General features: G+C 39.9%; 1 protein-coding gene across 6 annotated transcripts; it reads left to right on the top strand.

Annotated features, from left to right (window-relative positions):
• The first annotated feature begins 26776 nt into the window (after positions 1-26776).
• Positions 26777-71604, top strand: TAB3 (TGF-beta activated kinase 1 (MAP3K7) binding protein 3). 6 transcript variants are annotated; one of them, XM_040054924.2, is made up of 8 exons: positions 26782-26945; positions 52939-53127; positions 56059-57190; positions 57371-57508; positions 60609-60769; positions 63088-63181; positions 64759-64842; positions 67015-71604. In XM_040054924.2, exons 2-8 carry the CDS (start codon positions 53026-53028, stop codon positions 67161-67163), a joined length of 1860 nt encoding a protein of 619 aa, XP_039910858.1. In that variant the 5' UTR covers positions 26782-26945; positions 52939-53025; the 3' UTR covers positions 67164-71604. The 6 variants fall into 6 exon arrangements, 5 of the variants coding, with proteins under 5 accessions (XP_039910858.1, XP_039910857.1, XP_058275255.1 ...); XM_040054923.2 differs by having other exon boundaries at positions 57335-57508; XM_058419272.1 differs by having other exon boundaries at positions 26783-26945; positions 57431-57508.
• The last annotated feature ends 485 nt before the right edge of the window (positions 71605-72089 follow it).

Genomic DNA, 72089 nt, shown 5'->3' with positions numbered 1-72089 from the left:
TGAGGCAATACTGCCTTTTGGCAATGTGCTTTCTACGTGAAACTGCTGTGAACGGGCAAGTGATTATTTATTGCTACTCACGGTTGATACACCTAAATTGGGGACCCTGAGAAATGAACACATGGATGTGTGGCCAAGGAGAAATCTAAACTGCACCCTGTTTGTACCTCCACTCATGATATGGGGCTTGGGAGACCTGGCCAAACACAGTCACCCTACAGTTTCAGAAGAGTCTGTGTAGCAGCTGGCCTCAGCCTTAATCCCTGACAATTTTCAGAACTGAATTTCTATAAATGAGTGGAACTTCTCCAAGAGTACCAGTCCATCTCCAAATGCAAGCTGTGTTTACCTTCCACTGCCAAAGTACACAAATCAGAAGCTCAAAGTAAAAATGCTTCCCCATGTTAGGCTTTTTCCTTAATCTTGTTCTGAAAGAGCAGGTATATGAATGATTTTACACACTTGTATTGAAAGTGTCTGAAAAATGTTATTGCATGCCACCATTTGTGTCAGAAGGACCCAGGTAGCAGAGGATGGATGATTTATGTGATGCTGCACTGTACTGACACAGATTGCAAAGTACATAGCACAAACATCAGTTTAACAAAGGACATTAAAACTATCTTCTAATACAGTTTTCAGGTGAGACCGTGTATAAGACAGCTAAACAGAAAAAAAAAATAATCAAAAAAAGGTAAAGCAAAGACAGGTAACAGGAAAAAATATTTTTTTATTTAATGTATTTTCATTTAGTAATTCAAGATCCATGTGCTTCTTAAATCACAGTATAAAATCTATAAAAGCAGCTAAAGCAGTCATCCAAACTCTGTTTTCATGTCTGCAGCACACAGCTAGCACTGAGGGTCACTGCAGGCTTACAGCCACTCCCACTGAGAGGGGGTTTTGGTTAATGAGACCTCAAACCACTGGACTATCCATTGATTCTAATGCTTTTAAATTCATGACTCCTTTCACTAAAATGAACTTTCTGAAGATAGGGTGAGGATAATATTTTTCAAGATCTGACATTTACTTTTCTCCTCTTCCAATACACTGAAGTAATCTCTCAGTGGAGATCACAACAATACACGACTGGATAACCCAGCACTTCCTGCCGCCTTCTTCATTTTCTAATTTGTTTTTGCACACACCTGAACTCAAAAAGGTCAGCTCATGAGCACTGCACACTCCTTTTATTCTTCAGAGCTAGGCAGGTTTGGAGCACTGAGCACAGGTTGAAAATGGGCAAATGTGAGCTGTGGGCAAACTGCAGCTGTGACAGTACTGCTGCATGGGGCATCTGGGCACTTGTCCCCTCTGGTGTCACCAGAGCCCCCCAGTGACAGCTCATGCAGTCAGCTGGGGTGCTGGATGGGACTCAGATGGAACTCACACAAAACCAGAGTTTACAGCCTCTGGAAGAAGGGGCAGCCACTTGGGAAGGCTACACAGCCTTTGTGGTGTTGGGCAGAGAGGAAATCAGAAGGGCTAATGTCTTACTGGAAGTTAATTTGGTCAGTGCCCTAAAAAGACAATAAAAAATGTTTCTATAACTACATTAGTAACAAAAGGAGGGCTCAGGAGAACCTTCAGCCTTTACTGGATCGGGGAAACATGACAGTGACAAAGGAGGAGGAGGAGGAAGGCAGTGAGGTACTTAATGTATTTCTACGGTACCCTGATTGCCTTCCAGGACAAGACAACCCACTCTGCAGATGAGAGAAAGGCTGAGAGTCTCACTTCCCTGGAGCTGAGTCAAGTTTTTAACACTGTTTCTAACAGCAACCTCCTGGAGAAACTGACTGCTCATGGCGTGCTCTTTGCTGCTTAAAAATCTGGCTGTGGGACTGGGCCCAGAATGTGGTGGGGAACGGAGTCACATCCAGCTGCCAGACAGACACCAGAGGTGCTTCCCAGGGCTCAGCATTGGGACTGTTTTATGAGGAGTGACTGAGGGAGCGTGAGGGGTTTAATCTGGAGAAGAACAAGCTCAGGGGTGATCTCACTGCTCTTTACACCTTGCTGAGGAGAGGAGGACAGGGGGGTGCTGATCTCTTTTCCCTGGGACCCAGTGACAGGATGCATGGGAACACTCCACCTGTTCCTCTCTGCTGCTCCATCCTCATCATACTTGTTCCCTGCTCTGACATGGAGCCCCTTCCAAGGGCTGCAGTGCTTCTGCATAAACCTGCTGCCGCAGGGGCACTCGCTCTCCAGGAAATGTCCATGAGAGCATGGGAGCTCTGTGACAGATGCTTAGATCCCTTCTCTGGTGCCGGGAGCACCTCATCTTCCTCCTCCTCCTGCTCCACCTCCTCATCCTGCTCTCAGGTTCTGCTGGCAGAGCTGTCCCTCACACTTCTTTCCTCCCTCCTCCTTTCCCTGTGCTGCATCTTCCCTCTTGTCACACAGGCCTCCCCTGCAGCTGCATGGCTGCCAGGCCTGCACGCCTGGGCCAAGGACACAGCCACTGCCGAGAGTGACTTCTCAGTGGCCTGGGAGACACAGGCAATGCTCCCACTTTGGGAAGGGAGTGCAGGGAGAAAAGCACGAGGTCTGTGTGCGCAGGGCTGTCTCCCAGCACCCATCAAACAGAGGTGTTTGAGCCTCCAGCTGTGGGTCAAGATCTGATGGTCAGAAATAGGTGACGCAATGGCCTCTGCAGGCCTTTGAGTCTTCCAGTTTATGGGACCACCTTCCTAAAAGGAGCGGCCTGAAAAGAAGCAGGAGATCCTCAGATGGAACTGCTGATTCCAGCAGCACCTGCTGGAGCATATCCAGAGAAAGGCAACAAGGCTGGTGAAGTGTCTAGAACGCAAACCCTATGAGGAGCGGCTGAGGGAGCTGGGGGTGTTCAGCCTGGAGAAAAGGAGGTGCAGGCGAGATCTCATCATACTCTACAACTCCCTGAAAGGAGGGCGTAGCCACGTGGGGGTCAGTCTCTTCTCCCAGGCAACTAGTGACAGGACAAGAGGACATATTCCTAAGGTGCACCAGGGGAGGTTTAGGATGGACGTTAGGAAAAAGCTCTTCACAGAAGGGGGCATTGGGCATTGGGGTGGGCTGCCCAGGGAGGTGGTGGAGTCACCATCCCTGGAGGAGTTTAAGAAAATACTGGATGTGGCACTTAGTGCCATAGTCTAGTTGAGAAGGTGGTAGGTTAGACAATTTTTGTCTTTGACTTCTACTCTGTCAACAAGGAGTCAATTCTCTGCTGAGTCTTAAGGACCAATAACAAATGGACAAATTAGAGCAAAATGTGATTGGGGGGGGGGGAAGGGGCGTGCAGAGATAGGGCAGCATTTTTCTCTGAGGCCACAAAAGGAAGGAAAGCAGCTGAATTATTACTGTTATTGAGGCAGGTGCAGAAATAGTTACAGGAAGAAAAGGAAAAAAAACCCAAAAATTGGAAGAAAAGGTAGAGATGATGCTGGAGAAGGTTGTTAATCTCCCAGCACTGTCGAGATTAGAAAACTAATTACATCTCCTGAGGAAATGGAAATACAGGGAGTGATGCCTGTGATAAAGAGCTAGGGGAAAATGATCCTTTATCTCTTTCAAATCCTCCCCTACCACATGCATGAAGCCAGATCCGCTACAAAACCTTGGGGTGGATGGGGACACCACATCCAGAAAACTACCCAATTCCACCTAATTCAGGTGGCTGATTTGCAAGAGCCTTAAGTCAGGCAAGACTGAAATTCAGCAAATGGAATCCTATCAATGCAGACTTCATAATGGCTCATTCATTCAGATTCCAGTTGGCTCCTGCCAACAATAAAATTTCTGACATATACGGGAGAACAACACAATATTAATGCAGCAGGATGCTGAGAATACGGATGTATGATCCAGATGGCAAAGAGTTAAAATCAGCAAAGTAAATGGAGCAAGTGTTACCTGCTGAACTGCAAACTTAGGGCTCCTGGGTGAGAGCAGATGTCGGCCACTCACTTTGCAATTTAAGATCACAATGAAAACACTCTGGGTTTCAATGTTGTTTCAATGTTCTGAACTATGGAACCTGGTGTCTGCTGGATGGTCCTTTGGTTCAACGTTAACCCTGACACTAAAGGAAATCCAGAGGCTGCAGTGCACTTGCTCCATGGGGTGCCTCTACTCCCCGTTTCAAGGATTGTTGATAAATCACAGTGCTGGATTTTGTTGTGGTGCAAGATAGAATTCCTAAACATGATTTGGCCCCACTAACAGTTGCAGTACCACCACTGCAAACCTAACAGCCAAAATAAAAGCATCCGAGTGCTGGGACACTGATGGGGTTGTACCTGACTGCAATACAAACTGCAAAAAATGCCTTGTCTCTGAGAATTCCCTGTTAAACCTGAGATGACAGACAGAAGCAGTCACTAGAGGGAGACAGTGCAATTTCATAGAACAACAACTCCAGAAAACTTTTCAGCTGGAAAATTAATAAAAAGCCAGAAAATCCATGTCTGTGGGCCTCACGGGTTAATTCGCTGGTATTACCTTGCCTAGTGAACCCAGAACTACAGGATCAACAGCAATATTTGTCCAAGTTGGAAGAAGATAAAAAAAGCTTGTCTATTTTTCTGTCATAAACCGTATTCACTTTTAAAATGCTTTTTCTGAGAGGCTAAGAGAAAAAATTGTCATAGTCCTTGTACCTGTGTATCTATTGCATGACTAAAAACACTTCCACCTCAAGTGATAATTCCTTTTATTTTGCATTTTTAGCCTCTGAATGAATTACTGTTCATTTAACCATGAAGAAATTAAAGGACCTGGTATACCTTTTCCTAACCCCTACTGACTTCTGACCTATGAAGTACTTAGTAATGTATGAATTTATTTGAAAGTGACAGATAAGCTTCTCCAGGAACAAAACTGTGACCTATGAGGAATTAAGGAAACATGATGAGGCAATGACAGAAATACATTTGTTATGTATTGGATTTAAAATACATGCAATTTTAAGTTTTAAGGTTGGAAAGTTTACAAATTCCCAAATTGCAGTCATTTCTTTTCTTCATTCTCAATTCTCCCCCGTAGTTCTCTGTTTCATCCCTTTCCCCACTCTCCTTTGCCTTATGTTGCCTGTGTCAGCATCACCAATGACTGAAGGTTTAGCCTTGTGCATATGTCTGGTTACAGACTGATCAGATGAATGAATCTAATGAAAGACGCTAAGAGAGGGGCAGAACAAATGATGACCATTTCACAAACAGCTTCATTAAGACTAAAACCTGGATATAAGAAATTGTACGCTGGATTCTTTGCTAAGAGTTCCCGGGTCAGTGAAGTCAACAGGTTTAGCAGTAATGAGGAAATGCTGACAAAACACTGAGTGAGGATTAGCAGTAAAATACTATCTGTATCTTCCCTGATAGGGACTGTAAAAAGATTGAAGATACATAAATATTCCAGGACCTCCTCACACTTCTCAAAGTTTTTTTCCAATACAGAAAATTCCTATTAGTTTAGCTGTGCTGAGTTAAAAATATCCTTCCATGAGAGAATTGTTTATGTTAATCTAATCACTGTTATTCATTTACAGCAGTATTTACACCAGTGGCTACCTAGCATGGCTATTTCAGTTTTTATAAAAATAATAACTAAAATTACACAAACCTGATTTTAGATGGACTAAGAAGTGTGCAAAAAAACCACCGGATGCAAAAGGTGCTAGTCCAATATAAGACATTTGTAAGATGCTCTACCAATAGCTATGATTACTGTCATTTATGGAGCAAATGCCGCTGCGCAAGGCCTGCTTTCTATTTGTCTTTCAGACCCTTTTGAGAAAAAAACCTAAAGAATAATCAGCTTTAAACTATTTTGTGTTCTGAGTCTCCAGGGGAAATAATAGTTCTACATGCTTCTTCTTCAGCCACTCATGACAGCACTGAAAACATCATCTTGGTTAGCTCTGCTTGCAGCCTCCAAGGGCTGCCCTCAAGTGTGACAAAGAATGTTGGTTGTTTTCTTTTAATAAAATCACACATTTGCTTTTCTTGTTAAAACTTAAAAAAAAACAAAAACAAAAACACAAAAACCCACAACCAAAAACTTATCCTCCCTTCAATCCTTTCATCTGCTTAAATCTTATCCAAATGACAAAAGTAATTACATAAATTAGAGACAGTGAAGAGTGGTGTATTCATTTACTCAGGGCTGAAAATGAACGGAATGAATATTCAAAACAATGTAAGATGTACCACTGTGTGAGGAAAAAACACATTAAAAACACATCAGGAAACTGAATTAACTGTTTATTGGCAGCATCTTTGCATCTGGCTTTTATGAGAAATAATGTCACTTGCCACCTAGTTGTCACTGATGTCAGCAATCAGATGGAGGAGTGAACTGCCAGCTCCTGCTTTTCACCAGAGGCAAAACCCTCCACACAGCAGTCTCCCTCCTAAATTCACAGGATCTGGACAGATTCTGTAAGAATGAACATTTCTTGTGGAAACAGTTTCTGCTAAATTGAGTTTAGATGCACTTCTGCCTCAACCCCAAGCATTATAGATTCTCAATATATTTCTAAAAATTCAAAGTAAAAGCACAATTCAGAGACCCTGCAGTTGGGGTGCCTTAGCTATTTTATTTTTTCCCCCCCCAAATCCTTGCCCCATGTCACAATATTCTGCATTTTTCATTGTCTGGGAAATCACTGTGGTACTGCCTTGGATGGAGAGGTGAATTCAACTGCCTGATCCAACACAAAGAGCATGAAGGCTTTGTGATGATGGATGTGATTTTTAGAAGAAACAAGGTCAGCTAAGCCACAAGTGAGTGGTACATTCCTGAAGCAGTGTGGATTGGAAACCCTCTGCAAAACAGACCTTTCTTATCTCCAAGGAAGGATCTCTTTTTTCTCCTTGAGCTCTGATTTGTGGTTTTGCTTGAGGGAAGAAGTGAAGAGCAGGCTGCTTGAATAATTTCAGCTAACTGGTTTCCATGCCTTTAGTGCTGCCAGAACAGGCTTCTGTGCCATTTCCAGGACTCTGTCTGTACACAGTATACACCAAAAATTCTTCAGATGGGAAAGCAGATCAGATTTGGGCAACAATATGCATGAAGTTCCTAAGCAGATGAACTAGCTGCTAGCTGTCCAGACTAGTGTGCAATCCACAGATTATTACAGACAGTGGGCTCTGCTCTGGTTTCCAGTCCTTTAAAACCCCTCTCCTCATGGGTGCTTCTTTGGCAAAGTAATATAATTTTACTCACAGAAGTACTTTCAATGTTTATTTCAGAGTAATAACACTGGATTTACTTAATTTCTGATAATTACTTCAGGTACTTCAAAATACTGTTAATAACTCAGATAAGTAGCAAGAAAAATGCATCATTCATTTATAGTCACTTGCTACTTCCAACTTAATTCCAGGTTATCATCCATTGCAGTCTGGTCTGGTGGTGTCCGGTTGCGTCCCCGCTCCGGGTGGGAGCTGACCTCCAGCTAGCTCGGGTCAACACAGACACAAAGTTTCCAGTTCGTTTTGGCTTCTCGGCTTGGCAGCTGGACCCAAAGGTGACAGTCAACAGCAGCAGAAGAGAAAAGGCTGGCTCTCAGCTTAGCAGGTTAAAGGATGTTTATTAGCAGAGATCTCCAAGCTCCGAGGCGAGCGGCTCGGAGCTTTCAGGTTGAGAACCCCGCGGCTGAGAGCTTCCAGGCTGAGAACCTGGCGGCTGAGAGAGTTTGCTCCTCCCTCCCACCCCCTATAAGCTGGGGAGGGTCCCAGGGAGGATACAAAAAAGACCACAAATCAGGGGTTTCAGGGGGTAACAAGGTGTGCCCACCCCCAAGCTTCAGACCACTAAAATCCAGAGCCAAAGGAATTCCCCCCAGGCTGCCTATCACCTGAAGCCCTCTGCCGGAGATTTCACAATCTGGGAGGGACCCCGGGAGTGATAGGCAAGCTGCCCCAGAGAGGGGGGTTGGGGCAGAAGGGATGTTACATGTCATGTGAGGTATGGGATGATTGACACAAAACACCTTATTATACAGACAACACAAAAGGGATACAGAATTGGGGATACAGTGAAACGAACCATAACATAAACTTCTTACAAAAATCTAATAAAACAGTTCTGCACCACTACATGGTGGTGAAGGTGCCATGACTTTCCTCACTAGAAGCATCTTTAAAAAGACACCTGGTGGAGGCACAGGCACTCTCAGGCAGAGTGATTAGCTCTTGGTGCACCCTTAGGTGCAGAGTGATAAGTGCAAAGTGTTTCGCTCTTTGTTGCACTCTGAAGTGCAGAGTGATGTGCTCTTTGAGAGGCTGCCTGAGCAGCAGAGCCGCATTTGCCATCCTGGGTGGCACAGAAGGAAAAACAGCAAGATGGGGTCTTTCTGATCTCCAGGAGAGCTGATTTATTCCACAGAGTCCACAGGAAAAGAGCCTACTAGCCTGGGGGCAGAAGCATTATATAGGGTAGCTAGGGGCAGGATTTCACAACTTGGCCAATGGGGAAGGGAACTGGGAAAGGGACCAATCGGGGAAGCATCCAAAAAGAACCAGTCAGGAGGGGTGAAAACCAGGAACAAAGGGAATAACCAATGGGGTATGAAACGTTAACATAGGTCTGCAAAGGCTCACATGTTGAAGTCTTTTTCCTCACCTTGAGCTACAAGGAAAACACTCAAAGGGATTCCCCGAAGAAGAGTCCCTGCACACTGAGACAGCCCAGGGGCTGTGCATTCTCCAAGGGAGTGAATGTTCTCTGTGGATGGTCCAGGGACCACCACAATCATCTCCAGATAAAAACTATTTCCACTTATTTCATACCTTCTATATGACAGTAGATAGTGAAGAGATCATTAGGCTGACAGTCTCTGTATCCTGTGTTAATTCTAGTTTTTTATTGTTTCCAAATGTCATTCATTTATTACTGTGGATACAATTTCTGAAAATACATTACTGTTGGAAATCCCTAGATTGTTGTAAATTAGGAAATAATCCTTTTATTTTCCAACAGGTGTTATTTGAATGTCACTAGCAAACTATATCCCTGTTGCAAACTGCAACATATTTTTCTGCTTGATATTTGAAGGCATTAATCAAAAATTCCATGCTACCAAACATTAATTTGTTAAAAAAAATCTAGTCTGGTTTTCTTCTACCACAATGTTTTATTCAGTCATTGTAATGACTGTTCATTTCCTTGCCTTAATTACCATTATACTAACTTGGCCTCATATCCTCACTGCTGATGCTCCAACTACCACGTGCAGAATAGCTGCTCTCACCAATAGGTAGCTACACTTTGCTGGAAATTGTTGTGCTCAGAATTGCACTAGATCACTTCAAAGCTATTAAAATGAGGCATCAATCTTTTACCAGAAGCACTTCTGAAGTGTTTATTTTCCATTTTCTAAATTGTTTCTTTTCTCTCCTGATTCTTCCTGAGTGTGAAATTAAAAGCAAGGAAAGAGCATCTGTGGCCTATTCCGCAGTTTCTGCTGCCCTCTGATGGGTGCAGTGATACAGCAGCTTTGGGAACTCACTGATTTTATTGTGTTGCGCTTGTTCGACGTTAAGCCTCTCTTTCTGCTCCTCAAGTGAATACTAAGTAAATACAAGCAAATGCATGAGTTGCTGTTTATGCCCTCTCTTTCTCAAGTGGTCATTTGTATTTGTGTAAAGGAAAGGAAAATATAGCTACTTGTTTCTTTAAGAGAAAAAAAAAAGCAAAAAAAGAAAAGAAAAAGTAAGGGATTTTAGATTTCAGTTTTGGCATGGTTCTTACTCATACTTTACAGATTTAACAAACAGATTTAACACTGTATGCTTGCTCTCCATCACAGAGTAATTTACCAGTTTCAAGCTGTCCTTATGAGATTTGCAGCCTCCCAGAGACACTCTTTTTGCCACACCTTGTCAGATGGATCTTGCTCCTGCTTTAAAGTCCTTGCTCCTCCTAATTGCATGTGCGGTAGGAGCCAAACTCCTGTCTGCAACACAAGCCTTGCACCAAGTGTTGATCCACTGAAGGCCACCCAGTCCTGCCCAAATATTTCCCTCTCCCTGAAAGGGCTGAGAACTCCCCTCATGCCCTCTCCTGCACCATATTGGTAGGTACTGCTGGTAAAAAACATATTTTTACAAAGGGTACAGCCATTATGCTGCCTCCTTGACCAAGTCACATATGTAAACTCCGTCGTGAAGAGACTGGGTGCCAAAACAAAAAAAAAGCTGTAATACTGGCGGCAAATTTCATAAGCATCAGCAAAGACAGCAGTACGTTAAACACGATCTTAATTTGTAACATGCCTTTGAAGCTATGCTACATGCTGAGAATGCTGACACCATATATGTGGCATGTTCTATGCCCTCATCTGCACTGCTCTGCATACAACATGAACAGGCAATCTCGTTCAGAACTGAGACAATCCAAATCAAAACCAAATATATATCATTACTCATATCACTGATGGAAGTTATCAGGGTAAGAAAGTTCAGAACAGTAAGATGCTTCCCTTCGAAATAAAGTGAGTAAATTTCCATGGTTTATTTTTAATGTACTTTCATTCTCTTGAAGGACTTCTGATAAGGATTTCCAGTGAAATCTCCTGTTTATTCTCGTGTGACACATACACTTAACAAAATTAAGTCAAAACTTCTCTCTGTGACTCATTACAGTAGCCAGGCCTTGGTTCTAATTATGACAGGTACATAATTGCTCCCGATAGCTCTTTTATCCCATTTGGATTTCTGTTAAAGCCATTGGCAAGGATGCTACTTATTGAATAAACTTCCTGGATACCACATTCAACTGTAATTACTCCAATCTGGACAAAGACTTTACCTACAGAATGTACTAAAATATTATTTCTGTCTGATAACTTTTCCTCATCTCAATCAGCTTTAGCCTGTAATCTGTATATAGTTGTTTACTGTGCTGCAATTTTGCTTTCTTTTTGCTTTTTAAATTCCATTGCTATGCTTGGGATGTGTTGAAGGCTTCAAAGTAAAATGGTCTGGCCTCTAATAAATTTCTTTTAAACTTGATGGATATATAAAGAGAAGATAGAATACAATGACAGCCAAACAGTTATTAATAAAATTTTGTTTCGGGGTTTTTTTTTTTTTTTTTTTTTTTTTTTTTTTTTTTTTTTTTAATTTCTACCCCTGAAAAACAGATACTAATCAAGAATATTTGTATAGACCAAGCAACTTTGTATGTTGCCCACACTTTGACCACAAAAAAAATCACCATGTTCACAGAAGCGGGGAGAAAAAAAAAAAAAAACAAAAAAAACCCACAAAACCAAAACAAAACCACAAACACTCAGGATGAAGGCTTTTTGATTTGCAGTTAGAAACCTTACACTATAAAGAGGTAAACAAAAACTGAAGTGAGACACTTTCTATGTAGAAAGAAGATGAGATGGTGCCAGATGTGGAAAGATTGTAGCAGTGAAGAGTTCAGATTTAACACCAAAAGGGCCAACTAAAGCAATTAAAAGCAACATTTTCAGTACTTCTAGAAAAGTTTAGAAATCAAATCTGTACAAACCAGGTGAAAGACTCTTAATGGCCTACTGAAAATGAAGCAACTACTAAAGGACACCATAACACAAACATGACCCTCTTTAAAAAAGCCTGGGGTGGAGCTAGGAAATTATAGACCGGTTTGACCTTGGTGGTAGGCAAGATCCTAAAGATATTAATAAGAGATGAGATCACAAGGAACACAGACTGGGCAAAGTGATTAATGAACATAATCTACTAGGATTTCAAAAAAGTATTTGACATGAAACTGTAAAGCAGATTAATGTATGATGGCAGCAAGCATAACATAGACGGTGTCATCCTTGAGCGACTAACGAGAAGCACAGTATGGGTAGATAGAGGGTGTACCTATCTGCACTCTTGGAGGAAGCATAATAGAATGTCATTCATTTAACATACTGACTGCAGACTGAGGCTGATTTGCTGTTCTAAGGCTGCTGTTCTTGTAAAGATACAGGGGACACATTTTGCTCTCAGTCCCAAAAGTGAAGTCAGTAGAGATTTACCATAGTGGGTGCTCAAGGCTATATATACTCTGAGTTAATTATCATAGTTTCCTGTCAAACTAAATTATTTTGATTTGATCATATTAGTTTGGGTTTACAGCAGTGAGGATGAGATAAGTATTTAGCCCTTCTTCTGCAGCACTGAGTTCTTTGATGGTCAAGTTTAGGAACCTGATTTGGTATCCTTTATTTATATCAATATATATCCTGGGCAATATATATCCTGTCCAAGAAAGCTGTTCCACTAAAATGAATTTAAAAAATAAATTTAAAAAAGCACCGAAAGCATTAAATGTGTACTTTGGGCCTGGTTGTCTGAAAGTCAATTGCATCAACTACAAGAGAGAGAGAGAGAAATTGGCTTATGTAGCTTCTTTACTGTTGATCCCTTGTAATGCCAAAAGGAAGTTCCAACCATTTACAAGCTGACATATATAAAATGTGAATCCACTGGGATGCCGTAAGTCTCCTTTGGAAACCCTGTCACCATCAACAGCTCAGCCTAATATCAGCAACTGCTGTGATAGTTGCTCAGAACAGTCATTCCTTTTCCGAAGTGTAAAGCTGAAATGGCAAGATAAAGTTGCTGCTTACACTCGTGTTGTTGCTTCAGCCGGTTATATTTATCCTATTACTACTGGAGAGCTTGGCAGGTCACTGAAGCATCGTGATGAACCAAAGTTAATGATAGCAGGGAAGCCAGCTCTGTTCCAAATTTGTCATGTGGATGTGATGCCATGTGCAGTGGACTGCAGTATCAATGAAAGGATCAGAAAGGAGTCAGCTGATCACTACAGATTGAGTCCCTGAAAACCACCCTATATCCACAGTCTGAGTCTCCCTAAGGCAAGAGGCAATCCCAGTGTGTACTTCTGGAACCACGAGGGACGGCCAGCAGGAACCGGCCCAGAAGGGTGTGTGTCAAAGTGTTGATGGACATCTAAGTTCAGCTAGGTAACTGAGAATGAAATTTGACTCAAATCTGCTGACAGCCACTTGTATGCAAGTCACAGTGCCACTCAGATGCATTCTCTTGGAAGTTTGGGTTATTTTGGTGGTGGTGATGTTGTATCAGAACATGTTCTGAACTTGATCTTAGACTCTATCACAAGTATTATCAGCACTTGAAAGTAAAAAAGTTCCAGTAACTCTCTCTACATCATAGATCTCACACAAACTCAGTCCTCTGACTTAACAAAGTTGCACAACCTGGGTTTGGAAATAAGGGCTTCAGCTACTTACGTCTCCCTTTTGGCTAATGATGCTCACCTTTAGGATCTCTACTAGCTGAGAATTTCACACATCCCTCGCCAAAAAGAAGAGAAAGACACAGAAACAATGTATTCAATCTGCTTCTTGTCCATGCTACAAACTTCTTAAACAACTCGTTATAGGGTGCCCTAGGGTGTATAATCCGTGGCACCCTTTCTTGTGAACAAAATGCACTGTAAAAAAAGAACCTTATATTTTTTTATTATGTCTTCAGTCTTCATCAGAATAGTCATGAATTGTTATAAATTAAAAGAAGGGAATCTAGTTGCAAAGAAACTTTTGGAGATGACAAATAAAACACCCCAATCTTTGCTCCCTGCAAACATTAAAAATGTCCAAGAGAAGTGTCTCTCTATACCAGAGGCTGGCAATTCAGTTTCTTCACTGGAAGCCTGGCTAGTTTCTTGGCTACTGTTCCTCTCAATCCTCCTCAGCATCTCCTTCATTGATTCTTTGAGCTTTGGCCATTCTGATAGCGTGGATTAGAAATAACATGGAAAGAAATGTGGGTATAGCAGCTAATGTGACAAAGGAACTTTGAAAAAATGTAATTATGATGCTTGAGAAAGACCCAAATGCTTCACTATATGATCTAATGGAAGAGGAAAACCAAATTCACAGATTTTTTAAAGCAGAGAAAAAATAACCACTGGACAAAGAAATGGCACATTTATCCACTATGATACATCCCAATATAGAAAAATCACATAAAGCCAGAAGGAATATGGTTTACTGAAATTATTCATGAGAATCAAAGGCCTGGGGAATGTAGGAGCTAGCACAGACTATAAGACATTTCTGGAGAGTCATGGCTGGAAAAATTTGTTTTCCCATGCATAAATAGACTTTTCTTCTTGTTGGGCAACATAGTTCATCACAACAAGTTATCAAAAATATAATCAAAAGTGACTTCTGACCCCATGGCAAAAGCATTGCACATTAGTTACAATCTCTGCTAAGTTTAATTTTCCTTACATGGATTCTGAATTTGATACAGTTAGGACTTTAGACACTTGAGCTTTGTGGCCTAGAGCAAGCAGACCCAATGTAGCCCAGAATTCAGACAGGACAGCGACAACATGAAAATACTTCTATCCACCTTATTCTCTGCTGGAGCCTCGTGCCAGGCTAAATACAGAACATGGTCCACTGTTCTATATGATTTGAATTAAAATTGTTACCAAACTGGCAATCGCTGCGAAAAGATGTTCTTATTAATAGTATTTCTGTTAAAACATTAAGACAGCAACAATATAGACAGGTTAGCATATGAAATACTTCTCATCTGCATTCACCTAGCAATTTTATCTGAAAAGGAGTACTAATCTCTAAACAGCTTACTCATAAAATGTTTTATTAAGTGAAAATTATCAAACTGCATCTTTTCATGTAACATGTTGTTGTTGTTACTTAAAAGTCAATTCTGCAGCACCAAACCCACACAGTTTCAGATTCATGCAGCACCCTGGACATAAAATTACCACGGCTTTACCAGGTGTAGTGAGAGGCTGGAATTTTTCAGAGAACACACAGAAGCCTGTGACGGGAAGAACAGAGGATGTTCAATATCCTGAGCCTTCTGTAAAACTGTGGAAAAAGATACACATGGCTAACAGATCCCTCCATCTTCACGGATGCTTGCCTCCTTTAGCTAGGAAGTAACAACCATGGAATTACTCCCTTTTGGTGTGCTATCTATAAATTGAGGGCTGTGTTCCTGCACTGGAGGTTTAGCCCTACGGATATTGTGCTTTCGAAGTTCTATAAAGGTTTTCAGTGAGCAAGGCTCCAAGCCATGAGTCTGCCTGAATCTGTCTGTTCAGACTTGTGACTAATTGAGCATCTCACAGAATGAAGGAAACCGAGGGAAGGCGGTACCAACCAGGCATGCAAATTAAATTGTTACAAAGATGTATGTTGAACAACTTGAAATAAAATGAATCACATTACTATGAAAAACTATAGGCTGTACAATTACAGAGAATGAAGATACTTTTAATTACCCAGTGTTAATTATCTACTTAAAATACTTTGGGAAGGATGAATAGGAGATCTGTTAGGAAGTACATTTCTGCTGTTTATGTTTAGGGAGCAGTCACTGTATATGAGCTAAACTGTATGCTTTAAAAGAACACTTGGAGAACAAAACAAAAAAAAAAATGGTTTTGTATTTTGGAAAGCAAATGTCTCAATAAAACAATTTAACTGTACTAACAAAATCACAAGCAAGAAAAAAATTAAACTTCCTCAGAACTTCTAGGCCAATTTCAGGATTTGGTGATAATTCAGGATTACAAATGTTCTGGTGGAACTAATGCAGGTACTTTTCACTCTATTTAAGGAAAAAACATCCTGCGAATTCTTTTTTTGCCAGCATTAAATTAAATGGCTATGAATTTTTTCTATTTCAGCCCCATACACACTTTGATTCCCTCTTTGCTTGGTTTCAGAAGTATTAGCCTGCCATAGTAAAATCTAGATAAGACTCTCAGCTTACAATAACAACTGAGAGGGCTGAAATAGAAATACAAATTGACAGTACAAGTTTCTCTGATATCTCTGTGGCTGCTGTCATTAACAACCTAAACTCACACAGCAAGGAAAATCTGCACATGATCATAATTCACGGAGAAGAAATCCTAGAAAAAAATTACCTTTAGGAAAAAGATATTGCATGCTTAAATCTCTTTCAACTGAGTTTATCTTCCTCTTAATTCTCTTAGATATTAAGGGTCTGAGTCTGTGCACATTAAATAACTGAAGAATCTTCCAGCTGTATTAGGTTTAAAAGTGCCCCACAGAAACAAAACCAGTTGTGAGGGGTCTTAGAGCTAATTTCTATACACAATGTAAATTTTTATAGTTACTTGACAATTAATCAATGGTGGTACCATTTGAATATTGTCCTATGTAGGAGAAGGGAAATCAGGTGACTGTGCCTCTAATAATCAACAGCTGTGTTAATTACCAATACAGCTTGGCCCCAGATGAGTCACAGCTGTATCCAATAAGATAAAAGATAAAAGGTTAGCTGAGGAGGGGGAATCATGGAGGAGGAATCTTGAGGAAAGAAAGAAAGAAAGAAAGAAAGAAAGAAAGAAAGAAAGAAAGAAAGAAAGAAAGAAAGAAAGAAAGAAAGAAAGAAAGAAAGAAACAGAAAAGAAAGAAAGAAAGAAAGAAAGAAAAGAATAAAGAAGAAAGAATAAAATCCAGAACAGAAACAGTAAACTCCAGACAAGGAACGACAAGAAACATAGACTAAGCCCTACAAAACCCGCCCTCCCGCCCCCCCTCCAGCACTCCATCTCCGTTACCCGCCTATAACTTATCAATCCGCCCCCTCATGCCCGCCCTCCTCACCCCCTCCTCTCAACCCCTCAGCCTCACTCCCCCCCTCTCCCTCACTCTCCTCCCTCCCCTCCCTTCCTCCTCACCACCTCCCCCTCATCACATTCCTCCTCACTCCCCCTTCCTCACCCAACTTCCCTCTCCCCCCTCCTAATTTAGAAACTCCCCTTTACTAAAAGATAAAGCTGATAAAGAATTAATAAGAACGAAGTAACATCCTAGGTGTTAGAGAATCACTGCTGTGGTTCATCTGTGTCTGCTGTTAGAGCCTGTTGTTGGAATCTGCAGCCATAGTCCTATACAGGAGAAAGCCTGCAGTTACCGAAGGTCTGCAAACCGGTGGTAGCATGCAGTCATGGTTTAGCAATGAATAACCAGCAGTCAGAGGATGCAAGGGAAACCTATAGTAGGAGCTTGCTGCAGCCAGGGTCAGTGAATAGTTGGAGTCATGAGGGCTGAACTGTAAAGAGGAATAAACCAGGACCCTTTTCATGCTGTGATAAACAAGAAGTCTGTGTCTCAGCTCATTTCTACCCTCTAACAAGAGGGCTGCTGCAACAGTCCTAAAACCTGCCTCATCCTTACATAAAACCAAACCAAACAGCATATCACACAGCTTTGTTAAGTCCTTGAAAGCTTACTGACTTTGGTAACATTTTTATCTGAGTGAAGCTGCAGTGCTGACAGAATTCAATAGCACAAACTCACTCCTGGAACAACACCAGCTCCCTCTATGTACACCTTGGCAGGCACATCTTCTGGCTGAAAGACTGCAGTGAGATAGGAAATAGAAGTGATAAAGCTCAGCCTCAGCCTCCCCTATGCTGATGGTTTCCAGAAGATTGATGGCATTGCTAAGAAAGGCGCAGGGCCAGGCGTCCTGCAAACCCTCGCTCTGGGGATACTCGCAGAGTTTTGTCTATGCTTTGGGTCTGGCTGCCTTCCCGTGCAAACGATGCATGAGGATTAGCTTCTGTGCCAAAGGAAGCACAGATAATTTTGCCTTGGCTGTTAACAAGTAGCAGACTCTGTGTGAGTGAGGTTTGAAAGGTAATTTTTAAAAGCAGCTGTTTCCTTAAACTTCACTTTACTTTCCAATTACTGGAAAACTGAATGGTTTTCACTTGAAGTCACATGCAATACAGCCTGGTAACTTTGGGTAACAGTTTTGGAGTGGAATGCTTGAATCCAAAGATGAGTAACACCATTCCAGCTATTTCATTGCTGAAGGTACATTTTCAAAGGCATACACAGACTCTGAAACAAAACATTGCCTTGAAGACAAGACAGACAAAAAAGTAAGTTTTAAAACCTCCAGTGCTAGTGGCTGTCAGCTGCTGTCTGATGTGAAAAAAGTCAAGAACATGCTTTGTGTTTTACTGCAATAAAGGATTGTGTGGCTACATAAATTAAAAATACATAGTTATCTGTCTTTAGAAATGAGTTGCTCTCTTGTTTCACATATAATTGGAAGGGTTTGTTAAGAAAACAATTCTCGCAGATGTTGAAAAATCTGATCTTTCAAAGTCACACTACTATTAGTGAAAAGTGAAACGCTTACCCTGATTTGTTTACTGCTTCACTTAGTTCCCTGATATTATTTGAATGAAATATGGAGTATTTACTTTCTCTTCTCCATTAATTTCATTGTAACAATGAAGATTTTCATTCTTTTTAACTTGCAGTCACTGTGTTTACTATTGTGTTGGCACAGATTTGACACAAAGGAAAACACATTGCTTGGAAAAGATGTTCCGTTTCTGTGGTGAAAAGCTGCATGTCCAATTAAAGGCTTATTTAAAAGGTTTTAGTTCCCTGAGGCATGTCTCTCTGAAAGTCAGCATTCATATTGGGGATTTTGTTTGTTTGTTTTCTTTTTTTTTTCCCCTCTGCCCCCTGTGAACTTTGCCTATCTTTTCATACTGGCTTAAGAAAACCACCCATCCAGATTTTGTCAGGTGATATAATTCAGGAGAATTGCTAGAATTCCTGTCCTTTTTTTGTTTGCTCTTATTCTTGCAGTACCTGACAGAAGGTTAATCAGAAGTTGTTTTCATGCTCTGATAACCTGTGTAGAAAACAATACAAAAGGCTGGTCTATGAAAGCCTTGATTAGTACAGAACAAATGAATCTTAAGCTGTGCATGTTAGAATAGTTGCCCAATTTTATAAAATTCCAGTAGGAATTTCCAGCAGAAGAAGGAGGAATTCACCAGCAGAAAGTTCTTCCTTGTCTTCAGAAAATTTATTTCATTCAAAATTTCTTTATTCATTAAGGAGAAAAATGGCGGAATGAATTTCAAGAGTGTATATTTTCAAAGGGAGCAGAAGGTGTTCAACCTTTATTATTAGTGTCTCAGGGAAAACCTTTTCATAGACCATCTGGAATTTCCTAAAAAGGAAACATTAATCTAATTCCACCTGATGACAGCAGAACTTGTTTTCTGTTTTAATATGCTTTATATTAGGTCCTGTACCAGGAAGAAGCCAATGGTCTGTGGATCAAAAGAGAATCATAGTATTTGATACTGTGTGGCTTAATACTTCAATGGATTTAAAGTTATTACCAAGGTATCCATGGCAGCTAGCGAAAGGACTTCAGCAAAAAGACAGGTATAAGAAGATATTTTTCATCAGCTGTCTTCCAATTCCAGCTCACCTGGGGTACACCACACCAGAAGTGTTGGAAGCACCTCCTACTAATGACCCCAGCAGCACAAAGAAAGAAGGACCAGTGCTTTTCAGCTGGCTGGAGACAAGAGAAGTCCCTTGCTTATAAGCTAGTGCTCTCAGCAAGCAAGTTAACAGCTCAAACCCCACATATGGCCTAGTGTCAGTTTGGAAATAGAACCTGTTTATCCCCAGCTCTCCCATGAGAAACGTCTGCAAGTGACACTGCAAAATCTCCTTGCTGCACACACCAGTCCGTGGTGTCCCAGCTGCAAAATCACTGAGGTCATGTTGTGCACAGTCCTTGTAGACCATCAACGCTGTCTTGTGCTCTGCCCTGGCTCTGCTCTGCCTTACATTATCATTACACCTGTAAAATACTCACAACATGGCCAAGACTGCCAGGAGTTCAATACTTTACTGATTATTGTCCTGGGAAGAGAGTTTGGGAGGCAACAGGGAGTCACAGATGCCTTCAGAATTAAGTGTTAGTTTCTCAAGAATTGAGGGGAACTGTTTCAATAAAGTACTGCAGCACAAGCTGTGTTTTGAAAAACTTCTTGGCCTCAACTCTCCCTGAGGTACCAGAGTTCTTCAACCACCCCAGCCTTCCTCCAAAAGTGGTACTGCTGAGTTATAGACCTGCCCTGGCTGTAGGCTGTTCTGCAGTACTGCAAGATATTATAAACTGCAAATCAACAGTCGAGACACTTTTAAATACTTAATTATAGGGCTCTACCTTAAAGCTTCCTTTTCAAGGTCCAAGAAGTTACGTGCTTTGCCCAGTGATTTGAGACAAAATTCTCCATTACTATTTAGGAACACATGTAGGTCATAAATTACATTAATCTCTGGCTACTAACTCAGTCTGTACTATGACACCACTGCAGCCTCTCTGCAGATGCCTCTGCCACAAGAGCTGGTTCTGGTGTAGTGGACACACTCACATTAACTTCCATCTAGCTAGAAACAGAAGTAATATAGACTCAGCAGCATGCACTTCATCACTGACTCTACAAACCTGCAGAAAGCCCTACATATATCTATATATTATGTATATATATAAAGTTTGTGAGCCCTCAATAGAACCTACAGTGCTATATTAATATGATTGTCAAACTGCATGCTATAGCTGGATTAAACTTGGTGTGGTCATGCCCCATCATTTATTGAGTAAAGATACTGTAAGTGCTGACTCAACAGACTGACGCTGAAAGTGTTTTCCACATAACTGGAAATGCTGGCCTAAAATATTTCAGCATGGCTGAAACTAAACTTTCCACAGCGGGCTATAAAATACAATCAAAACAATCACAGAATGAAATCTGTTGTATTTTATATAGTAAATAGGAACTTTGCCCAAACCTCATGTAAGTAGTTGGTTTTCACTCATATCCCACATCAGGGTTGCACCTTTGTGTGGTATTACAGAGCGTGGTTTGAAAATCATTTTCTATTACACTTGTGCATCTTTCCAGGAATATAACAACAGAGACTAAAGGGAAGTATTTGCTTCACAGTCAAAACACACTGTTCCTTCCCTCTGGAACAACTCACGGGGCTGTAACACCCCTTGTATCTCTCTCTTGCCCCAACAAATGAGGAGGGAAGCAAAAAAAAGCGTAAAGAACATTTGATCCTTAGGCAGTAATGCTTTCTACACGTTGCACAGAACTCTCTTGCATTCCCATAAGGATAAGTATTTCGTTTCAGACAGAGTTCTTCTGCCCCAATCATTCTGACTGCTTTCACTAGCAACGATATTTGATGTGATGTGGTGATCTGATATCTGCCCCTGTTCACAGGATCAGCTGGCACTAAGCAAGGGCAGGGCCACTGATGGTATGCGATGATGAGTTTGGACAAGCAGTCAGTACAACTCAAAAGCACTTTCTCCTTTTCAAATGTCACATTTCAGTGAAAAATCTGGGAACTGGAAAAAACACCCTGATACTATTACATTTGATTACAGGAATTGAGGCAAAAATGTTACTTTCATCCCAAGGGAACCACAAACCACCAAATCATCCTAACATAAGGAACGCACACAGAATCTTCTATTATGGTAATTTACAAATGCGCTTCTTTTACTCTCAGGAATTGAAAAATCCCTAAAAGCAATTTTACAAATCAGACTCCCCAGTCTAGGTGCATCTGTGTAACACATAAATGGCACAATGGACTCTAACCAGGGGCATTGTGTACACTGCGGAAGGGCAGCCACACCTAAGATAAAAACGGAAGCTCATTTTACAGAATACAGTATTCCCACACAATAGCACTGGCACAGACGGAGCAAATGATGTCATTCATTTAAATTTCTGCTACCACAGGGGAACTCTAGGTATTCAGAAACATCTGACCAGAGCACCAAAATTAACAGCAATGAAAAACACCCCCAAGGGGAATCAATTATATTTATATATATATCATCCAAAAGAGAAACACAGTCTTCATGTCACTTCAGAGAAAAAAAGAAAATCACAAATTCAGTTTGATTATTAGTAAAGCCTTTGAACCCTAACAACAAAAATGCATGCTCATAAAAGGCATACACACAAGGATGTCTTTTCACTTTCCTCACACTACAGATCCCATTCAAACACTGAGAAAACACTTCTGCCCCAAGTACTTATATGTTATGACTGATTTAATTCATCAGTCTTTCAGCACCAACTCAACAGCTCTAGCGACAGCAACTTTGCCAGGACTGCAGCAACTATGCCAGGAGCTTCTGCAAAGGAACGCTTGAAATTTTCCTAAGTTTTAGGCATGCTTTTGAAGAATCTGTTCTTCAAAAAGTCTAGTTCTTCCAAGTCACAGACTAATCTGTAAAGCAGCAAAGTTAATTACAGAAATTGCAAAATGAAAGTGATGCCAACGAAGAGGTGGGGGCTGGCACCCTGGGGGAGCAGCTCTGTGGCTCTTCCCAGTGTCTGCCTTGTTCTCCAGGTCAGACCATTCTCAAAGAGCAGCTGAGTTGTGTCTCTGCCTGCTCGAGTCACTCACAGAACTTCAGAGTACAAAGGCATACCTTGAAAAGGTTCTGGTACAAAAAGAGATGTGACCACAGTGTTGTATGTCTGAAGCGGAGAATAAGAGGAAAAGGGAAAAGAGAATAGTGGGGGATAATTCCTTATTCTTTCCTGGACACACATGCACACTTAAACATACACCAACCATACCAAGTTCCCCAAAGTATGTCAGGTAATCCTTCTGAGGGTCTAACAATACGTAGTTATTTGGATCTGCACATCATATGGCAGCAAAAGATTTCACTTTAGGATAAAGCAATAATATTTTTGACTGTTCTTGGGAATATTTTCCATTTTCTCAAAGATTTGTTTTGACTTCTCAGCTTCACTGTTGCTGTGTGTACCAGTAAGTTCCAAGATATCTTCATTTTGACCTCAACTTCTTGATCCATATCCTTGTTAAAACAAACATTTTCTACTGCTGCCTCAGTGACATGGCTGAAACCAATTTGAAATGAAAAAATAATCAGGGTATCTAGCAGAGTCAAAACAGCTTTTCAACAGCTTTGCAAGCAGATTTAGCAGAAGGAAAAAATACAAAGGATGATGCATAATTCCAAAAAGTTTTGATTAAGTTTGGAATCTAGTAGATGAATTGTGCTCTAGACATTATTTTTAGGTCATAGAATTCACCTTAAGGTGAGGAAAGGCCAAGCATATATTCCTTAAATGTAATGAAACAGTGAAGTGAGGCAGACTCACAAACCAATAGCACAGGATTTGTTAAAGAATATGCAGGCAGAATTAAAGTTATCATAGAAAAGATATCCTTGACTGTGAGCTCCAGTTCCATAGGCTTACATCTAAATAATCCTGCTTAGACCCTGAATTTTGCAATTTCTTGAACACAAACTACCACAGGGGTCAGCAGGATCTGACACTAACACAGAGTACAACCACAGACCTATAGATGAATGCTCAGATTTCGTCCCAAGGTAATTTCCTTCCATAAAGAAAATAGTATGAAAAAAATGGTACCTTCTTACTCTAAGCACACATTCCTGGGTTTTTTTTTTGTTTTTTTTTTTTTGTTGTTGTTGTTGTTGTTGTTGTTTTTTGTGGTTTTTTGTTTGTTTTTTGTGGTTTTGTTGTTGTTGTTGTTTTTTGTGGGTTTTTTTTGTTGTTTGTTTGTGGGTTGTTTGTTTGTTTTGTGTTTTGTTTTTGGTGTGGGTTTGGTTTTTTTTTTTTGTTTTTTTTTTTTTTTTTTTTGGTTGTTTTGGTTTTTTTTCACGATAGTGTTAAATCCTTGAAGTATTTTAGGACCAAAAAATATCACTTAGGTTTATGACTAAAACTCTGACAAATGGATACATTCCATTCCCCCACAGTGGGAGTGTATTCCCCTTCAGACATCACCAAATAATCTTGTTTGATGCATTTCAGTGAGAAAACACCGACCACGGTGTAACAAGGGGAAAGAACGCAGTCTGACGTTTTAGATTCAAGACAGTTTACGGTGCTTACATTGGAAAATTATGCTTTTGATTTGTAAATGGAGCTAAGTGAGTATAGGAACTATTCAGACAGAAAACCTATGGAAGGGCCATTTTACCAAGATGCTTTTCTGACTGCAACTCCTAGGCACAAACATGCATAAAATTGCTTTCTTCCAAAATAGGAAAATGGGCCTCTTGGATTGTTGCTCATAAAGAGTAAAGGGGAGCAGAAATAAGTATATTTTTGTTCTGCTTAAAAATTAATGTAGCATGGAATTTAAATCCAAACCTGAGGCCTTTAAAAGATGGGAAGTAGTAACTGCCATAAGCATTAAAAAAAAAAAACAACAACAAAAAAAAAAAAAAAAAAAAAAACAAAATAAAAAAAAAAAAACACCACCCCAAAAAATCACAGAGAACCCAGGGGCATTTTCATCCAGAAGTTATTACAAGACTGGATTTAACAATGAATTTCATTTGACTTCGAGTTAACTGTCTGAGCTGCAAGTAGTGAGGTCTAGCTTTCAAATACTTCATTGCATATATTGCATTTTTTAAACTACAGAAATAAAAATGGTGATTTATTTCAGAATCCTGATACTCTGGCTCCCACACAGCTGTCTAAGAACAGTCCTGATTACCCAGTGCCAGCTCTCCTTGTTTCCAGCTGCTAAATCCCATTAGAAGCAGCTAAAAATGCATTAAGCGCTTTCCTAACATTACTTTTCCATATAATCAATTTTTGTAGTTGTCATATGGCTAAGAGACAGAAAAGCTGTATCAGCAATAAAATTAACTGCCCTCAGAGATGTGTTCAGCAAAGTTAGAACATACACAATCTTTGATTTCTGGGGTAATCAGGCACCTAATACCCATAAGGATTTTTTTTTTTTTTTTTTTTTTTTTTTTTTTTTTTTTTTTTTAAATTCTTGAGCACAGCCCTGGCTGTGCTATGATTAATTGTGAAGTTTCAGGACTGATTAATTTCCCAGTCTCACAATCCTGCTCTCAAGCCTACAATTAGCTAAGGGCGGATTAAAATTCTGAGTGTCTGAAATTTCTGTTGGAATACTCCTGTTTTGAAAGTGAGATAAAAGTCAGGCAATTGATGGACTGTAGTCCTCCATTAGTCCATTGCAGGGAATTGCAGAGGAAAAGCATCCTTTCCAAACAAAAATAAAGCACTGGTTGCTTCTGGAGTGAAATGGAGCCAAGGAGCCCACTTGCATGAAGCTACAGTGGTTTGCCAAGAGACACTGGAGCTTTAACATAAGGAGTTTACAGAGGCAGTGACAAAGTGACTCAGATGTTGATTTGAAAAACCTGGCACCAACAATGACAGGATGAACTAAGACAGTGGCTGGACAATACAAAAAATGCTGAAGAGGCCAGGGCCAGCACGTGTAAGCCAGGGCACAGAGACTGTCATGTGCACAACATCAACAGCTGTACCAAGGGCTGTTTCTCACATTTTAAGCTAGACTAGGTACAGCTATGGGAGCCATTCATTGGCATTAGCAGCACACGCTTATGTTTGGAAATGATGGACTTTTGCTGAGGAATGCGCACTTCAGCATCTTGATAATACTTCCAATCAGAGGATAAGAATCAGTCTCTTTTAGATGAAAGTATTGTTGCACCAAGATCCTGTTTACTTCCAGTTTTGCATCTTTCCTCTCCAGAAATGTTAGTCAGGCTTGGCGAGTTTCCGACATAGGGATTACAATACAGGAATTCCTTAATTAACTTCACACAACCTCTGACACAGGAGCCAAGGCCTCTGCACACAGAAGATGACGTGGAGAGTCAGTAATGGCAATACAAGACACATCCGTCCCCCCTGCACTTCCAATTCTCTACCAGAGAGAAACAGAAGGTGCTTCCAGAGCTCTGCATCCGCTCTCATTGGTATCAGTAGAATGCTGTTTTGTGGCTCTGAAACTGTGATAAGTAAAAAAGAAAAAAAAAAAATCTACACAAGACAGATGCTGTCTAAACAAAGCAAAATACCTAAACACACACACACAAATCCTGCAAAACACAAATCATGGTCTTTATGATCTGGGAAAAGCTGCTTTAGACCAGTTTACTCTGGCACACAAACCAAATGTAATCTCAAGGCCCAGCCTGTGGATGAAAAAATCAGTGTACACCCACTAAACCATCTGCAAGGCTCTGCCTCCACAGGAAGATTTCAGCCTCCATAGATGTCAATTAAAAGTTCACATTGGATCAAACCATATTAATCATAACAGCCCCAAGTCTGTCCTGCAAGCAGAGGGACACAAAAATATCACTTGGACTGGCACGGGATGATGACACATTCGGGAAGGAGCACGGCACACCAGCGTCTTTCTGCTCACAGCTATTCCGTGCTACGTAAGAACACGCACTGGAACAGACCGTCCAGAGAGGTGCAGGGAGTCCCCCTCGCTGGAAACATTCCAGCAGCCTCTGGACGCAATCCTGTGCCATGTACTCTGGGCTGGCCCTGCATGAGCAGAGAGGCTGGGCCAAACGATCCACTGTGGTCCAACCTGACACATTCTGTGAACTGTGCCGTAGCCACTGCGTCCACGCAACTTATCGCCGCTGTCAATATTCAGACAGTAACACCTTCGTTCCAGCCACTGCCGAACCACGCTCATGCTTCTCCAGAGGGGGGATCCGGGACGAAGGTCCCCAGCCACCTCTAGCGCGGCTCCGGGGAAGCTCCATTTAAAGGGGCTGAGTATCCCCCTCAGGGGCGGGGGGTAGGAGTGACAGCAGAGCACCCCCAGCCCGGAGCCCCTCACGCCGCCCTGGCCCCGCCCCTCGGGCCTGGCCCCGCCCCCGCCTCTTCCAAGTCTCGCGAGAGCCGTGCGGTCCGGCGCGCGCGGGCCGCGCCATGTCGGATGCCGTTGGGCGCAGCCGGGGCCCCGCCCCGCCCGGCGGCCCCAGCGCCCCGCACTGAGCCCGGAAGCGCTTCCCGGCCGCGCTCTGCCCCGGGACCCTGTCCCTGCTCCAGCCTCCGCTCCCCGCGCCCGCTGGGGCACGCGCCTCTCCCTCTCCCCTTCCTCAGGAGGAGCGGGGGGGCCCCCGCAGCGGGGCCCGGGGCAGAGCCGGGGGGCGGGAATGCAGCCGCCGGAGCCGCAGCCGCAGCCGGAGCCGAGCCCCCAGCGCAGCACGGTGAGGGCGGGCGATGGTCAGGGAGAGGTGCGGGGGGGGAATCTGCGGGCGGGCAGGGCCACCCCGCTACCGAGGGTCAGTGAGGGAGGCTCGGGTGACATCCCCCGCTCCCCCATGCCGCCGGGCTGTGGGTGTCCCCTCCTCCTCGCCTGGAAGCGGGCTATAGCCGTCCCGGGGACGCAGACGGGCTGCCCCGGGGAGCAGGAGCTGTCCTGCCCTGCGTGGGCCCGGGTGTGGTGACGGGAGGCGGCTCGTGTTGATCCTGGCTCCTGTTTTGCTGCCGCACTCCCACGCACCGAGCAGGGAAAACTTTGGTCTTTGTTTTTGGAACCCTTTGCGGAGTGAGGCGGGCGGACTGCCCGGGGATCCCGTGCGGGTGTTCCCTCAGCACAGGCTGTGGTGTCTGGTGGGCCACTGATGCTGCTCTCGGTGCGTAAAAATAAATAAATTAATTAAAAGCAAATGGATTCACAGGTAAATGCTGGCACTGCCCCTTGGACGTGACTGCAGCGCGATGCTGCTGCTGTGCCTTGGCTCTAGAAATAGAAGGCCCCCAAAGGTAGCGAGGCCTTGGCTATGCTCTGTCCAGAATCTTGGCTTCAGGTCGGGTTTGAGATCTTATCGACTGCTTGTATTAGCTCTGAGGAAGATGAAACTCGAGTTTCATTTTAGTTTTTTAACGTAAGTGTACATGGTGGATGGATGCAGCTCTTATTTATGCTGTTCAGTGTTAGTGTAGGACTGTGCAGTCGCTGTGATTTTCCCCTTGTTCAAACATAACTTGTAACATGATATTTGCCGTTGTTTCCCTGGCTTCGGCAAGGAGAAAACAAGGAGAGAAAAGGCAATTGCTTAGATGGCTTGAGAATATCTACTTCGGGGTTTGGTAGAGATTCCCTGTGTCCCAAAAGTATGGAATGGGTCAGATATACCACACTTGGAAAGTGATGGATAAACTTAAAGTAAGACACTGTTCAGGTAAACATGCATAAAACTATCATGGAAGGTCTTAATGCTAAAAAGTTTGAAGATGCTATTCTTCAATTCTAAATAAATATTGAGAGTGGTAGGTCAACCTTTCCAGTTGATGTGTCAATATGTATTTGTTATTTTTAGTGCTGGTGTTTACTGTGACAAAATTGAGTAGTATTTCTTTATGGGCTTATGTTCTGTAGCAGGTCCACCTGATCACTAATGTTACTGGAGGACTTAGTATAACAGAACTCTTAAAATTTACAGGTAAAGGTTGTGTGATCAAAGGCCAGTCACTGTTCTGGTAACTTTAATTTTGTTTTCTAGATCTGTGAGAAAAGCAATGCTTTCTTCTGCCCTTCCTTAAGTATATTTACAGTTAACATGTTACATGTAAAAAAGAAGAAATGTTAAATTCATTTCCTCTTTGTAGAGAGAGAGGAACAGCATTCTTAAAAATAAAGTATTTCACAACATTTGTTAAAGCTTGCACTTTGTCCTGCCTTGTGAATAGTGTCTGTTGACTGCAGCAATCTGAAGAGTGCTGTAACAACCTGTATTAAGGTATACATAGACTGTCTCAGTTTGTCCATGAAATTACCAACATACCGAATTTTGCATACACTAATAAGTAATAAATTCAGCATTTAAGCCTGCCTTTAATCTTGAATCTTTTGGTTTAAACACAGGTGTGATAAGTGTGATGTATTCTTATTATGAAATTATACTTTTATGATGTATTTTTTTCATCTTGCGTCATAACCTTTACAGATAATGATTGCAGGTAAATATAATGAGCGTATTGTGAGATCTGTGTCCATTCTTGCTTCCTAAATCTCATTGAGGGTCCTTTTTCTTTCCATGACTTTTCCTCTTGAGGAAGACTAGATTAGTTGAATAGGTATTGTGAAAACATAACTAACTGGCTTTCAGCTGTCTTTGGTGATGTCTGTGCTGGTATCTCTCTGTTGAGTTGCAGAGTAAAAGGTAATCCTAGTGGAAAAAGACTCCTTTGAAGTCATCCAGGAGAATACATTGATGTGCTTCTTTGGGTTGTCTGGCAGTAATTCTCCTCTGTCCCCTCTCAAGAATTATATAGGGCTTAAATGAAGTTTTTGTTTGTACTGGTCTGTAGAGGCTTTCTCCTTACTTGAAACCTGTGATGGTTCATTTTGTATGTATTTGTCAACAGCATAAGTAGCCTCAAAGTATGACCTGCAAAAGTATCCTTGGTTAGGGCAAGAGTTCCATGGGTATGTACTGCAGTACATATTAAATAGGAAACCCAAGATGTTTTATTGAATTCTTTTTCAAAGCGCTTTGTCTTAAACTGGGATAATTTTCAAATCTCTACTTTCACAGCCTCTGTTTCAGCAAAATCACCAACACAAGCAAAAGCCTTTGATTTACTTTTTTGACACCAAAGGTATCTTAGTGATGATGGAGTCATTGAGTAAATGATTAAATCTGGTAAATTTTGGGTAATGTCAAGTCTATCGTGTGTGCTTAGTCATCCAACTCAACTGTGCTGTGACACACTGTGCTCTGGGATCATCTGTGCTGCTGCTGTTCCCACTGCTGTGAGCTGGAGTAGGTGTGGTGCCTGTGTGCGCACACATAAGTGTGAGTGAGGTGTAGCAAAGGTGTTTGCAGTGGAAGTTACTTTTTTTTTAATGTGGTATGGTTAAAAGGCAGATGACAAATGGAGTGTGAAACTGAGACAGTTCATACAAAGCCTGAAACATTGCCATAGCTTTTGGACTACTTTTGATTGCAAGGTACATGGTAGAAATATCTGTAACTTGTGGTTTTTCAGTATCTTTTCCTGTCCCTGTTACTGTCTTTACTCAAACAGAAAAATAAAGCTGAACTGAAAAATTTTGGGGCTACCTAGTGCAGTAAACTGATATTAGAGATTTACTTTCAAACCTATTGCAAAGTTTTCTATTATTATTATTTTTTTTTTCCCCAAGCTGGAACTCTTCTATATAATACAAATTTTCTCTAGGCTTATTTCTCTATGGGCATAGTAGACTAAAATACTGTCCAAAGGGCAATATTGACTGTCTTGTTTTAGTGAGAGATTGAGAACTCTTTTGCAGAAGTTGAATATGTGGTGGTGTCCTGGTGCCAGTTCTCACCTGTAAAGCTCTCCCCATAAATGGAAAGATGAGTATTGAAATACTTGTTTAGACTCGTGTGTGCAAATGTTGAAGGTGTTGGTTGAAAGCACTGCTAGAATAGGTTCTTGTAGTCTGCCAAACCTTAAAGTGTCAGTCAAAGTTGTCCTTTGAAAGGCTTTCAAACTGTGTGCTTGTAATACTTAGGCAAAATGCTCTCTCCAGCTCCAAGCAGTGATAGTGTAGGTGGTTCTATGGTACTGAATATCCATGCTGGGCGTCTCCTGTTCTGTGCGAGGAGGGTGGTTGGTCAGCACCTTCTGTGCTGTGTCAGTCAGTGTTTAAGAGGTGGCACTGTGGTACTGGTATCCAGGAGACTCGTGCACAACTTTCAGAAAAAACATCCCTGAGGTGTTTTCATTGACTTGAGAAGCTGAAATACATGTCACAAAATTCTGTATATAATAAGCTGAGACAATGCCACCGTATTGCTGATACAGTTCAGGTTGTGCAGTGAGTTTGGAATTTTTCTTGTTCTTTTTTTCTTTTTGAAGATCAATTATACCAGATAGATCACAATGTCTATCTCAGCTTAACATCAGAGTGGAAGGAATATTTCAATATTCCTACACCCTGTTGATACTGTGTTGAATGTTTCTCCCTTTTCAAGTGTTGTTTTAAAATAGCCAGCATGGCACTACAGTCTAAAAATGAAAAATGCCGTCTCTGTTGAGGTTATATACAGCTTTTATTTTTAAGAAGCATTAGTTCTGCAGTTCCTGGTGGGCTTTGTTTTATTAAGGGCCTGAATGCAAAGTAGTGGTATTTTAAAAGCATTGAATTACCAGGTTTTGTCCTGATTTGACTCTATTATAAGGAAAATTACTGCTCTTTTCAGAGAGTTGTTTAAAGCAGGGGGCTTTGTAAGCAAATTGCAAAGTCACAAAGAGAGAGAGAGGTCATTCTTCTCTGCTAGTGTTGAGCAGTCTGGCTGTCACAGCTCAAGCACAGATGTTTTCATACCTGCATGTGGGCTTCCTGGTGGATTATTAGGAGTGTTTTCTGGAAAACACTTTTCAGCAGATTCTGTTCAATCAGTCTTGTTCCACACTCATAATAAAATACTTTATTTGAAATGGAATTGCATATCCACTAAAGTGTACATTAATTTGAAAAGTGGGTCAATTTCTGTGGAATCATGGTTGATCTAGGGACAAATGGAGAGTTTTTAGGAAAAAAAAAAAAAAAACAACAAACCAAACTGTTACTATCAGTATTTGTCTTGGGTGTTGTGGCAGGAAAAAACTTGTGCTGTTTAATAAACTGCATTCAGTATTGACTGTTTCTTACCAGATTTAGTAAAAAAACCCAGAGCAGTGCTGGTATTTTAATCTTGTTGCAGCTTTAAGCTTAAGCATTTTTCCTTTCCTTGGTTGTATTCTGAGGTGATTTGCCCCCCAAGTCTCATCTGTTTGAACAACTCTTCCTGGTTTACGTTGTCACTGCTGTGTTAGAAAATGGCTGGCAAAAAGGCTTGGTTTGTTCTATGTATGTTTTTTGTCACATTGGTATAAATCTCAAGTGTAATTCTTTGTCTCCAGTTGTGAGTTTGTATACTTTGGCTTCATTCAAGATGGGCATTTTTTCTTAGCATTTGAAAGAATTGCAGATCTGTTTCGTTCTTTCATGTTGGACATAGGATCAATAATAGTTTATGAATTGGAAATGGTTGGTCTTTGTTGGTTTGTTTTTTTTTTTAACCTAGATGTGCAAGTTATGAAAGAAATACAGAACTTGGCTTTCATGTGGATGTCCTTGAAGATCAGCTTGCAGAAATAATAAGTCAGGTGCTAGGCTGTTGCAGAGCATTGCATTAAAGTGTATCTGCCTTTTTTTCTTGACATTCTTATGTTTATCTTGAAGGAATAGTAATTCTCACTGTAATCCTGCATTAATGTTGGATCAGAAATGATGTGTCTAGATGAGACAAAGTGTTAATTTGGTACAATTTCTCTGTTGCTTCATATTTGCTCAAAAAATACGAATAGGCTCAATTTCTACTAGCAAGCACTGCATCAAATATCTTCTCACTGTTGATTTGAATATGTTAAAAACTTTTAAGTTATTTTCTTGATATTCTGCTGAAAAGTCACTTTATGTTCTTTCCTGGTAAAAATCAACTTTTAGCTGCTGAGTGATCGGGACGTTTGCAAATGTGATCAGTAATTGCTGAGTAAGTGTTTTAGCTGAATTTGGAACACTTACATGAGATTATATTTTAAAACTTTTTTCAGTCCTTTTGTACCTTAGTATGGATTTTTTTCAACTCATTAGTAAGTTTCAAATGGACAGCACAGGGGAACAGCTATTTTAATCTTTTATCTATGCTTTCTTTCCTGCTGTTTGGGCAGCATCATGGAAATGTGGTTATAAAAGTTTGCATGCTGTCCCAACTTCATGAGCATCAATGTTTTATACAGGTCTTTCACAACAAATCTCATTTTGGACGGAATGATTCATGCATTGTGGGTAAGAACTTTTTGAATAATTGCTCAGGAGTATGTTTGCAGTTTTGTACTTTTTCCTGCTCTTACACTGAAGCTGTTACTCTTTGATGTGTACTGGTTTCAGTAGCAGGCAGTGACAGTGAGAATTATCCCTGTTCACATCCAACTTCCTTCTATGTTGGTTTGAGTTCATTGGCATTTTCTGCAACAAACAATTATTAATTACTGTTTTCTTGGAATATCCAGTTTAAATGAAGAGAGGTCAGACAGGAAAGAGAGAGTACCGCATCTGTTGCAGCTGAATTAAGTTCATAAATGGTAGAATGTAGATTTTCTTAAATGAAATCTGCCTCTTTGCTCTTGAAGCCCAGCCTCTAGATGTTGTAAATGCTTCTTTTGCTTTAAAGAAAGTTCCAAGTCAAGTAAATGTTCTACCTGCCAATCCTTTTCAAGATTTGAGAGTTGAGGTAAATGAGGCTGAAGGCAGCCTTAGGCCTGTGAGAGACCTGAGTAAGATCAGCTATTTTGGTCTGTCTTTAGAAATTATGATCTACTGTATTAAAAAAAAAAAAAAAAAAAAAAAAAAAAAAAAAAAAAAAAATCACACAAGTGTTGAAATAAAGTTTCTTCATCTAGGAGTAAAGGGTCTGTAAGAGGGAAATGGCTTCTGTAGAGGACAACTTGAAGTTTTCCAGAGAGAAGAAAGAATTCTCTCAGCAACTCTGTACAGCAGGTCTTGATGGTCTTAGTTTCATCAGGTGAGTGACATCTTTCTGTAGTACCGTGGACACTGAGGCATCTTCAGTGATCTCAGTAGTTGTTACTCATGGAGGCAACTAGTACCAACAACACAGACGTTTCTGGTACTGTGATACACAGTACTTCTATTTCTGGAGGAACACCCAGTCACTTGAAAGCTGCTTTTCCTTAACTGAGACATTTTTCTGTAAAAGTTGTAGCAAAAATTTATGACACTTCTCCTAAGAGCATATGTTATCCAAGATGTGATCAGGGCATGGAGGCTTGTGCTGTTTGGTTTTTATCTGTACCGTTCAGTTCTTGGGTTTTGATTTCAGAAATCCCAGTGCAGTTTGTTCTCATGTCCATCTGTTATTGAGAGGTTGAAACACAGTGGTGGTGAACTAGTGTCTCCAGTCTGATGGAGGATTCCTGTCCTGGAAACACAGAGGAGATGGAAGAAGAGCTCCTGCTTCTCTTACCTCTTAAGAAATCCATATATTCTGAGAGATTCTGCTCTTGCTCTCCTGGTGGTTGGATGAGGTGGAGAAAATTTCTTATTGCCAGTCCTGGGCTCAGTGAAGCTGTGGTCACTGTGGTCTTGCAGTTCATGAACTTGATGGCTCAGAGAACTAGCTAAGGGGGATTGGTGTTGGGGTGCTGGCAGAAAGGATCAAAAGAAATTTGACTCTCTTCTGTGAGTTGAGTTTTAGAAAGACCCCCACAAAAGCAAGCAGTCCTTATGAGCTTTCCCCCCACCCACTGAATCCTGTTAAAATTGATAACATAGACCATTGTTTTGTTCAGCTTCCTGTAAAGAAGTTTCAAGAATGAGATTCTAAATGTTTCTTGTTTTTTGGAAGTTTTGAAAGGTAAGGCTTTTGTGAGCTATAGAAGAGGAAAAAAAAAAAAAGCAAAGGTTTAAGTGTTAGAATTTCTGTGATTCAGGTGAGGAGAAAGTAGTTGTGACATTGACATTTTGGTATGTTTTGTTTTTATGTTTTGATTATGTGCTAGAGCACAGATTGCAGAAAGAACAGATGTTTCTGTTGTGTCCTTGTGACAGTAGCAAGTTTCTGCTTTGGGGCTACTCTGAATAGCTTCTCTTGAGCATAAGCCTTGGATTACTCTATCCACTTGACAATTCATGAAATATTTGAGTTTAAGCTTTGCCAGTAGTCTTACTTAGTCAGCCTTGGAGTACTACAGATAACTTGAATTACTTCCTAAGTGCTGCTTTCTGAACTTTTTTGCCACTGTTGTTTGTAGTGCCATCAGTAAAAATGGTTGACTGCCACATGCTTATGTAAGCTGCACTCATTTTTTAAGTGAAACTATTTATGCACAGTCTGTTTAGTCTGTTCAGAAAATGAACAGACTAAACTTAATACTCATACTTAAGGGGAATGCATTTAGACTTGCTTAGGGCTTTCTTTTGTCTGCTTTTCTTAGTTTGGTTTCATTTTTTTCACTATAGTTGGTTTTATGGGGGATGAGAGGGATGTTTGTTTTCTTTTCCCAGTAAGTGTATGGTAGACTTACACTTGTAGGGCAAGTTATTTCTGTGTGTAATAGAATTTATGAGTTATGTAAGCACGTTACATAATCATAAATAATCTTAATTTTTGTTAAACTATAATAAAAGTCAAGCAAGGAGAAAAACTTGATGTTTGGGGTTATTTGTTCAGTACTACTAATGATCCCATATTCTGTACTGTGAGCATCTTAGTTGTTTGGTTGCCTCATAGCATGTACAGTGTGGCAGAATACCACTAGAAGATGATCTAGTAGGCAAACACTCTAGCAAAAATTTGGTTTTCTTTTTTTAATATTCAGAAAGTATTTTGGGGATGATTTGAATAATGCATTCTTAAAAAGCAGTTAAATAGCTGTATTGCATTTGTAGTAAGCAGTATTTAATTTGGGTTCCTTTAATGGTTAATGATTTTACTAGCTATGAAAAATGACTGCTTAAACATTAAATGAGTTTGCTGAGGTGCAAACCTCAAAGTTGAAATATAATATGTTTTTATTATACGTGTATTCAAGTACATCAAATTTGTGTTTTATTAAATACTCAAAGACGAGTAACTTCTGAGTGTATTACTGAGATTGTAAGTATTTCTGTGGAATAACTTTTCAGGAGGGATCTGTGAGGATTGTAAACTTATCTTTAGATGTGTGTTTTAACTCTTATATGATACTGGATTAAACTCATCAGTTCTATGTATCTCAAAATGCTAATATTTTTCATTCACAATATTAGTATTTTGTATACTTTGCCCTGGTTTTTGGTTTATTTTCTATGTTCTGTGATTCGTAGTCCCTGAAATTCATAACTAATCTGGTTTGATTGCTTTGTTTTTAGTGTGGTCAAGGCTAAGAACTTTTTCCAGTCCTTCCAAATAAAAAAGAAGATGAAAATTGAGGAAGGTAGGTTTTTACCAAGTTGAGAACAATCAGCGTTTCTCCAAGGTTTAGGTTTCTGGATTGCTTGAATATAGATCATCTGGATTTCAAGGAGATGCTGAGTTTTCTATCATTTAATGTGGAAAATTAGAGCTCTAGAAATGTTACATGTTTTACTTCAGTATCTAAATCACTGGGTAAAGTGTGACCAATCAGATACATCGTTTGCAACCAGAACTGTTGGTTTCATGGTTCCTTGCAACTTTGAGGTTCCTGTAACGGGAAAACTGCTAAGCGGAATCAAAGAGTTAAGCCTCAGACTGTGACTTGGACTGCTTTCTTAAGGAGAAAGTCTAATTTCTAATAAGTTTTTGTGCCTTACCTGAAGGGAGAGTCTGCTCTGAGGTCTTCATGGTCAGATCTGATCCTGCCACTTGGGTCTAACACTTCTTTCTCTCTCACCCTGGCTGTCTGCTTCTGTCTCAAAGTTTTGTGTCTGTCTAGGACGCAAGATATTTTGGGGGTCTGAGGGGAATCAGGGAGCTGATCCAGTTTGGGTGAATAAATAAAGTGATTTTAAGTCAAAGTTTAGCTTTAGTGATGTCCACGTTGCCATTTGGTCTTTACATTTGTGGTGGTGTGTTGGGACCAGCAAGCATTGAAAGGAAAGGAGAAGCAAATTCTTCCTTCAGAATTATTGTGTTTTTACTGGTTCCAAGTGATTATGAAACAGATGATACTTCCTTTTGTGACAATTTCTCTTGTGGAAGCACCCAGAGTATGTGCTTTTGGAGAGCATTTTATGATGATAAATACTTCCCTTGACAAAGATTCCCCCACCTCCACCCCAGCTTATTTATTGAAGTTAAAGGGGTTTTGTGCCTAATACTCACTTGTTTAAATTTTTTGATGTTTTTGCGGAGTTCAACAGCCATATCAAAATCACCTCTCTTTTGCTGGGATTGCTGTTTCCTTGGTGTTTTGAGTTGTGACACTGTATGCTGGACAAAAAAAAAAAAAAAAGATGGATTTGGATGTTCAGTATTGCTTTTCCCTTGTAACTGTATTTTTGTGTCTCTGCATAGAAGGGAATTAGATTGCAGCCCTATGCTCCCAGTTAAAGTTTGTAGGAAGCTTGGTATTTGAGCATAGTGTGTTTGTAATTTTTGGTGTGGTTTTTTTTTCCTTCTGTTAATTATTTTGCACTTTTGAGGTTTTAGAATTGTTTGTTTGTTTGGGGGTTTTTTGTTGTCTTTGTTCTAGAAGTAACATTCAACAGCATCTTATTCAGCAGTTCTAATATTCCTGAATTCAGTGCTAAATTGTCTTTCTACTGACTCCCAGAGCAGTCTAGGATACATTTGTTACATAGTCTTTGTTCGATGTTTGTTTTATGCTATTAATTTAAAAACTGCTTTTAAAATATGAAATACATTTGGCAGTTCCATTTTATTTAAGCAAAAGCAGTTGTATGAAAAAGTTTGTAAATTAGGAGCACATACTTTTGATTTCTAGTAGTGAGATTTCCTTTAAATATTTGGCTATTATTTAAAAATAATAATTTGAATTTTAAAAGTTGCTTTTTGTAATAAAATATGCAGATTGAGAATTTTTAATAGAATTTTTACCATGCTTATATAATTCTTTCATGATGTCATTGGAAGTTTACATAGTGAATAATAAGTAGAAAGTCAATACTACAATGTTTGAACCTGTGGCTTAATTGTGCGCCTGTTTGGTGGGGCTTTTTATGCATAGTTTTTATTTATTCTGGACTTGATTCAGCTGAATTGAGCATGTATAACTACAGAAGGAATGTCTTTACCCTTACACATACTTGGAAATGTGTTGTTATAAAGGCAATTTCTCATTAGGCTGTTTTGTCTATGGACTGTGCACAGTTCATTAAGTTTTCAAATATGTAGAAAATCGCTCTTCTCATCAAAGTGAATGGTTAGGTGTGGAAATCTGACAAACAATCAAAGAAATAGAGATTGTATATTTGAAGAAGCATGTACAGAGTTGATGTGCATTGTCTTCTGAAAGTATTTAAATTTGAGTGAAATTTACTTTCAATCCATATGAAAATTAGACAAAATATGTAATAAGGTACTTGAGTAAAGAGTAACTGCATAGGTTAAACTGTGTAGACAGTAATGGAGAATTAGTGGGTGTTGAGTATCCAAAGTCTTGTGTATTCTCTGACTGGAACCCAGTAACCCTTGGCAGAAGGTGGCTAAAACAGAGAATCAGTAAGGTTGGATGAAATGGTATTATAATGTAAATACGGTAACTAGGCGCTGATGCAGTGTCCGTCCTCGCGCTTGCCAGCGCGGCCACAGGCCAGCTCAGTTTATGCACTGCAGCAACGTGGATGGGTCGGGGCAGCAAGTCGGGCGAGCCGCCTCCTCCCCGTGGGTTCGCAATTCCCCCACACCGGCGACAAGCGGATCGATGGAGAACGCAACCGCGGCGGCCGAAGAAAGGGCGACTCCTCTAGGCAGGGTATAACGGTGTTTATTGCAGGGAGTGGGAGCACGGAGCTTGGCACTCTCTGACCCCCTGCCCAGAAGAGCCCCGGGAGCAGGCGTGCACGAGCTTAAAAACAGGGGAGGGGACCGGGGTGGCGACAGCCGGTCAGCCAATTACAATAACGAGGGGTATAACTGGGGGTATAAACCTAATAACTGGGGGCCAACCAAAAAACGAAGAGAGGGGATTGCCAGGGCCCCAGCCTATCACTCGACCCCCTCCCTGGAGCTTTCTAGAATCCAGGGAAGGGTCCTGGGGTGACAGACAGGGCGCCCAAGGGGAGAGAGAGGAGATTGACAATTAGGTATAAAAGGGGGAAGAGATGACTGACATATAACGGACTTTCTCTAACTCCGGGCAGACAGGTTACAACCAATACTAAAAACAGGGGCGTACAAGGAACAAACCATTACAGAAAACTCAATATAAATTACATTAAATAGATAAAACAAACGCACACCACCACAACTAGGGGTTCTTCTGATTGTAGTTCTCAGGTAAATATTGTTTTTTTAAAAAAGATTTCATCATTTTTCAGCCAATTGAGCCCCCAAACTTTAAACAGTACTGGGTTTGGCTCACCATAATGGAAAACTTGTGGTGTGAAATAGTCGTTAAAATAAGCATCAAATTTTTTTGTATTGTCTGGGTTTTTTAAAACATTAATTACCTTTGCTTTTTTAAAGCTGATGCTGAATCAAAGAATAGGCTTCTCAGAGGTATCTAATTACTTAATTTGCATATTTCTCCAGCAGTTGGAAGGAACAGAGAATCTACATATGATTTATAGTCAAACTTAACAGGTTTGTTATGTTATTGCTCAGCTCATGTGGCCATTCACGTACTGAACACGTAGCATTGCTTTCCACCCTGTGGGGGAGGAATGACACAGAATAGAATAAGGCTTGTGCTTAAACAGCACTAAAAATGTCAAAGGTTTTCACCTCCTTCCTTCTCTCCCCTCTCCTTTAAAAGCAGAGAGAACCCAAAGCTTACACTTGAGTCTGGGTTGTGTAAATGTTTAGAGCCGAGTTTGTTTGCAGTAATGTTGTGAGAATTCTGAAGGAGTCATTGGGCTGTTTGGTGAAGCAGAGGGTGTGACTACTTGTGCTATGATTTTGGAATCAAGACATCAGATTACAATGTTATTTTAATATGTTTTTACTTTCAACTTGGTTGTTTGGTTTTTTTTTTAAATTCAGAAATGTCCAAATTTCTCCCTTTGTGCTCCTTTGTCTGGGACAGGAATTATGTGTCACTGGCCTCAGGGGCATACTCTGGTGGCAGTTGTGCTTGGTTGGCCACAGGGGAGACAGCAACTTATTTTAAACTTTAGATTTTTCTACTCTCTAACCTCCTGTTGTATATAAGACTTCATTGGATTTGTGGGAAGATATGACCTTGATTTTTTTCCTTCTTTTTTCCCCTCTGTGCTTTCTGTACATGATGCCCCTCTAAGACTCGAGGGAGTTAAATAAGAAGAGTGGTTTGAAAAGGTTGAAGTTCTTAGTTACTGTTTGAAGAGCTGGACGTGTTTCACATGGTTGCTTTCTACAAACCATATGGACACTCCCACTTCTTAACAGTAAAGAAACTGGGAGATTCATTGAAGAACTAAATACCACATCTCTTCCTTTGCTGCAGTATCTAAGCAAAGGAAACCACTGTGACATATCAGGTTAAAGAAAGGCTTCTGTGTTCTTGTAGTGCATCTGAGACACTTGAATTGTTGGGTGGGTGTCAGTTCCAATCTTCTGTTCTGGCGGAGGTGAAGAGCCCTGAGCATGGCACAAATACCAGAGCAAACTCAGTGCAGTGTAGAGAATGTTTCAGCAGTTCTTTGGCTATTGCTTTACTGAGTTACCCACAAAAATCCATAAATCCTTTAAAACAAAGGAGGACATGAGTTTTTGAGACTGTACCTACCGTGAGCTGCTGGCCAGCATCTTTTTGTTTTTCAGAAGTGTGATAATCCAAACCTCTTTAAGAGTAGAATGAGTAACTATTTTAGGTTGAAGCTGCCTTTGAGCCCTAGTGGTTTTTTCTTCTTCTTCTAAAGCAGGATTATGAGGATAGCTTCCTAAAAGGGAAATGAAATCAGTGCAGTTTATCCTTCCAACCTTAATGGAGTACAGTAAGGCAGATCAGTGTGTAAATGATTTGGCTTTAGAGAGATACTGATTGCTTAAAGTGATTAACTTGCATGTGTAATTTCCAGTTGGAAGGATATTTGTCCTGTAGAATAAAAATATGGTGTTGTAAAAATACCTTGAAATTATACCTTTGAAATTGTGAATAGGGACTTTTGGATGAAATGCTTTGAAAAGTCCAATACTACTTATTTCTGAAAGTTCCAGAAAGTGTGCCTTGTCTCATATTCAGATTTCTACCTTTTTTTTTTCAGTATCTCTACCTGATGAAAGTGACATTTACTGTAACTTCACCATCAGCCAGCCATGCAATGTCAGCTGTGGAAAGACTGCCTAGTAGTCAAGGGCCTCTTTCCCTCTAGTTTGTATACCACAAGGCTGGTTCTGTAAAGCTACAGGGTTCTTCAACATGTTCTTGCTGTAGCTTGCAGTCACAGACTCTGGGAAAGAGCATCCAGCCCTATCATCACAAAATTGGTCTTTCTGTGCTGAGCTGTATGTAAAAAGTTACACATGCTCCAGCTAGGAATTGTGTTAATCTCATCACTTGGATTTGAAATTTTCTGGCCTGGTGTCAGACCAAAAAAATAAACAAATGTTATGACTGATGACCTGAATACTGCCAACCTGCCTTTGCAGGCAGTGTCATTGAGTTGAGTAACTAAGGTGTCCATACTACAAACACAGATTTGCTTAACTTACTGTAGTCATGGCTTAGAGCCTTGGAGAGCAAGCTGATGTGTGGGTTTTAGGAGGAGTTTGTGCTTTTATGTAATTATAGCTAACCTACAAGTGATTATAATTCATTAATCTTCCAAATTTATTTTAGAAAAATAAGAAAACTAGAATAAATGTTAGAAAAAAAAAAGTTTAAAATTGTTCCCAGAGTATACAGAAGAGCATGGAAGTTATTTGACAGTATGGAGACTGCTGCATTATTAGAATAGAATATTCTAGCTATAAGTATTGTTTTTTCAAATTTACAGACTTTGAATATTACATTCAGTTAGGAACAGAAGAATTTACTGAGTAGCTATTAGATTTTTAATTTGGGAGAAGCAATAAATACAAGAAATATAAATAATGAAAATATATTAACAAACCCACCCACACACACAAGTCTAGTGAAAAGGTGTCACTGCTCATGGCAGTGGGTTTAGATTTAGGTAGTCTTTAAAATCCAACCCAACCCATTCTGTGACCCTAAGCAGAAATTAATTTTGTTCATGGAAAGGTTTAGTGTGGGTGGCTGCAATTTTCCTGCTGTTACCTGTAGGTTCTCAGGTGTTAAACCCACCTGGTTTGGAGCTCTCTCTAGGAAGAGGATACTCTAAAGCTTTTATCAAGTAAAGATGCTGGATACTCTTCAAGGCCTTTGAAGCTGTACAAGAATTTTGGCAGGAACGCATCAGTGCATTTTAGGACTAACCATTGTACTCACATTCTAGTCTTTCCATTATCTCCTTTGGCTTATCCCATTTCTGGCCCAAGATGATGGAACAAGTGAATCTGAAATGATACGGAGAGTTCCTTACAGAGATTTGCTGTTCAAGCAACTCCACAGACAGGACAGCTACAGCTTTATCTGAGTGTTGATTGTTTAAACATTACCTTACATACCAGTGCTTCTTCCTGCAACAGATGTAACATGTGGAAAGCTTATGGAAAGAGGGGAAACTCACAGCTTCCTTTTCACCAGACTTTGTTGTTGTTGTTGTTATTGCATTAGTATTTTTTAATAGAGACTGCTAAAGTCAGTAGAGAAAGAAAACATTTCAGAATGTCAGTATTGTGTAGTGTCTAAGGCACATGTCCATCTGGGGCTAAGATGAGATAAAATAATGTTAATAGAAGATAATTGTGGTCTCATGTTGCAGAAACAACAATCTAATTTTAAGGCATTCTTCCCTCTCTGCCCCTAAAAGCAAAAGGAAAAAAAAAAAAAAAAGGATGTAAAAAGCATAATCTAGGTTGTCTATGACATCTGTATATATACATATGTAGTTCATGCACACAGATATCTGTATGTATTTATGTTGTTGGCAGATAATTTTTTACTTTAAGGTGCCTTCTGCTTTGCTCAAGGATATTGGGTGCAGCAGTTCTCCGACTATGGCAAATGGTCAAGAACCTATACAGGTGTGGTCATGGATAATCTCAATGTGTCAATACAGTATATTGCAATAAACATAAATAACATTAATATAACATGATGTGTAACCTCTTAATGTGACTGTCTTGCAACACTCCCATGAGCAGTGATTCGTGCTGAGACATGTCAGAAGATACCACAGAATCAGCAAGGTCCATGTTAGATTTTCTTATGTTAACAAATTCTTCTGGAATGATGGAAAGGACAGGCACGCTGCATAGCTTGTTCATCATATATTATAGCAGTTATTCATGTCAAAGAAATTTACAGTCTGGCCACCAAAGTTAATGCAAAACTTCAAAAATGGAAGTAGATGTTTTCTGCTGTAGTGAGTATGGTTCATTTTTTTCTGTATTGTTGTTCTGTATTGGCTCCTGTCTGTTCCTTGGGGTTTTTTTTCTCTATCAGCTTTCTCCCTTTTTGTTTCTTACTTTTTGTTCCTGTTTATATGTGCTTGTCTGCTTCCCTCCTCAGTTTCATGTGTGAAGAGGCATATCCTCCATCAACTTGTGTTTGTTGGGAATCCTGAAAGGTGGCTCTGTCATCCCCTCACTCCACTTTCCCAATCTAGGGTTTTTCTTCTAGTTTCAGATGGCCAAAGTGAGGAGAGGTTGGAGGTCATCACGGCGGAGAGTGTTGCATGTTATGCTTCTCAGTATCATTTTCTCCTTTCTCATCCGGCCATATTGGATGTAGAAATGTAGGGAATAAAGTGTGCAGGCAGTCTGCAATTGATGTTGCTTTTTGCAGAATTGTCACTTATATGAGCTGCTAATAAACTTACACAGGTCACTTAACTTGAAACTAGTAGTAATTACCGTCGCTGCAGGAAAAGGGATACTTCTACTTTATGGTGTAAATATACTTTGTGATCATTTTCTCAGGGATGCAGAAAAATGTGTATGTTTAAGACAAGATGTGTTACAGAAATTGTCTGCATCCTGTAAAGCTTTTCCATATGTGCAGTTATCAACAAAGTAGAAAGCTCTGATTCAGTGTATGGAATATAGAGTATTTTCAAGGTTTGTCATAGAAAAACTGGTCAGAGACTTAACAGAGAAACCGCAGTGGTCTGTTTATTTTAAACAGTTGTTTGCAACACTACTATGGCAAACCACCGCAGAAGTCCTACAGATATTTCAGAAGCAGGAAACCTGATGTTTAAACAGTTGATTTAGAACTTTTGTGCTCTTCTTTCTGTCTTGATAATTGCTTAATTCTAATACTTCAAGTTTTAATTCAAATAGATGAAATTTTCTTTGGTAGCCTAAGTGGTTAGATTTTATTTTTCAAATTTTATGTTATTATAACTCATCCTGTTGCTGATTCACAGCATGATTGGCTAAGTGAATTTAAATTTTGTAGTTATTGCATAGCTTCAGCTCTGAGAGGATTTTTTTGTAAAATTGTTTTCTGAGCCACCCAAGTAAAAAACTGGTTGAAAATTCAGGTATTGTAGCCCTCAGTGTATGAAGTGCAGTGGTGTGCCTTTTATAGAAGTATGTGCAGGCTCAGACAATCAGCATGATTGTGTTGCTTTTACTCTGCAAATGGAACCTCTTTCAGATTTATTGATAGCAATTTGTTTAGTGAAGTCATTTTTAATAGGGAGAAGCCCAAGGTGAAGTGAAAAGGTAAAGAAAAGTGAGGAACACATTTACACTAATTTTGTGACTAGCCATTGAAATGCAGCAGCTGATTTATAAGTGTAGGTAACACTGAAATTTTACGAGTTCAGTGTGAGTAATCCAAATTCGGTGGGTTGTTTGTTTGTTTTTTAAATTATGACTTCTGTATTGAGACTTTTTTCAACTTGTGGCTTTAGTGAATTCTTACTGATCTGAACTACTGCAAAAGTACTTGCAGTGTTTCATTTTGTAGAATGGTCTTGTGGCCAGACTCGTGTTTTGACTGTTGTGTATATATATTAGGAACAAAGCCCGTTACGAATGTTTTTCAGATGAATTCAGTACGTAGCAATGAATTTGTCATGTAGCAGTAGGAGTTTATGCTGAGAATCACCTTCTGTAGGAGCTATCAGACTTCTCAGGCTGAAACAATACTGAATTCCTGTTGTGCTGGTCAAGATTCTGACTGGTACTCTGCAGATAACTCACTGTCCGTAGCAATATTTGGAGACATTTCTTCTTTGAGAAAGTGCTAATCTGAAATTTTGAGAAGGAAGCTCGTTTCTCAAACTGTGTATGAAACGATAGTCCAGTACTTTCACACTTTGGTAGCTCAGTTTCTCTCTTGTATAGACCTCAACTTCTAGTAGTTGCTAATCATGGAAATAGGGATAGCAGAGTGTACTTAAAAATGAAGAAAAAGCTGGAGTTTATGATCCATGGAGTTACAGTAGACCTTCTTCAATGCTTCATAGTATATACTCAGATTCACATTTTCTTGTATCCTTTCTGGCTTATTTTGATTTCCAAAATAGGATATCACTACCAAAAACTTCTTACATCATCATAAAACTGCTTTTATCAGGGCCAACACAGAAGTTGATGAATTAGGAATTCTGACAGTGTACTGTTCCCTGCAGGATTTTTCTCAGCCACAGCCTAATTTCACAAATGTTCGATCAGAAATCATAGATCATATGTCCTTGTAAGAAAGGCAGTCCATTGTTCTCCTAGCTTTGGGTACAGTTGTGATTCTTGTGATACCTCAGGATTATCTGTGAGCTGTACAAACTCACTTGCATTTGCAACTTGTAGTTGTGCCTCATGTTCTGCAGAGCCCTTCTGGAAGCTGGCATTTGTGGCACAGTAGCATCATTCCTGAACTATTTCCCTGCCTTGGAAACTTTCTCTTTTGTAACTTTGCTCTGTAGTTAGAGAACCATCAGTTCCTTCAAAGTAGTTACTACTATATGATGTGGCCTCTCAGTGTGCAAGAGACTTAGAGGAAGGATTAGGAGAGACTTCTTACCAAGGTCTGTCATGACAGGATGAGGGGCAGTGATTTCAAATGGAGAGACAGTAGGTTTAGATTGGACATAAGGAATTTCTGATGAGGGTGCTGAGACACTGGAACAGTCTGCTCAGACAAGTGGTGACCCATTGTTAGCAGTGTTCTGGGTCATGCTGGACAGGGCTTTGAGCAACCTGGTCTAATGCCCTCTCAGCTGGGCTTTGGAAATGGAACTTTGATGGTCTCATCCCAACCAGGCCGTGCTGTGACTTACTCAGTAGAGGAATTACTGGCCAAGAACCTCTTAGCTACTTGCTAAAAGGAGTATTTGTTCCTCCATTGTTCCAGTTAAGTGGTCTTCTCATTATCATCCGGTTTTTTACTGTTTCCTGGTGTAATGTAGGTATTAAAAGTAAATTCTACTTTGTGGAGGTTTGACTTGTATATGGGATAGGGATGAGTTTAACTCCTTTTGCTTCCAAAGCAATGGAATAGATAATGTCTCTATATAAATGTTTAGTTTGAAAAGACAGGTTTTAAATCCCTCATTGCAAGGACATTGAGTTGCTGGAGCATGTCCAGAGAAAAGCAGTGGAGATGGTGAAAGGTCTGCAACACAATTCTCTTAGGGAGCAACTGTGGGAGCCAGGTTTAGCCTGGAGAGAATGAAACCTCAGGGTTGCTCGCTTCACCTGCCTGTAAGGAGGTTGTAGCCAGGTGGGATTCTGTCTCTTCTTCTCCCAGATAAGTAGAGGTAGAACAAAGGGAGCTGGCCTCAAGTTGTGCCAGGGGAAGTTCAGGTTGGATATCAGGAAAAATTTCTTTGCTGAAAGAATGGTTAAACATGGGAACAGGCTACCCAGGGAAGGGTGGAGTCACCATCCCTGGAAGTGTTCAGAAAATGAATAGACTTGGTGATATGGATAGTGGGCATAGTGGTATTCAGTCCGAGGTTGCACTTCATGGTGGAAGTCTTTTCCAGCCTTAATGATTCTGTGATGTAGATGGAAAACAGTAAATGAGTTACAATAAACACTAGTTCATTTCGATGTTGATGGCTCATAAGGATGCAGAGTGTAATTAAAGGGAGGAAAGCAGCGCAAATACTAGAGCACACAAAAACACATGCTTAAGTGGGAATAGTGGTTGCTAATGATTTTTTGATTTTTTTGTGACAGCCTGTGTAATTAACATGCTTGTGTGCTGGATTAAACCTTTTTATGCTTGTGTCATGTTTGTAGGCAGTGTCACTGTTCTGCCGGAAATGGGTTTCCTCTGTCCAGGTTTCTGTTACCTTAGAGTTTTTGTATTGCTTTTGTGTGATAAAGACACACCACACTGTATCGAAATACTAACCATTTAGAGTCTGTGGAAAGAGTTTCAAACGTGGATAAAACTGATCACTGCTAAAGTTTAAGCTATTGGGAAAAAAACAAAGAAAAACAACAAAACAAACAAATCAAAAACCAAACAAATAAAAAAACCCCACAAAAACCTAAAATGAGTGAATGATTTTGTTGCTCCACACTCCCTTTTCATCTGAGATCATAGTATTCCAATCATGCTGACTTTAATGATTTACATTCCATTTCAGTACTCTGAGCTGTTCTAGGCCGTCACATGACACATCTGGGTAACTGTTGTATGGATAAACGGGCAGGGATATGGAATTGTCAGGAGAGCTTGTGTAACTTTACCATAAGAGATCAATTGGTCAACAGTGATAGCTTGTCAGCTTTATTTTTAGTTTCATTCTGCTGTATACCTCCTTTTTTGCTTCACATTGCCTTTCAACCATCCATGGGGTTTGTGAATCTCTTGATCTTTTACACAAGTGAATGGCTGTTCATCAGAAGACAACTTGCCAGACCATGAAGCTATGGTTTTACTGACATAGCCAGTCATTCAGAGCAGTGGCAGCATCATGCTGAGCTCAGCTTTAAATGTTGACTGCTTTAATTTTGCTTTGTTGTACTTTATAAGTCTGTCTGAACTGACAAAATGTCTTTCAAGTTCTGTTGTGTCTTTCCTGCTGTGTGAAGCAACAGTCCCAAAGCTGTGGGATGTGTCACCCTGTAAATGAAGAAAAGTTCTATTAAAAAATAGGCATTCTGATTTCTGAGTTGGGAAAGTTGTGCCTAGCTATATATAATCCTAAAATTTATTTTTGCTGGACAGTTGCAGGAAAAATAATCCTTGGGTTTTCTCATGTATCATGTTTATACGGTGAGTGTGTGACTGAAGATGGTCGTGAGGAAAAAAAATTGCTCTTGGCACTGTTACAACACTTTTGTTTCTTGTATTTTTGAGATTTTAAGGACTTCCAGCTAGCAAGTCTTTGTGAGGGTGTCACATTACCATAAAATAATTTGCCTGCCTTTTCTGCAAGAGCAATCCAACATTCTAGCTGGATTGTTGTGGTTGATAGTTGTGGGATGAATTAATTGGTTTTGCTTTTTTGAATGGTTAAATAAACGCAAACTTAGTGTACAACTCTGTATTTCTTTTCAGTATCGGAATTAATAGATTGTGATTTTTTTAATTACAGCCAATGTAATTTTCTACTGCAGGCCAGCACCTTTGAATTTAAGGTAACAGTAGTTCTGGAGGCTGTTCAAGGATTAGAGTTGGGATTACATGATTGCATCTGCAGCCAGGTCATATGCTGGGCATGTTTACAAGGCTATAACTGATGCCTATTAAATAATAGGTATGTGTGGGATGGGATATTACAAACCACATTTTTGCATAGTTAATCCTTTTTGTGAAGCAACTAAGTTTGAATTTTTGTCTTCAGATGTTGTGTTTCTATACAAGCTGATTTGCAGCAATGTTGCTCTTCAACAGCTTTTCTGCTGTGTGTTTGCAGTCACTGTAGGAAGTCCCACAACAATTAAACACCTTAACACGTACTTGAGTATTGAAATACAGAAGTGGAATTGGGATGTGATGATGCAGTAATGGCTGAAATAATTTATTTGTTAAAATTACAGTAGTAGCTAAAACCCCAAAGATACTAATACTCAGTCTAACAAAGTGCTTTCTAAATATGTTGTCCGAGCTTGTTAGTCTCTTGTCTTCTCATGTGTGACTCTTGGCAAGCAGTATATGGACAGTATCTTGGCCTTTGGAAACATTTAACCAATGCCTCAGCGGAGATGTAGGGAGTGTAATCATTCTGGTGGTAAGGAGCTGCTGCCTGTAATCAGTTGTTTGTCATAGTTTTCAGAAGGAGTTTCTGTAGAGGATGATGTTAGTATTCCTTGCACAGTAAGCAAGTGATGGGGAGTTTGAAGCGCGGTTTCAGTTCTGACCTGGTATCTGGTGGTAGCTTCAGGGCTCAGCTGACAGGCAGCTTTCTGGCAGTGTCACAGCATGGTCTCTGTCTAACTGCAGTATTGACAGCACTTGGTAAAATACCCATCCTGATTTAGTGTTGTTTATACAAGAAGAGCTTTTCCTTTTGTTACAAATCTTCAGGTGAAAGTGTCTTCTTGTTATGGCTTTAACAGATCAGATGACTGAGGTGTGCTGAAAAGAGGGAGGTGGTGTGGTGTTCTTGGTCCTGTATCCCTTTCCCCTTTTTACATTTTCATCTTTCTTTACACAATGGTGTGATGTTGAGTATGCATTGTGCAGAGAAAGCTTGTTAAACTAGTAAAAAGTGCTTGGTTTGGTTTTTAAATAGTTTTAACAGGTCGAGTTTGTGCAGCTGAGTTGACTAAAGGTGTGAAGAATGGTGGCGAAAGCTGTTCAGTTTTTGTGAGTTGTAACTACCAAGGAGACTGCAAGGGTGGTGAAGGGTCTGGAGGAGCAGCTGAGGGCACTAGGCTTGCTTAGCCTGGAGCAGACTGAGGGGAGACCTCACTGTAGTTACATTCTCCTCATGAGGGGAAGAGGAGGGGCAGGCAGTGATCTCTCTGTGACCAGTGACAGGACTGGAGGGAATGGCCTGAAGTGAGTCAGGGGAGGTTTAGGTTCGGGATCGAGGAAGGGTTTTTCGCCGTGAGAGTGGCCGGGTACTCTGAAGCAGGCTCCCTCGAGAACTGGTCACAGCACCAAGCCTGATAAAGTTCAAGGAGTGTTTGGACAGCCGTCTCAGGCATGGTACAATTCTTGGGACTGTCCTGTGCCGACAAGGTGCTGGACTTTGATATTCCTTGTGGGTTGCTTCTGACTCTAGTATATTTATGATTCTGTAAACTGATATTTTATTACTATGTTCTGCCTCTTGATTATTTCCTCTTTCACTTCAATGCCCAACTATTATTGTAAAACTCTTAACAATTAAATTGAAATGATTAAGGCCTAAGAAACTGTCTTCCAGGTAGCCTGTTTTCTGGAAATTCACTCAGGAATTACTTAATTGTTCTGTACATAGTAATTGTACTGTGATCATCAGTACATAAATTATACATTTTTTGATAGTATTTATTGACATAATTAGTATTTACTGACATAATTTAGTTTCAACTGGATCTTATTCCTGGTGATTTAAGTGTCTTCATTTTAATTGATTTAGTGCTTCAAAAATGACAGTAGCAGAATAGATTTCCTTTTTTACGTGTTTGAACAGACTTTGAGAGGATCAAGACTGTAGTAGTTCTGCTTTTTTATTTATTCTTTCAGAAAAGAGGCATCGGTTGATTGATGGAACTGTTGGTTGTTTTCTTAACTTGTGATATACAGAAATGGCTTAAGGAAAATATTAAATGTAAAGATACTGTTTTCATGGACATATCATTTGGGCATGTAAAAGGTGTGAAAAAACAAATTATTTTATTTCTTTAGGACTTGAGTCATGGTTTGGATAACTCCTGGGATTCACTGAGTGGCTCCCGAGGCCTGGTCTGTGTGTTAACACAGCAGGACCAATTCTGTTTCAGTATGCTGAGGTTTTGCCATTAGAGCTGCCATGTATTTAGCACTGTTAATTTATTCCATCCTCATGAGGTACTTTTCTTCTAGAGTTTGGGTACCCTCAACTCCTTCCTGCTAGCTACAGATGAAGCATCTTGTTTTCATTTTGATTTTGGGTTGGTGTTTGATGCATTGAACTTTCAGTAATTACGAGGCTGGTCATGTAAGGCGCCTCAGTGTGTCCCTTAGCCTGTGAATGCTGTGGAAGAAAGTCTTTGAAGGATTGCTTTCCTAGTGTGTTGTGGCTCAGCAGGAGTTCTTGTCTAAGCATCTCAGCTGTGTAGCCTTTGCTGTAAGCCCTTAGCTCTCTGAATAACTCACTTCTCTGCCTACCATGTGCTGTGGAGCAACATGGGAAGTGGGTATTGTATTCCAGCCAGTTTGTGCCTGCTTAGAGTGGAAAATGTGCAGTCAGTTGTAGTCAGGTCAAGTAGAATAAACTGAACAAACTGCTGGACAATAGGTAGGACAAAAGACTGGGCTTGTACATAATGACAGTAGTAAAATTTGTGGTTATTGGCTTGGGGAGGGGGGGGGCGGCGTGGGAAACACCAACAAATTTCCACAGTAGCTTAGCTATGTAATCCAAGGACTTCAGAATGTGTGTTTGTTTGTGATTCCCAACAGTTATTTTGGGTTTCTTATAGACTTTTTAAGGCTATTTGTGTAATTGTAAAGGCTGGAAGCTTCAACTCCTCAAAATAAAAATGGAACTTTGTTACCCATTGTGTTTAGAAGTCTGATAAAATTCATAGTTGTCCAGTTACTTTATTATACCTCTACTGACCACGCATATTTGAGAAATGTAAAAAACCCCACTTCTATTATTTTAAAACTGTAGTAGAAAAACATTGAATGTATTGATAATGGATCTTCAGTCCACGTGTTAGATTTAGACAGTCACCCATGTTACATTTAAACTTTTATTTGAAGAGAGAAGTGATGCAAAGGTTGTTGCCTGTGCAGTTGAAATTCTTACAGTTATTAACTTCTGTTTCAGATACCATCATTTGTTATTCTGCAGAGGTTTTAACTGCAATTTATTCTGGTAGGGTATTCCTTCATTACTGCGTCTCAGTCTTTGCCTCCTAGGATAAGAAGAGTGATCTAGAAACACATTGAGCTTAATTGCTGTCAGGTTTCTTTTGAGTATTCTTGTGATGCTCTGCCTTTCAGAGTATGATGTTTGTTCATCATTTTTTAAAAAATTAGTTGATAAAAGATCCCCTGTTGTAACTGTAGGAATAGGAATTTTCTGGTGCAAGCTGGTGGAAGCTCCACTTCCTTTAAGAAGCAGTGCAGTGGACAGAAATGAATTATGACTTACCATATAAGTTTATTGCAGTATTTCTTAAGTCACAGCAAGATAATTCACATATCTCACTGTTCTTTAGACTTGTTGCATTTATCTTGAAAAAGCATGTGATGTGGCAGGTGTCACACTGGGTACTAGAATGTGTGAGATGGGACAGAGAGGACCCTTTCTGTTGAGCTAACAAATAAAAAGCTGACTGGAATACCTGTGCCGCATGCTGCCCACAGCTGCGCCAAGGTCAGGATAAGCATGATTTAAACTTGGGACTTTGGGTAGCTAATACATTATTAAACACCAGCTCTGCTGGTATCTGATTTTCGTTTCCTTTTGGAACACAGCAGTGCATTTTCTGCAGTTAAGAATTTCACTGAGCAGTATTGTTGGAAAGGCTTTGGAAGCCTAGCAGTGTTAGATGTGTAACAGGGGCTGTGTCATGCACCGCCTCATGCAAAGTTTTTGTGAATCTTTACTTTGACATCAGCTGCCTTTTGGTTACTGCTGTGATCATGAACCACAGGCGCAAAAAGCGTTTGTTGACTCAGACTGTATTTGCCTTCCAGTACTCCTTGGGTATTGAAGTTCAGATAGAATCTTTTTGTTGTTGAATACAAGAATTTTGAAGTGGAAAGAGGTTTAGGGCTTTATTTGGTCTGGTTTTTGTCACTCATGTTAGTATGAATGTAACAGGTACTTTACAAAAATTTTACCTAGATGCTTATCTAATCCTGGATAGAGCTTGTTCAATTCTGTTTAATTCTTGTTCAGTTTCACAAAAATTGCTTCTGTCTTCTTGGATTTGTAGTGATGTAAAGACAAAAGAGTTTGAACCCTATTAATAGAGGACTATATTTTGGATAATTATGCTACTTAGTTTTCCAGCCTATTATTTCCAGCATGTTGTAAGTAAGGCATTTGTACTTGCTGATAACTTCAGACTTTTCTGCAGACTGTTCAGAATTTCACTGGGAGTAAATATATATCAGTTCTATTTTATGCAGGTCACACTAATTAAAGTTACACATGGTACTGCAGTGGGGCTGAGTAAAAACCTGAACTAGCACATTCCAGTGCAATGCCATATAGACATACCTGTGTGGTATCTGAAGTGTTTTAATATTACTATTTGAGACATGGTTATTCCCACTCTTATGTTTAAGCTGTTGTCTCTCTTGGTAGCTAAAATGCATTACTTTCTACACAAGCAGTTTGGGAAGGATGAAAAGTGGTGATGGCTTAAAAGAATGTCGTCTTTCTTACAGAAAATGCCAGAAGCCTCAGAAGACCACAATCATTGGAAGGCCTGTTGACTTCCGTTTTCTGGTAATCTGGAACATCCTCCATCTGGCATGGCTCAGGGCAGCCAGCAGCTTGACGTGCAGGTACTCCATGATCTCCGGCAGCGTTTCCCTGAGATACCTGAGGGGGTGGTATCTCAGTGCATGCTTCAGGTATGGTGAGGAGTCTGTATATTTTATTTTGGCATGAACTATGAGTTTAGTATGAAAACTCTTTTTAGCTCCACTCCAGTACATGTGGACCATAGATTTTCATTCTCCTGGTTTTATTTTAAAAGGTTGGAAGATTCCAGTACTCGCATTTCTGTCTCGTCTTTTAGGTACAAAAATGTCATTCTTCACTTAGGCTTGTGGAGGTTATTTTGCACTGATGTTTTTTCATAGTGTGACCTGTGACTGTACCCCCATGAGTAATAAAGAAAGTGGCTAATGAGATGTGAATTGATGGTGGCTACATAAGTAACATACATATACTGGAGGAGGTTTTACCAAACAGTCACTCATCCTTCCAAGATAAGGAGCTGGACTTAGCTAGCAGTCTGACAGTTTTCCCTCTTCGTGGTGTCTTTTTCCCATGGCTCTCCAGAGGTTTAGTTATACTTTTCTCTTTCTAGGCCAGGTGGTGGTACTTTTCTCTACAATCCCTTTCCATTTCATCCTTCTGCCTTCATCTAATATCAGAAATTGGAAGTCATAATAAGTTACCACATGTAATAAGTAGTGGTCATCTGGGAATACCTTCAGTTAATGGGGAAATTCAGTAATGGAATAGAAACATGCAAGATCTAGTTTGGCTTTGGGTGGCAATGGCTGAGGTTGGAAAGCTGTACTTGCATCCTGCCTGTCCCTGGCAGATGAGTAGGTTTACTTAGAATAGGGGTTGTAATTTTTGCATTTTGTCTTTTAAACCATAAAATTAAATTTAATTGCTTTCAGACAAATGTAAAGCAGGGGAAGTCCTTCAGTTAAAAGCTTTACTTATCCTGACAGTCATATCTCTGTACTGTTAAGTACACAATCCTCTTGATGGACTGTTTTTGTCATGGACATTTTCAAACTGATAAAATTAAAGAACCCCTAATGTTGCAGAAGCATATGGTGTTCTGTATCTATAATATGGCATTCTGCATAGCTAGTTAACTTTGCACAGCAAATACTTACGGTTTTAGATTTTGTTTCCAAATCCACTTTATATTTAAAGATGTGTGAGCTGATTTCCAATAACCATTTGCAATAAATGCTCTAGATTTAAATCAGTTTGGAGTTTTAGACCTGTCAAAAATTAAAGGTCCTTTGAAATGACAAATATATTTCACACCCTGATAAAATCAGATCAGCTTGTCCTATACATGTTCTCTTTACCTGACCAAGTGACCTAAGGAAGCTGAAGGCTCTGTTCATGAAGTTCTGTTTAGATGGCAAGTGGCTGATGGTAGTGGTTCTCTTTTTTGAGACTGCTGTCTTGGCATTGTGGTGCTGGTTGTTATTACAAGGTCTGGCTCCCACATATTCTGATCTTAAATTTTTAGTGATCTGTCTGGATATTCCCAGTGACCACTGATGTCTAGAACGAGAGCTCAGCATGAAGGGAGGCTGTCAGGGAGAAGTATCCCTAGAGTGAGAGCTGTTCCTATTTAAGTGCTGGACTCTTCTGTCATGTTTAGTAGTAATTCTTCATATGGGAAGATACAGAATATGAGAGTTCATCTGATAGTGAAATCATGAAATTTTGGGAAAATCATTTTCACTCTGGTATAAAGACTGACTAGGTATCAGTCCATCAGAAAAGAAATGTAACATGACTTTACAGCCAGTGGAGGTTGAAAATTGTATTGCAAGGCAATATGTGTATATATGTAATATATGCATACAAAATTATATAGTGATAGTGTTTAAACTAGAAGTGCAGCCATTATTAATGTATGTAGACATTAGAATGGTAATTTTAGCATGCTGAGGAAGGCAGCGGTGTATGTGCATATGTAAATATGTACAAACTTGCCGTGGAAGGAGGTGCTCTCTGTCACAGAAGGTGCCAGTCTTGGGTCATGTTTAACAAAGTTAGGGTGCTAAGGGTCAGATTTAGTTGAACTTAAAGTGAAATTTGTTTTCTTTAGCTGATATTTAAATTAAAATCTGAACCACAGCTGATGGAGACTGTTACATGATAAAGTGATGAGAAAAAGAAGTCCACCATCTGGAACGGTTTCTAGTGATTTTACTCATTTGGAAAAGCTATCATTTGTGTGGGTCTTTTAACAGGCTACATTAAGTTAAAATGAGTGGAGATGGCAAGAAGGGAAAAGGAATTCCTCATTATATTTCTTATTTGATTAATAATTTATTTTCTTTATCATTTCAACTGCCAGCACCACAGAACAAATCAAACATTTAAAAGGGTTATTTGGTTTCTCACTGATGTATGAATAAGCCGTTTTTAGCCTTAAGGTTGAAATTCTTAAAGGTAGTTTAAATTTGGTTGGAATTGTAATGTTCTTTATGGAATCCCCAGTACTTCTTCAAGCAATGCTTTGACTTCATTGTTAAGGTACTAAATACTGTTCTGCCAATAAAAGCTGGTTTAAGATGTTGGGTTTTTAAACTTCCAGGTGAAGAGAAATAGTCAGGTAAACAGTAAATTGAAAGTGAAAACAGTAAACACTCAGATAAACATGGAAATGTTATCTGTATTTTTGTTTTGCTTTTCCAGAGTTTGCAATTTTGATCTATCTTAATTTGATTAGTGTTGCTACTAGAAGTAGTTAATTGTAAAGTCTTGTTCCTTGAAGAACACACAGAGTTGTAACCATTGGTTTCCCAAAACTGGACTTGTTTGGTTTTTTTTAATGTCATAGTGGAACTGGTGTTACCAGAGTATTTTGCCAGATGCAATGTTGAGCTATGTATTACTTGCATACCATGTAGCAAGTATCATCTTTTTTTTTCACAAAACCTGCGTATGAAACGTCACCCCTAGCTGTGTCCAGACGGGGCCTGGTTGTGGCCTCAGCTGAATGTTGAACACAGAGTGGTGGCTCTTTGCTGTGCTCTGTGACAGTAATAGGTGTCTGTTCTTGCTCCTAGAACAACAACAACCTCGATGCCTGTTGTCGAGCCCTGGCACAGGAGAGCAGCAAGTATCTGTATATGGAGTACCACAGCCCTGATGACAGCAGAATGAATAGAAATAGCCTTTTGCACATTAATCTGGGTATTCATCCTCATACCAGCTATCATGCGGGGGATGGAGCTCAACTTAATGGTGGTCGTACACTGGTACACAGCTCAAGCGATGGACACATTGACCCACAGCGCACGGCAGGTAAACAGCTGATTTGCTTAGTTCAAGAACCACATTCTGCTCCCGCCGTTGTGGCAGCTTCTCCTAGTTACAATCCATTTTTCATGAATGACCAGAATAGAAATGCAGCTACTCCTCCTCCACAGCCACCTCCACAGCCATCTTCCATACAACCAGGAATGAACACGTCTGCTATGCAAGGCCCTCCCACGTATATGCACATACCTCGGTACAGTACAAATCCCATTACTGTTACAGTATCACAAAACCTCCCCTCTGGACAGAGCGTACCCAGAGCTCTACAAATTCTTCCACAGATTCCAAGCAATCTTTATGGGACTCCTGGCTCTATTTATATTAGACAAACATCTCAAAGTTCTTCAGGACGACAAACTCCTCAGAATACACAGTGGCATTCATCGCCACAGGGCCCAGTTCCACATTATACTCCTCGTCCTCTACCTGTATATCCACATCAACAGAACTATCAACCTTCTCAGTATTCTCCAAAACAAGCCCAGATCCCTCAGTCGGCTTTTCGATCACCACCGGCATCCCAGTGTCCCTCTCCCTTCGGCTCTCCTCAACACCAAGTTCAACCTCCTCAGTTGAGTCACCAGAGTTCACATGTTTTCATGCCTCCTAGTCCTTCCACTGTCCCACCCCATCCATATCAGCAGGCATCCCAGACTTTTCAAAAGCAAGGTGGTCACTCTGTATCTTACCTTCCTCCTTTTGCTGGACCTAGTTTATCCAAAGGTTCCATGAATAAAATAGAAATTACAGTTGAGCCACCACAAAGACCTGGGACTGCAATGAACAGAAGTCCTTCACCAATAAGTAATCAACCATCTCAACGAAACCAGCACCCACTGTATACAGCCACTACTCCTCCTTCAAGCTCTCCATCCAGAGGTATGTCGGGACAACCCAAACCTCCATTTAGTGTTAATCCGGTATATATTACCTACACTCAACCAACTGGACCTGCAGGTGCACCAACACAGTCTCCTCGGGTAATGGTATCTCAGCCAAACCCAACCATTTTTAAAATCACAGTAGGTCGAGCACCGACTGAGAATCTTTTAAATTTAGTGGACCAAGAAGAGCGTTCTGCAGCACCGGAACCTATTCAGCCTATTTCTGTAATCCCAGGATCTGGAGGAGAAAAAGGAAGCCATAAGTATCAGAGAAGTTCTAGTTCTGGATCAGACGACTATGCTTACACCCAAGGTAAATGTTTCACCCTGCAAATTGTGGTGGTGTAAAATGCATTTTCAGCTTGAATTTGCTACTTAGTGAGAAGTTTTGAACCTGTACAGAGAAACATAAAAATGGTGTCAAAACTGACCAGGTTTTCTGATTTTTTATTTATTTTTATATATATATATATATTTTTTTTTTTAATATATATTTTTTTTTTAAATACTGCCAAATTTCAGTCTAATGCATAAAGAATTTCTAAGGGTCTTAATGTTGCTGTGCTTTTGACATTAGGGGACTTTCTTAAAACACTGCCGTTAACAATGACAAGTAGTTTGTTCATAGACTGTGTGTCAGTTTTGTCAATTCTGCATTGAAGAGCTGAGTCATAAATTTACATGTGGATTTTTATAATGTTTTGTATTTGTTACGTATTGAAGTGTTTTAGAACACCTGAAGCACTGGCTTCTGCATTTGATTTAGATTGAAGAATATTAAGTGAAAAAGAGGAGAAAGAGATAAGAATGCAGCTAAGAAAACTTTGTCAATACAAATATTTTTTAAAGGTAATAAAATAATTATTTTGAAGAACTTAAATCAAAAGTTCACTTCTTCCACTTAGAATTTTCAAAGAGGAAGAAGAGATTGGCAGACAAATTTTAGGATGTGTGTTCTGCTGCATAGCGATAAAACATAGTTTTAATGCCATATGTAAATGAAGAATTTGGTAATTCAGTAGAGGAAAAAAAAAAGTGAAATTAAACCCTAAGCTGAAAACTACTTTTCTTGGAGTAATCTGCTGTAAAGATTTGAAACATTTAAAATTGAGCAAGTGAATCAATCTGCAAGCATTCAAACCAGTCATTTGGGTAATGACAGGATGATAACCTGCAACAGGTATTTTCTGGATTCGTGTTTGTAAAGAAGAGTCTGTTCTGTTGTTCCTTTTAGCCTTTTTTTTACTTCAGAGAGCTGAAGTGAGAGCTTTTAGTGCTGCCCTGTAGTTCTTTATTTCTTACTTCACTTACTGCCTTTTGAGTTCTTCTAACTCATCAGCAAAGCAGTTTTGTACTTCCTAGACCCAATTAGAAATTCTGTAGACCTAGTTCTTTAGTAAAAAAGAATGCCAATAGGTCTTGTGCTTTGTTTGATTTGGTTACTATTACAGCTTCAGTAAAGGTTGTCATTTATGTGAGAAAAACACAAATAGCTTCACACAGCTGTGAAAAACATGTTCTGAAATGTAAAACCTGGTTTTGCCTTTGTGCCTTCCACTAGATTTGTGTCTCTGAAAATCAAATCAAATAAAACTAATTAGTAAATGCTTTTTGGAGTGTTTGCATTTGCAGCAATACCTGCCAGAGCTTTTTTTATTGCTGCACTCTGAACTTTTGATAGAAATAAGTCATAGAAGAATAAACATTTTATTCTTTACTACCACATAGGAGTCCTAGAAAAGAATATATTGAACAGCTTAATTCAGGGAATAAGTTTATTTAATTTTTGCTGGAATGTGAGCCATTGTAAAAAGGGTTACCAGAAATTCATTCTGGTGTCTGTACTTTGACTGCTTCTTTGTAAAATGAGTCATATTTGAATTGTACTAGAGTATAATGTGAAGCTCTGAAATGTAGTCACACCTCATAAAGTTGAAGGAATCACACACAGACAAGGTTTGGTAACAGCAGTGGAAAATCATTCAGTCTGGTATCTATCTTTCTTAATTCTGCTTGCATGACTTATGTAACTTGAAAAAGTAGAGAACTGTTCTGTTCCATAACTCTGGTGCCTGTAGTGTAAAAACATTGGTGTTTATTCTTTGGCCATGAATTGGTGAATCCATACAAAATTACAAATACAAATTACAGTGCTACATTTTTGTGTGGAATGCTGATATCTGCTTCTAACAGGTTGGGCAGTTCATCTTCTTTTGCAGTAAGTTGTCATGTTCTTACTTACTTTTCTAATTCTTTTTAGCTCATATGTTAATATTCTTGGATATTATTTGTTTTTTCTTTGCCATTGTTGGATGGGGTGAGGAAAGTGCAAGTTCTGGTTGGGGCTTTTCATGAAGTAGCGTTTTGCAGGTTCTACAGCATCCTTACTTTGAACAGTTTGCTGGAACATTATGTGAGCAGCATGTTTGAATACCCACGTCAAATGTCTTGTTTTTCTCTGTCTTAGCAGTCTTCAATCAGGTAAAACCAGCCCGATCAGAAAGGATTAAACATTACACTGATGTGGCCAGCTTTGCATCTTGATGAAATACTGAGAAATGCTCTTCTTTAGGAAACTGAATATTACCTTCTAGCTAGTCAAAATTCCTTTCTTTGGTTTTCTGGAAGCCCAACGTCAGCTTGTGACTGAGAGTCGTAAATTTCAGTACCATGATGAAAATGAGGGTGTGACTTCACAGCAGAGAAAGTTTGGAGAAAACTGTCGTAAAATGAGTCTGAAGCACCTGAGCTGACTCAACTTTTTATTTTCTGGATTCTCTAGTATATTTTGTTGAAGCTCTATACTTTTATATCTGAACCCTGGATAACTTACAGGATTGAAGATACAGTATTCCCTGAAAAGCTAAGATGCCGCAGTTTGTAATAGCAGTGGAAAAAAACAATTTAGGACTGGCATTTGGCTAATGTCTCAAGGCTGGTGTGTCAGCTGCTGTTGAGCAGCAGGTGTGAAGTGTGTATTACCTTCTGATCTTAACCTCTGGTTTTGTTTTTTGTTGTTTTTTGGGGGGGGGGTTTGGATTTTTTTTTTTTTGTCAGTAGAGTATAACCAGTATAACTAGGTTGCTGTTTCATCCTGAGAAGCTGTCTCCTTGTACAGGTGCCTTTGTATTTTTCAGACGAGAAAGACCAAATGCAAAAAAAGAAGCTTTGACCAAAATGGTAATAACAACTTCAAGTCACTGTATAAAATGTGTTTTTATTCTGGAAGAACTTTGTTCTAAATTGTAGTTCATTTGGCATGAAAGCATCTTCACAGTGGTATTTGGCTGCATGTCTATGATCACCTCTTTTTTTTTCCAGAAAGGTCACTCATGAATCTTGCGCATAAGTTAAGAATTCGGTGTTCCGGGTTTTTATGTGCTAGTAACTATTTCTTCTGTGTAAAACATTAGCCTTGCTGTTACATCAACGAGCAAGGATGGAGAGATTGGCGAAGGAGCTGAAGCTTGAGAAAGAAGAGCTTGAACGCCTGAAGACTGAAGTCAATGGTATGGAGCATGATCTGATGCAGAGGCGGCTTCGAAGAGTCAGCTGTACAACTGCAATTCCAACAGTAAGCAATTTGTTAGTATTTTAATTCAACATACACATTTATTTTTTGTGTTTTGATGAAACTAAAGTACTGTTGAAGAAATACTTCTGAGTATAAAATCTTCAATCTTTGGAGACACTTTGTTTTAAATATTTGATTTGTCATAAGCTAATTCTTACAGTTCATGAAATGGATGTGTCCAGTTGTCATAGCGTTCCTAACAAAACTTAAGAAAACTGTATGCATTTGCTTTTGTGGACCACAGAACTGAATATACTTGGTTTCCTAACAGCCAGTAAAAGTATGTCCAAGTCTATTCAATAAGCCTTAGCCATATAGAGCTTGGTGTTCATGTAGAAAGGTTTAACTTTTGTTTTTAAAAAGCTATTTTATTGTTTGAGTAGTTGCTTCTAATAGACAGTATTTTTCATTTGGTATGTGCAGGATGTGCCAAATAACTTTTCAGTGGCAGTGTTGCCTGAAATAGTTGGAACTCCTGTTTTCCTTGTTCATTTTTCTTATCTATGTGGCTTCCACCTGCAAGTTACTCTAGCCCAAACATGTGTGTAGCTCTGATAAGGGAATTTATCTGGTTGAAAAATAGCTTCCACTGTGTGCAGTTGTTAAGCAAATCAGCTCAGGCTTACTGTCTGTACTGACACAAACAATGCACACAGGTGTAGGCTTGAAGGCACAGAAGGGCTGTTGGCTGCTTAGCTACATGGCTGTTCTATGTCTCAGCTGTTTCAGGGCAGCATTTGGCAAAGACGTACCTGGGAGAAGTTCAGAGGCCCTGAGCGTGCCAGGATGAGGTTAGGAAAGCCAGAGACCAACTGGAGGTGAATCTGGCACAGGATTTCAAAGACCAGAAGAAAGGCTTGTGTTACTGCCTAGGTGACAGCAGGAAGAGCAGTGAAAATGTGGGCTCAGCAAGCTGGGGGACATGGTTATGTAGGACATAGAAAAGGCTTAAGATACTGAATGAACTTCTTGGTTCAGTCTTTTCAGTCCTTCAGGAATTCCAGGTCCTAAAGACCCTGGGAAGACTGTGGAACAAGGGGTGTACACCCTTAGTGGAAGAAAATCAGGTCAGGGAATGCTTAGGCAAAGCAGGCATACATGAGTTCATAATCCTGGATGAGATGCATCTGTGAGTGCTGAGGGAGCTGGCAGGTGTCATTGCAAGGCCACTCCAGATAATCTTTGGTTGTTTAATGGTGTTTGGGAAAGTTCCCAAAGACTAGAGGAGAGCAAATGTCGCTGTTTTCAAGAAGGGGAGGACCCAGGGAACTACAGGCTGGTCAGCCTCACCTTGATCCTTGGGAAAGTGACTGAGCAGCAAATGCTGCTGACCATTTCCAGGCACACGAAGGACAAGAAAGTGGTCAGCAGTAGTCACATAGATTAACCAAGGGGAAGCCAAGCTTGACCAATTTGGTAAACTTCTAGGATGCAAAGTCTCCTAGTAACCTAGACAGTGGTTATTTTCTGTCTAGATTTTGGCAAGACTTTCAGCATTGTCTCCTGGAAGATCTTCATGGAAAAGCTGGTGAAGTATGGGCTGCATGAGCACTTAAGTTCATTGAAAACTGGACAGCCAGGCCAAGAGCGTGGCAATTAGTCACACAAAGTCTGGTTGGAGGCTTGGCAGGGGAGTTGGACCAGATGACCTCCAGAGGTTCCTTGCAACCTCAAATATTCTGTGATTTTGTGACTGTGATGCTGGAATGTATCCTGGGATAAAATGTGTTAGTGATTGATGGCATTAAGAAAGCTTTGAATTCCAGTAACTTAGGGTTTCTTAATGATATGCAAATATATGCACTTAAATAACTGATTATGCTGTTAAGAATAATTACAATCTTTCATCATTGAATGATTTAAATACACTGGGCTAGAAGGTTTGGCTTAGATCTCCTTGGGTTGATGCAAATGAGTAAACTTTTGACTTCATTCAGTTATAATCAAGTAATAGTTAATGTGGGCTGCAGTTTGTATTCTGTTTTTGATTATCTTGATGCAAACTCAGGTGGCAAGTCATCCATTTATACAGAATTTAGTAACACGTGGTTTTATAAACTTGAGCTCAGCTATGTCATCTTACTAATGAATTTTAATATTAAGTTACTTGTCTGTTTTCCTCATCACATGCCAATAGAAGAATGTTTTTTGAGGGCAAATGAGTTAAGGGTACTGGGCCAGACAGTTGGGCTTCTTTCAGTGCCTTATCTGTACTCAGTTTTTGATAAAGCTGTTAGAAATAACATTGCTATATCTTTGTTATTTTAAATAAGATGCTGACTTTCCCACAATTATTATTTTGGGATATTTTTTTCTAGCCTGAGGAAATGACCAGATTGAGAAGCCTCAACAGACAACTCCAGATAAATGTTGACTGTACACTGAAAGAAGTTGATCTCCTTCAGTCTAGAGGTATTGAATTGATACTTTTTAAAAACCATCATTTGGATATGGTCATGAATGTTAATCTGCTGGAGATTAGGACTGCTCTGCAGAGGGCTCTGAACAAGTTGGATCATTGGGATGAGGTCAATTCTGTGAGATTCAGCAGGGTCAAGTGCCGAGTCCTGCCCTTGTGTCACAACCACCCCAGGCAGAGCTGCAGGCTGGGGGAAGAGTGGCTGGAAAGGTGCCCCGAGGAAAAGGAGCTGGGGGTGCTGGTGAACAGCAGCTGAACATGAGCCAGCTGTGCCCAGGGGCCAGGAAGGCCAATGGCACCTGGCCTGGATCAGCAATGGTGTGGCAGCAGGAGCAGGGCAGTGATTGTCCCCCTGTGCTGGGCACTGGTGAGGCCACACCTCAAATGCTGTGTCCAGTTTTGGGCCTCTCACTGCAGGAAAGGCATTGAGGGGCTGGAGAGAGTCCAGAGAAGGGCAGCAGAGCTGGGGAAGGGTCTGGAGCACAGGTCTGATGAGGAGCAGCTGGGGGAGCTGGGGCCATTTGTCCTGGAGAAAAGGAGGCTCTGGGGGACCTGATTGCTCTTTACAATAGTGTGAAAGGAGGCTGTGGCGAGGTGGAGTCTCTTCTCCCAGGTAACAAGAGACAGATGAGAGGAAACAGCCTCAAGTTGCACCAGAGCAGGTTTAGGTTGGATATTAGGGAAAACGTCTTCAGGGCAGGACTTGTCAAGCACTGGAACTGACTGCCTAGGGAAGTGGTGGAGTCACCATCCCTGGAGGTATTTAAAGACCTGTAGGTGCAGCACCAGGGAACATGGATTAGGGATTGATTTGGCAGTGCTGGGGTAGGGGTTGGACTCAATGATCTTTGAGGTCTTTTCCAGCCTAAATGATCCTATGGTTCTAATATGGCATGTGCTTAAATGTGAATATTTGGAAGTTTTAGAGTTCAATTTATATTAGCAATGACTACTTATCCCTAAAAGGTGGGGTTTTTTCAGCTGCAGCCTAATAAACTTGACTTGCTGATACTTCTGTTGGCCAAGTTAAATTCCATTAGCAAGAAAGTGGTGACATAAAATTACTTTGTCAAGAGCATATTAAAAAAAAAAATACTCCTTTGTGATGATCCTTTAATTAAAGTTTTTACTTTTTGCTGGCAAAAGCTGTAGCCAAGTAATGCAGAACTGAACAATGGGCTGCAACCAGGAGGCTGGCAAACAGAAATTTACTAGGGGTTTTCAAAAGTCTTTTTTTGCAACAGAAACTTGTCTTAAATAGAATCAAACAGATTAGGATATGCACAGTCCTTTTTTATCAAGGAAGTATCCTGTAGGAAAACATACATTTCACATGTTTTCACAGCAATACAAAATGTTGAGCTGGAGTTAATTTTTCAATATGGGATTGTCCTGCTAAAAATTACTGTGATTGACAGAAAACTAAAAATATGTAACAAAACTTGTGAAAAAGATAAGATGTAATGTCATAATAAAAATATGTATAAAATAAGAAGCCTTTGGATGTTCATGTCACTGGCATAGGTATTTAAATAACCTTCAAGTTACGCTTTCTTTTCTTTTCTGACAGGAAACTTTGATCCGAAAGCCACATGTAACTTCTATGATAACATAGAGCCTGGTCCTGTTGTGCCACCAAAGCCATATAAAAAAGGTAGGTCAACAAACAGGCATCATCACCAACTCTGCATTGAATGAGGTTGTTTTTTTTTTTTTCTTTTTTAACAATCCCTGTGGTGACAGGAAGCAGCTCTACTTATTTGACTTTTCTCTCTATAATTCAACCAGAACGTTTTTCTATAAGTGCAGTAATCCTGGCTACAGCTTGTTTTCCTCAGGCAGATTGTTGCAAATGAATGAATGTTCTGTTAATACCACCTTCATTATAAATAGTTATTCCCTATTAGAAGAAAAAGCTGAAATGTGGGATACTATGCTCTGATATGGAACAAACCAGTAATATTTTCCCTAAAAATGTTATGTGTGATAAGATTTATAATATTGTGTCTCCTCTTGCTGTAACTAGCGTGTACTGCACTTGTTAGTGGAAAAGAAGTAGCTCTTCTGAATCAGTAGTCCTGCAGTCTCCCTGACACTCCAAAGTTTGTAAATGAGTTCTGGTTGCTGATAACACTCCAGAGAGGTTTCTGTAGGTGAATTTTGAATTCATATTAGGAAATTTTCCTCCTCTTTTGAAGCAAGTGTTTGTTTACCCCTCAGTTATTACTGTGTGGAAACTCAAAAGAAAGGGGAGGCTTAGAGCTGCTGCTTGTGGCTCAAATTAAAGATGCCACTGGGAGGAGTTCCCTGCATTAGGTGGTAGTGTCCAGGAAAGCAGTAGCATCAGGTGAGACATGGTGTGCAGGCAGCTGCCTGGGGGTCACCTTAAATTGCAGTGATCATGCTGTTGATTAAGGAATTGTTAACTTTATAGTGCTTAAAGACATTCTCTTAATTACACTACCATATTTGATGTGTTATTTCAAAGCAAAACAATGTGCAAAACTCATGTGAAATAATAAGTTCCTTTATTTGGCAGTTAGGAAGATAGTGCCTTTTAAGGATTTGTACAACCAGCTTCCAGCTCTTGTCTGCCACTTATTAGAGATCAGTTGTAGGGTTGCTGTACTATATTCAGAGCTTGGATTTTTACATGCAGACATCAATTTTTTTTTCTTAAATAATAAATATTGTTTAATATTGAGTCGTTGAAAGCGTGGGCAGACAGACGGGTGTGGGCAGACAGGGTGTGCTCTGTGCTGCCATATGGCCAGTCAATGGAACGCAGTGAGTGCCCACACTGCCTGCCTTACCAGGAATTTATTGAGGTCAAGCACTGCTGATCTGACTGTGCAGCTTCTGGGCTGGAGACTGCATCTAAGCAAAGAGGTTGCTTTTATTTCCTTTGGTTTTCTCTGAAGACTTAAGTACTCTTTGCACTAAGGTTGTCATCAGTGATCTGCTGCGCTTCTTAGCTGGTGGAGCAGCAACTGCAAATTACTTTGTGTGCAGTTACAAATTGCAGGCCTTTGTTAGTCATAAGTTCACAGATGTTCAGCAGTTGGGTATCCTAGCCATACCTTCTAGGTATATGTTAATGTTAACAAATATTAACATTTTGTGTTGTGTTCCCATATCCTGAGGGCATTCCTTACTTATGGTAGATAACCTGGGGTGTTGAGGTGGTGTCAGGAGACATCCTTGAAAACTGAGTGTTTTTGGGTTAAGGCCTAATGTGTGATTTGCATACATACTGATTTTATGAGTGAAAGGACATTTAAATGCTGCTTCACATACCTATATCCCTGCCTCAAAGGCATGAGGAGGAATTGTCTTTTTTTGAAATAGGCCTGTCATTTTATTTTTAGATTGTATTATTTTTCAGCGTGAACAAATGCTAGAGAAATATATCTTTTGTCACTTTTTGAAGCAGCTAAGTTAAAGTAGTTTTCCCCTTGAGGTTAAGCAGTGTTATTGTAGTTTAAAATTTGGAAATAGACTGCTGTGTGTAAGCCTTAACATGATGGTGCTGCAGTGCCAGTAACAAATTTGTATGTTTTAAGTTATTAAACCTTTAGCAGTATCAGTGACCTAACAGTGGTGAGAGCTCTTCTTGGTTTTAAGGTGTTGCAGTTAAGTGACTCTCTATAAAAGTGAAATACTTTAAATATTCAAATTTCACAAACTGAATTAGAAGTGCTTTAGGAAAAGGTTCCCATGTTCATTTTAAGATAGACTGTTCAATCAGGTGAACTCCCAGTAGTGTGGTCTTGACCATTAATCCTTGTCTCCTGAAATAAAATGTCTTCTTTTGGCTCTTCTTTAGATCATCAAAACAGCTCCAAACAGACTCCACGAACTCAGCCAAGAGATGAAGACTTTGAAGGGGCCCCATGGAATTGTGGTAGCTGCACCTTTCTAAATCACCCGGCACTAAATCGCTGTGAACAGTGTGAAATGCCACGATACACCTGAAATTGAGGAAGGGGCTGTGCTGGGTTGAACACAGGCTCTCAAGCCAACAGCTGTAAGAGAAGGAAACATGGGGAACCTTTCAGTCCATCTGCCCGGCCTTTGCCAGACAACAATCTTCATCTTGCAGGGGGTGGGAGTAATGTGTTAGGATGTTTCTGCTTCTGCTGCACTAGAAAATAAGTAAAATAAGGGTTGAATTCCTTCCCATTGCAGTGAGCAAAGCAGAAAATGAAACCTGAAAATGTAAAAGGATTAATTTTGAGAAGAATGTATGCAGGAAAGCAAATAACTACTGGTGTTTATTCCTGTGGTTATAGTTACTGCTTAGTGGCTCTAAAAAAAACCCCCAAAACTACTGTTTTTTAAAAGAGAATTATAGGACTCTTAGTAATGGTGTGAAGTGTTACACTTAACCAGAAAAACTGAAGAGCCAGAGCTGACTTAACCTGGCCACAGCTAGCTGGAAAACAAAGGCTCCCTGTGCTTCTAGATTGTAAGCTACTGAAAAAGAAGACAGGTAAATGCAATGATAAATTTTGCAATGTATAAAAAAACAAGGAGAAGGTTATTTGTAATTGCTGCTTTTTTTCAGGGTAACTTATGTCTACAAAAAATTGCTGTTTGAAATAGTGACCTGAGGTGACTAAATGAGGAATCGTATGAGTGTTACAGAGAGTGTAATCAGAGGTAATTTTTTACAATCCCGTTTGCTTGTACAGTGCTCACCTGGCTGTGTCAACACTGGTAATAAACCAAGAATGAATTCTACCGCGTTGCGGATGAAAATCCTGCTGCATGCTTTCATTGGGCCGTCGTGTTTCCAAGCTCAAAGGATGCTTTTCTATACAACCTTCTGAGCCTGTGCTGTGCAGCAGCACAGTGACATATGCCAAACACACGCTACTCTAAATTCCGTTTGGAAGACTTGGGCTCAGCCGTGGTTGTGTTTGAGAAGAGTTTGTACCCAGTTCCTTAGGCCTTTTCAGCTTCCAATTTGTGAAGAATTCATGGTGTTTACAGCACAGAAGGTACTTTGTGCCCCAGATCAAAATTAGCTGAAAGATAATTAATCAGCTCTTCAGTAAAAGTTTATTTGCACATTATTAATAAACCAGCCTGTACAAAATAGCAAATGCCAGATCCTGAAGAATTACACACTGCATTCTTTCTATTTTGGTCAGGAAATACTTGTCATAGGTTAAAGAACACAAGACTTGCAATTGAAAATCCTGCTGGTACTTATCTGCCTATGATGCACTGTATTCTAAAGGTGATGTTCAATCTGTCTGAACGCTTCAGGCTGCGGGAATAAAGCACTCGATACTTTGAGATCGAACTTGGGTTTGTGCAGCTGAATGATTCTGTGACACAAGTGTGTGACTGAGTAGGGTGTTCTGTGTACTGGTCAGAGGCTGGTACGGTGCATTTGAGTTTTTATGGTATAACTTCATCACAATTCAGAGATGCAGCCAAGCACTTCAGCTGAATTACGGTAATTGGCTGGGTAAAGCCAAATTTGCTATTAACTTTACCATGAGAGTTTTAAACTACTTCATTTTAAGCTGTTCTTAGCTCATGGCAGCCACATCCGTATCGTCAATTATCACAGTTCTCTTGATGTGTGATAACATCACACATAACATAAGCTGTGGTAGAACAATCATATGTCTGAATCTTTATTTAAAATAAAGCAGCATTTGTAAGAGGTGGGTAGAGATAAACTGATCTTGACTGCATTGCTCAATCTGGTGTCTTCTCTCCCCACAGTTTATAAAGACAACAGTAAGAAATGAACTGTTGATCTGAGATGAGGAACCACTATTTTATCTGGCATTTTTCAATATGTTCTTGCACTAACTAAATCTTCAGGATAATTTTAAATAAGCTAAGAGATCTCCAGCAATCAGTGTGCACCACTGATGAGCAAAACAAAGTCAAAGGCATCAGAGATAGTTTTCCTTCCTTCCTAGTGACTTACACTGCTGTGATGGGAGCTCATCACACATCGAAGGGGGTAAGAAAGTTACTGTCAATTACTGTCAGCTGAAATTAAAAGGCAGGTATTAATTTTGCATTGTACATGTCAGTGGACAGTTTGACAAAACAGAACTAGAAAACAGATGAGCATTGCTGTTATCAGCTGTAGAATGAATTACTCCAAACAATACCAGTAACTTCATGGCTTTTCTATTCTGATGCCTTTGCCATTGTATTATTTCAATTTTCTGTTCCTTTGTACTTCTGGTGAAGTTCTAGAAGCATTTGTTTTTGCTGGAATTACAAAAAGATAGCAACTGAAGTGACAGTCAGCAAATGAGAGTAGAGGTGTCATGCAAAAATACACTTGTGCCATTTTCAGACAGAATAGATGCTACTTTTGAAAGGAGGAGGTGCAAATATGCATTCAGTCCAAAAATGCCCTGAACTGCAATAACCATACATGGAGACTTGAAAATCTTAGTCCCAGCTTCACCAGAGGAAGAGAAGGAAGGCTGCCGCCACAGCAAGATACTTATTGGAAGAGTGAGTGAGCGCCGTTAAATTGAGAAATAAGTCCTTTGTACCAATGATTTTCTTCTTTTTTTTTTTAATTACTCTCATTTGTTGCTTGTACAAACAAAGAAAACCACCACACGCTTCTGTTGTATTATTTTACTTGTTAAATGCCCATACTCAGACATTAATAGTAAAGACTTGACATGGTGCTTGAATATTTCTAGTTTGTTAGAATGTAATTGTATTTTGAATATTGGAAGATCCATTTTCCTTCTGAAAGCAGATGATACCATTCAAACCCCAACTGAATTGTAGATTATACCAAAAAAGATTGGTTTATGGAGTATTTATTGAATGCACATAAAACCCTAATGTCAGCAGGCATACAAAATGCACTGTATTGTATAAAACGTGTGTGTGTGTGTGTGTGTATGAGTGAGAATGTTGGGATGCTGATGCTGTTGTGTTGAGTTAATGCACTACTTGTGTTTTGTTTTTTCCTTAATGACTGAGCTTTCCCTCAATCATGCTACTGCTAGATTGGTAGAGTTTGTAACTGACTTGGACATTCAGTTATTCAAAATTATCTCACTGTTCATTGAAATTTTATAAAGCTTATTTTATATTTACTGTGCTATTAAGATGAATTCCCTTTAATTATAGGATACTACTGTAGTTCTTAAAAAGTTTATTTAGAGTGGGGCTTGTGGAAAATTATTCAGAACATAGTAAACCAAAAGAAATCCTGAGCTGTGGATCTACTTTTAATTTGATGTAATTATTAGTCTTGTTTGGGTGAAGAGGAAAGGGGGTAGGAAGTCAAGCAAAAGGAAGTACTTTGTAAAATGTAGTTTTAGATCAGATTGAATTGTGTATCTGTGTGTCTGTGGTATGTGTGTGTTTCCCTTGAAAAATGGGAGGTGTGGTGAAAAGGTGTAATAATTCTTAAAAGAGCTGGTCTCAGTACTTTCTGATTATGATATGCTACTGAATCACGTTGGGTTTTTTTGGTTTTTTTTTTTGTTTTTTTAAACAGCTTTTCTCTCTGTTACTTTATCTCTCCCAGCTATACATTTCTCACTTCAATTTCTAAATACTTTTACGTTTAATATTGATTGTAAAATCCCTTGACACGGAAATAGAAATACTTGAGTTGAAATGGGGACAAAATAAAACCAATAAAGAATGTTTTTAAAAAGAATGTGAGAATATTAAATATATTAAAAACAAGCTTGTCATCAGGATGATAGTTCTTTTCAAATCCAGTGGTGTACCCTAGAATGTGAACATGACTATCCTGATGAGAAGTGGATGGTTGGACATAAACAATTCAACAGCCAATTTGGTACCACAGAATTGATGTGCTCTTTACTGCAGTGACTCCAAATCCCACAAGGAGGGAAAACATGCACAGATATCACATCTCACAGTCAGTACTGTCTGTGTGCAGCTGCATTTGTTTTTGTTTCAAAATGTAAATCTTACGTGAACCGAGACATGACTGAGTTTTGCAACATTTCTTCAGTTGGGGCTTTCATTGCTGTTTATGTCCATAAATGCAAATATTTTTCTTGGAATAATCAGAAATCAATGGAAGTAATGCAATATTATAATCCTGGATTTCCAGTATCTTTGAAACCAATTTTAAAAAACTGTGTTCTTTAAACTTATTTATTTATGGTGGCACCAGTGTATCTAATCCATACTTCCTGCTGTGTGAAACCCTGTTAAATTTTTTCATTAAAAAAAGAAGACACGATCTTGTTTAATCCTGTATATATGGTGTCTACATTCTGGATTTGTGTATGCTGTGAATGAACTTATTACTAAGAGATGAAATTGTATAAAAGCATTCAGAGGCTATGCATGCATGGTACCTCCAGAAAGTGCATACTCCAAGTTGCAGATTCCTGCAAAAATAAATTAATAAAACTAAGCAAACATCCCATCCTGCATTTGTTCTTGTATGTAGTAGGAAACATTCTTAAAGTTCAGCCTTTTTTAGACTTCATGGCCTGATTGTTTCTGGTTTCCCACTTGGACCTGTAGCTATAGTAAGTTTGTTTCAGGGCTTTTGGGGTTTTTGTTTTGGTGATTAGGCACTTGCTGAATATTGAACTGGGGTCCACATCCTGTTCCCATGGATGTGAATGAGCATTTGGATGATGGATATTCTATGCAGCTTCTGGTGTGGAAACAGGACATAGCATGTTCAGAGCATGAGGTTGACCTTAGCACTTCTCCCTTACCTTTGAGTGGAAGGTTGTTACTGGAGGAGTAGCTTTACCTGCTGTAGCACCTCTGGGCTGTAGCCTGGATGATGGGCTGGATCCCTGATTCTCAGCAGCCCCTCTGCTGCTTTAACTCTTAAGGCACTGCTCTGGGAGAGGGTGGAGAGGTGGAAGTGCACAAATCCGAGAGCAGGCGCTT

This window comes from Hirundo rustica, chromosome 2, assembly GCF_015227805.2.
Source record: "Hirundo rustica isolate bHirRus1 chromosome 2, bHirRus1.pri.v3, whole genome shotgun sequence".
In the NCBI taxonomy this organism is placed as follows: domain Eukaryota; kingdom Metazoa; phylum Chordata; class Aves; order Passeriformes; family Hirundinidae; genus Hirundo; species Hirundo rustica.
This window is presented reverse-complemented; position numbering and strand designations above follow the sequence as displayed.

Excerpts from the sequence above, each read along its gene's own strand:
- TAB3 (XM_040054921.2), top strand. The coding sequence starts at position 53,026 with ATGGCTCAGGGCAGCCAGCAGCTTGACGTGCAGGTACTCCATGATCTC. Across the intron at positions 57,509-60,608 it reads CGACTATGCTTACACCCAAG|CCTTGCTGTTACATCAACGA; the intron begins GTAAATGTTTCA and ends GTAAAACATTAG. Across the intron at positions 64,843-67,014 it reads ACCAAAGCCATATAAAAAAG|ATCATCAAAACAGCTCCAAA; the intron begins GTAGGTCAACAA and ends GCTCTTCTTTAG.